Source organism: Podarcis tiliguerta, assembly GCF_965153285.1.
Source record: "Podarcis tiliguerta genome assembly, chromosome: 5".
Classification (NCBI taxonomy): Eukaryota; Metazoa; Chordata; class Lepidosauria; order Squamata; family Lacertidae; genus Podarcis; species Podarcis tiliguerta.
The window spans coordinates 73,653,559-73,725,647 of NC_139538.1; the positions used below are offsets into that span (position 1 = coordinate 73,653,559).

The window sequence follows — 72,089 nt, forward strand, 5'->3', positions numbered from 1 at the left end:
TGCTTTCAGGCCAAGGGACCCAGCATTTGTCCACAGGCAGCTTTCCAGGTCATGTGGCCAACATGACTAAACTGCTTCTGGACACCGTGACGGAAACCAGAGTGCATGGAAACGCCATTTACCTTCCCGCCACCTATTTATCTACTTGCACTGGTGTGCTTTCAAACTGCTAGGTTGGCAGGAGCTGGGACAGAAAAACGGGAGCTCACCCTGTCGCAGGGATTCGAACCGCCAACCTTCTGATCAGCAAGCCCAAGAGGCTCAGTGGTTTCAACCACAGTGCCACCCACGCAATGCTGGTTGGTGCTATGAGAACAGGATGCTGGACTATATGAGCCATTGACTGAATCCTGCAGGGCTTATTATTCTTATTGATTATTGTTCTGTTCTTATGTTTTTCTGCTGTGTGACATAGGCACAAATTCATAAGGAGAAACTTTCCCCATCGCTTTACCTTTATGTTGGGGGGGGGGGAGCCTCCCTGTTGTGGAGTTTCTAATAATAATATAACCCTGCCCAGAATCACCTTGGAAAACCATTTCTCCCCTACTTTATTATGAAATGAAAGTTTTCATTTTAACCTCACTCACATTAGTTATGCATCAGGTGCTCTTTTATAAATAGGTGTCTCTGATCTCAATGAAATTTGTAAGGAAGGGAAGTTGACTTACCAAACATTCTCCCCCCCCCCACCTTCTCACACAAGGGGTGTCATTTCAGATGTCTTTGAGAGGAAGCAAAGAGATTTCAGAGAAGTGGGGGAATTCACTGCAAGGTTCAAAGCCGTCTATTCTTGGATATAATTGAGATTAAATTCCCAGGGGAAGCATAATCTTATGAAAAAGTGCAAGACAAATAAGCAGGTGAGGATATTTAATTTTAATAGCACACATTGGCATTACTATTTATTGTTCTTATTTTAACCTCATCAGACCTATAAATATTTTGCTGGCCTGATTCTATGCTGATTTGGGGCTGATTTCTATGCTGATTTCTGAGTTTTGTATATTGCTTACGGTATATTAGAATTATTTCAATACGATTGCTATGTGTTTCTGTGTTTTTTTGAAGCCACTCAAAGACAATGGTGTGGCTGTGCAACTTTAGGCCAGAACTGGGGGATCTGTGGCCTTCCAGACATTGAACTCCCATCAGCTGGTCAGGGATGATGGGAGTTGTAGTCTAACAACAGCTGTACAGACTGCTTGCTCAGAAATAATAACAAATAAATCTCTAACTTGGTTTACATGAAGCAGCATAACATTTTTATTTAAAATTGCAGATAAAATCAGCAATCTATTTTCACTAGTCAACTTCTGCATAGGTGTAGACTCTACAGCATAAACCAGAGGTTCAAGAGTTCCTTAGGATTACTAAGATACAACCTGAAAGAATTATCTCCACTCAAATGAATCTGCCCCATTGTTCACCAAGTCTCTGCTCTATGTGAAGCATTGTAGAAGGTGTGAGGTGCAGAGTCCCAGGAACAGGATATTTTCAAGAAAGTAGAACTCTTTGCTGAAGCTCCCATCTTTGCTTGGCTTCCTACAGGCAGGGAAGATATTCTTTCATTTCCCCCCCAGGTGTTTTGTTTTTAAAAATCATACAACCCTCACACTTGCTCAGAATCATCTCGACAGAACTGGTAGTTAATAAAGAAATGTGGAAAGTCCTACAATGCACTTTGACAAAAGACTGAAGCAGCCCCCGGCGCCTTAATTGTTGCCTCTGCAAATCAATTCACATTTCTGCTTTGTCTGTTTATATAGATCTGAGAGGAACATCCGGAAAATTAATGAGGTCATTGGTTTCCAGAATCCTAGGTGCCAAACATGCTGAATAAATAGCGCTTAATAGCCGAGCTTACGTCCAACAATCAATACAGCAATTTCACCACATCCACCTAATTTATAGATGCAAGGTGCTACACATTTCAAAATCAAGATGTGAGCCGAGGTTTCAGAGGCTTGCCCTGCCCCAAATAACCCTGGACACACCAAATTATGGACAAGGAACCTTCATTAGGAATGGGTGAGCCTTCCTAGTGCCTGGAGACAGACAGACAGGTAGAGCGTCCATAGGAATGACTTCTGTGAGGAGCACAGAAAGAAGAAACGCCATGGTGCAGCTGCAGCAGCACAACTGGATGCCTTCATCTGCCCCATCTTCAACAAAATACATCTTTCCTGTATCAGTCTCTCCAACCACAGCAGGTGCTGTGACCTTAACTTCACCCCCAAAGGCACACTCCTCCATTGTCTCCTGAGGCGGATGGACATCAACAATGGGTTCAAACACACTGGCAGTTCCCAAAGTTATGCTTCCAAAGCTAGCTGCTGCCTTCTTGAGCAACACTGTCTGTTGTGGGACTTTATTTTCTTGAAAGAAAAGTGGGAGGAGGGTTAGGCTAGTAAGAAGCCATCACAAAACATAGGTTGCTTCTAGCTGGCCTATTTATTGAGCAATCAACCTGATTTGCTTGCGCAAAAATTGCCAGTAGGTTAGATGGCACCAGCTGTTTATGGAGCATTCTGTTTTATTTGTTTCTGGGGGAACTATAACACGTTGCGTCAAGCAAGTATTATTCCACATTTCCCTGTGCAAGTCCATCTTCCCAGGGAGATGGGTTTGTTGTGCAAGAGCTCCAAATCAACTTTAATCGTGCCACCTGAATTTGCTGGTATGTGACTGAATCTCATCTGGAAATAGCAGCGGTCTGGAAGTGCCCTTAATAAAGGCTTGCACTGGGGAGGGAAGGATCGGCAGTAAGGAAGTTAGCAGACTCCCTTAATAAACAACCAAGAGGAAAGGCAGTCTTTGTAGATTCTGGGAAAAATCACAGGGAAATGATATAGATTTAGCTAATCATAAAAGAGGCTGTTAAAACCTCAAAGGTCTCACTAGTGAATTATCTCACAGCCATCAAATATTTAATTGGCATTGCACCCTGCAATCCCGCTGAGCTCTGTACCTCTAGACAGAAATATTCAGGCAGAAATGTTGGGTTTGGCCGACTTTGAGGCTGATACTAAGTTGCTGTCATGCCGGGGGGGGGGGGGTTGCCCTGAAAATTCATGGTTGTGCTTTGCGCATAAATCAGCAGTAACAACCTTGGGCAGTGGTATTGAAGATGCTATATCTTCCGTTTTAAAAAGTCACAGCAGAGAATGCAGGCAAAAGAGAATTGCCAGGAAATCTTTAGACGCCAAGAAAAGAGGAGGTGATGATTCCCAAATTTCATGACAAGCCTGACTCCAGAGTAATAGCTTAAATGATTCGTGGGTTGATCCTTCACCATCTGTACCCCCAAAGACAATGGGGGGTAAAAGAGATGCAGTGCGGAGATGGATGCAGATGGAATTTAGACCAAGACATCTTTCTGCCCTCAGCTGTGCACTAAACACCCCCTTGCTGTGTGGACAACCCACCACAATAATTCAACTGTCATGCTTATGATTGTTTTCTAAGCAGAGCAATAAATTCCCTATAAAACTTGTGAGTTTTGTTCTAACATAAAAATGTTCCAGACAAGACTGAACATTGAACAGAACACTGAAGCAAAGGCAACTTGTATTGCTGGGGGAAGCTGTATAATTCATTCCTTGTTATAATGTACAAGTCATACATACATTTGGCATCCAGCCTTTCTTGTTTTCTTTCCATATTCCTCATGTTGCTATCAATACAGATGGAGATTTTTTATTTTATTTTGGTGGGGTTGCTGCATTTTATGGCAAACCCACCTAATTCACATTTCCTGAAATTGTATGTGAACCGAAATGCCGCTCAAAATTTTTGCTTCTCTGAGTTCTACGATGCATTTCTCCAGTCAAATAATATGTATAAACAGGTTTATATTAGGGAAATGTGCAGAGAAATGTTGTTGTTGTTGCTGCTGCTGCTGTTACTATTTTACTCATCCTTCATTCTAAGGTCCTGGAGCAGGTTACAACATTTAAACACAATATTAAGAACAGTTTTAAACAACTTGCAATCACAGAAATAAGGTGGATCCTAAACTATATGCCTCAAGGGTCAAAAGCCATGCTAAAGAGGTGTGCCTTCAGCAGACTCCTGTGGGAATTCCATAACTTTGGGGATGCCACAGAGAATGTTCTCTCCCAAGCCACACACTGTTGAGCTTCTGAGGGAGGAAGAATCTGCTGATCTGAGCACAGAAGAGCATTTCTAGGAAAGGAGGCAGGTATTTGGGGCCTCAGTCATTTAGGGCTTTAAACACTAATGTGAGCACCTTGAATTGCATACCCTCCAACATTTTCATTCCCCAAATCAGGACATCAGAAGGGGAGAGCCTTCTGGCACAGTGCTACGATGCTCATCAGCAGGGTACACCACAGCTCTGGCACGACCCTGTGCCAAAGTGAGCATGTTTTGGCCTAGCACTCTGGCACAAGGACTCACGCCAGAGTGCCAGACTAAAAAAAGGGGGCATTATGGGACGCAAACAGAAGCCAGGATTGGCTTCTTAGATTCCAGGATCTCTCACTTAAAACGAGACCGTTGTGGGGTATGAAATTGGATATGCAAATGAACTGGCAACCAGTCTGGTTCTTTTGAAGTAGGCATTAAGTGAGATCTAAAAACGGGTGGCGCTGTGGGTTAAACCACAGAGCCTAGGGCTTGCTGATCAGAAGGTCGGCAGTTCGAATCCGCATGACCAGGTGAGCTCCCGTTGCTCAGTCCCTGCTCCTGCCAACCTAGCAGTTCGAAAGCACCTCAAAGTGCAAGTAGATAAATAGGTACCGCTCTGGCGGGAAGGTGAACAGTGTTTCCGTGCACTGCTCTGGTTTGCCAGAAGCGGTTTAGTCATGCTGACCACATGACCTGGAAGCTGTACGCCGGCTCCCTAGGCCAATAAAGCGAGATGAGCACCACAACCCCAGAGTCAGTCATGACTGGACATAATAGTCAGGGGTCCCTTTACCTTTAAATGGAACCCCAGCCAGTATTCTGACTGCTGGATTTTGGGTCAATGAACATTTCCGAGTCATCTTCAAGAGCAGTCCCCCACCCAGCGCATTGCACTCATCCAAACTGGAAGTTACCAGAGCATGGAGTACCGTGGCCAAGACATCACTGTCAAAAGGGGGGTGTACCTTGTGAACTAGCTATAGCTGAAAAAGGCACTCCCAACCACCAAGGCTACTTGAGGCTCCAGGGGCAATATTGAATCCAGGGGCAACCTCTAAGCTGCAAACCTGCTGATGCCAGGGGAGTGCAGTCCTGTCCTCTCAGGCGGCAGAGGAAGCAACTCCCATGGCAGGTTGCCGGGAATGGATAAGACAAGGAAAAGTTCTTACCATCTGCTTTTTATTCAATATTTACAGAGAGAGGCTTGGAACACAGCCTCTTGGAATAATAGTGTTCTCCCGAGTGACTCTCCACTCCCTTTTTCTCCAACTTCCTCACTCGTCATCATCTCCCCTACGGGTGGCGCTGAGGGCCCTTTGATCCTGAGCTCTTTGCTTTACTACTTGGACACAAGGAATGTTATCTTTCTCACTTTTGGATGGGCAATAGCTACTGAAAGGCTCACTGGCCAGTTTCTCTCACCTTTAGCTGGGCTTCATGACCATGAAGTCCACAAAAGTCAGTATGCTTCAGCTGAGCAGCATCAACATGAGTTCACAATGGCCAGTCTTTGTCCTTCAGTCGGGCATCAGCAACATGAGGTCATAATGGAAGTCTCTCCTTCAGTTAGCAGCAACAACTGAGGTCACGATGGCCAGTCTCCCTCCTTTAGGCAGGCAGCATCAACATGAGGTCACAATGGCCTTGCCTATTCTTCAGGTGGACAGCATCAGAATGAGGTCACAACTGACACAACTGTCAGCGGCTCCCAGCTGGTTGACCAGGAAGTATAAAGACAAGGAAAGGTTTCTTGCCATCCTTTTTTTATTTCAATATTTACAAAGACAGGCTATAGAACCCAGCCTTTTGGATAATGGCAAGTGAATCTCCTCTCCCCATCTCTCCCATTTCCTCATTTTTCACTTCTATGGGTGCTGCTATGTGCCCTCTGTCTTTGAGCTCTTTGCTCTCCTATTTTTAAGGCTCACCAGGTTCTGGGAGATGGAAGGTCTGGGATGCTTTCTAATACACTGTGTAAGCCAGCTGCCGCCTCAATTCTGCTTCCTCTTCTCCCACTATTTCCCAACTTCCCCCCTCATCTGCTTTTGAGCTGTGACCTCCCTCAAACCCCTGTTGTAATTCTGAACTGTCTTCTTCTTCTCTGGAAGGGTCAGGCTGGGCAGGCGGTCTCCACCATTCCTCCTCTGCCCAGTCCCTGACACTTACACAGAGATTAGTCCATGCCCTTTATTGAGTATTTGTTCTGATTTGTTTGCCTAATATACACATTTCGGCAAAGCAATTTCCCCATATATAATGAATTTTTGTATGTTATTTCCATTAATATATTCATCACGTATGTGTATTTTTCTGCACATGGCTGGAAAACTGCATTGCAAAATTTGGAAAAGTGTGAAGGATGGCTGAGCTTCAATTCAGACATTTTGTTTCGAAAAGGTGAGTTATGCAAGTTTGTTTTAAGATTAAAAAGATAAAAGAAAAACAAGAGAAACTGAAATGGACAGTTCCAAACACCTCTAAGAGGACTGAAGAATTTCATGAAACTCTTTCAACATAACAAAACGGGTGTGTGGTTATTTGAATGAATCAGTACCAGTGGCTTTTAAAATGGCCTTTGCGGTTTCAGGGTAGACAAACTGGCATAAATAAATACCACAACATCAGCAGTTCACCTCTGAACACATTTTTTCCCTGGTAAAGCCAGTTCACAGTTCACTGAGCAGAACTGATTTAAGACAAGAGCCTTTGTATCCTGTAGTTTTTATCACCTGTATTATTTATAGTAATATGAATGGCTCCCAGCTGTTAATTTGCTCGAGATCTTCTTCTTAAAATAATCAATTGTTGTTCTGGTAAACCTATTCTAAGCTTGTTTGTTTTTTTAATGGAAATTTCTGATAAAGCTCTACTGAAGGATTTAAGCCACGTATTAATGATACTAAGGTTTCCGATTTCTCATGACATTAATTGTTGTTTAAAGATATTAGTATTGTATCTCTTATTTCTAAGCAACAAAACATTTGTATATCAGGCGAGGGGGAACTTTTCTCTGTCAAGGGTCATGTTTCTTCAGAGCAATCTTTCAGAGACCACGTGCAAGGAGAGATTGGGACTGGAGCCAAAACTGGGTAGGGCCAGAGTCAAGAGAGAGGGGTGTAAGAGCATAAGAAGAACCTGCTTGATGAAGCCAATGGCCCATCTAGTCCAGTATCCTGTTCTCACAGGGGCCAACCAGATGTCTATGAGAAGTTCCTAAGCAAGATCTGAGCACAGCAGCACTCTGTCCCTATTTCCATTGGAGAAATGTTGGAGGATAGGTCCTTGCTTTCTGTTTGAAGATTGTTACAGATATTCAGAAGCATGCTGCAGAAAGAAAAGAAAAGTTGGTTGCAGGAGGAATGGAGATGTGGGTCGCACTTGAGATCTGTGATCAGTTTGCAAACAAAAACGTATTTGTCTTGGCTTTTATTTTCCCCAGAGACCACATTTCCTTTTTGATTTTAGGACAACTACCAAGCTCTGAATGCTGCAGCTAGATCAAGTAGTTGTTCAAGATGACTTGAAAAAAGAAAGGCCAACATCTTTAACCCTTTCAGCCTCCATAATCATATGCAAATACACTATTGATGTGTTGGAGGGCCTACACCAGATTACTCCGTTTTGAGATTATCTGTGGTTTGTTGTTTTTTTAAATTTTATTTTTAATTGGGAATGGATCCTGACAAGTCACTCATGCCTTCACTTTGTTATCATGCACGTAACCACATTTGGTGTACAGAATTTAGGAGGGATGGAGTGGTGTCAGAAGCTCATAAGGCATTTGCTCACCCTTCAGCAGAGCAAGTTGCTTGGTAAGAGCTGTCCATGGTCCTGCAATCACCAGTCTGTTCTGCCAACCTTCCTTGCTCCTTTGCCTGCTTATCTCACTGTCTTGCTGCCTGGCAACTAGGTCTCATGAGTACCAACTACAGACAGATTGAAAAGGGAGGAACGGAGACCTGGTGTGGCATAGGTGCAGGGTTAGCCCATGGGGCCCTCCAAACCCCCCACCATGCATTCCTTGCAAGTGTGGGAGAGTCAACTAAGTCCCCATCTAGCACAAAACAACGTCAGTGGCAACATAGCAGGATGCATACCCCCCATAGCCTCCTTTTAGCAGAGGCTTTTAGTCACTGAACAAAATTGCCAGTTTCCCTGAGCTGTTGCATCAGATATTTGCCAGAGCTCCTTCAGGTGTATGAGTCATTCTTCCAAGAAATGATTCTCAGTTGCTTTCTCGAAAATCACCATTTCATAACTAAAACGGACTCTCTGTGTGCGCAGAATGATGCCATTACAACTTTGGGCTTCTGAAAAATGACAAAGGTGCTCGCAAAGCATGCTTTGGTCCATTAGAGAGATATGGGTTTGGCTCCAAAAGCAGCAGGAAACTTATAATTGTTCATGTTTCCAAGAAGCCTATGTGGGACAGAAAAAGATGCTGGTTTAGCCTGCACTCTCCTTGAAGACCTGAATCTGAGCTGCATCTGCACTATGCATTTAAAGCTGTATCAGACCACTTTCAACAGCCATGGCTTCCTGTATCCTGAGAACTGTAGTTGGTTAAGGGTGCTAAGAATCATTAGAAGATCCCAGTTCCCTTCACAAAACTACAATTCCCTGAGTGGTGTAAGTCAATACCTCTTCGTAGGGAACTCTAGATAGAACAGTTGGGGTTTATATATCTCGGTTCACAGAGAAAAGGGGTTTATCAAAACATCATCCCTTGGGATAGTAGCACTTCAATTGCATCTATTTCCAACATTTTGCCTTGACACAAAGGATAAACTGTACTGACACTTACTGTCAAAGAGAAAAGCAGCCATTATACCATTTCCCCAAGAAACCTGGCAATGACTTGTTTGCACAGAGAAAGAAACCGATGATGCGAAGGAGCTGATATATTGTGAAACATCTCCCTTCGATATGAACTTTCTCTCTCTCTCTTGTCTAAACGATTGTCTAAAAACATCATCACCATCACCTACACAAAAGCTTAAAGTCTTGTTATTTTGCTTGGTCCTGCTAAGGTTTCACCATTCTGGGGCTTTTAAATTTTTTTCTGCTGGAACAACATGGCCACCCAAATTTTGGATAAAAATACAAGAAATCTGGACACCAGGGTTGTATCAATGCTACCTTTCCACTTGCCAACTTCTGTGTGCACAATGGAACTTCTACCTTCTGTTCTTTTCCCCTGAGCCCACCCTCCCACCCTCCAAATCTGCTCCAGAGGGTTGAAGGACACTCTGAAGCAGATTTTTTTTTTGGGGGGGGGGGGTGTCAGAGAAAGGAGAAGTCCTGCTGTGTGAGCAGAATACTGCTGACGTCGTATTGGATACAACCCCAGGTTTCTTTTTATAACCTTCGTTTCAAATGATAAATAGACTCCAGGATAGATTTATGTGCTGCTGTTTTTAAAAAGCAAAGGGAGCAGAGGCACTATATCATCAGAAAAGGAAAGGTTTCATCTGTCTTAGATCCCTCACATGTGTCTAGCAGACTTTAAGATATCTTGGGGCCCATAGACCTGGCCAGATAGGAGCTTGATTGCTCATAGTATCCCTCTTCCACTGATAAGAGCCTAGGTTTCAGTGATGAGCTGGTTGAGATCCAATAAACTAAAGTTCAATCCAAACAATCTGGAGGGGCTGTTGGCTAGTGGTTTATCAGGCCATAGAAGAAGGTCTGGCCCAATACATTTTGGTGCCTGAGGCAAAACATCCCGTCACTGCACCCATGATGTGGGGGGCTTGAGGCTCCGCAACAGCTTCCTTTCAAGGACGAACCCTTGAAAAGCTTTGTCACCAGGCTGGGGCAGGGACCAAATTCTGCAAAGGCTTCTGGAATGCCTCACTCTTACCAAGAGTTATTGAGGGGGAGGCATTCAGGAGAGCTTTGCTACTGGCCTCTCTGCACCCCAGAGGTGGAGGAGACCAGCAACAATGCTCAGCAGTGGGACAGTGTTGCTCTGCAACCACTTCCCTTACCTGGGTTGCTTCTCTGGTAGAAGCAGAAGCAGTGGGGGTGAGATGCCTACAGACAATGCTTTTTTTCTGGGGGGGACGCAGGGATATGCATTCCCCTAAACATTTTGTGAATCTAAGTTTGGCCTCATTGAGGGGCAGTATTTCAATATGAATAGGAAAATGAGAGTACCCCTAAACATTTTTTTTTTTAGAAAAAAAGCACTGCCTACAGGGGTGCCATCTCTTGCATTTTTACTACCTGAGGTTGCTGCTCCACCCTGCCTCATAGGTAGTCCAGTTCTCAATGGAAATGGTTTTTGACCCGTTCTAATAAAAAATCCTCCTCAAAGATCAGTTTCATAGACTGCTATTAGGTCCACTGTCGCTGTTGGAAACATATGTAGATCATGGTGCCTACCATCAACTTTAGCTGGTGTGCTGGCTGTGCTCCTTCTGGGAGAAAGATGTTCAGAACTCTGTTATTCATACTTTAGCAACATTCATGCAGAATTACTGGTTTTCTTGTTTTCATGGAACTAACCTAGAAAACAGGTCAGTATTTTGAACAGTGCATGATCATTTATAAATGAATAAAGTCTATCTATATCTATATCTATATCTATATCTATATCTATATCTATATCTAATCTATATCTATATCTATATCTATATCTATATCATCTATATCTATATCTATATAGTTGACTTGTACTCACCATGGCAAAATAGCAAAAGCTTCATCCACTTATTATTTCCTTCATACAATATTATTGTTAAAGGCAGGGGTAAAAGACTAAGAAAGATGTTGGGCTCCCAATAAATAAATATTTTGTTCTGGATTTTACTTGCACATTTTTGTGGAGTGGGGGATGACGTATTTTATGCTTGTTTCATGTTTTAATCAACAAAACAGCAAAGCTATATCATGGATGCTTCTGATGAGCAGTTCAGCTCCTGCAAAGCCCATCTTACTTATGTGATTTGCTAATAATAACCAGCATGTGTTAGAAAGCTTCAGAAATAAACATGCTGAAACCAAGCATTGCCTGAAGTGAAATACTAATGTGAATTTGGAGGTTCCTGACTGGACAAAACATCTACAAAACGTTGAGGGAACTAAAAAGCATTTTGATAAAACTAGTGACATTTCTGCGTTCTGCACCTCCCTAGGTTGTCACCAGATTTTGCCAAAAGCAAAAAACATTAGGTGACTTTGGAGGTTCCTTTTTAACTGAAAGACTGAGAAGAAAGGCAGAGAAGCAAACAGGGATCAATAAATCACCAAGTTTCAATAAGATGATATTCAGGAAGGGCGTGGTTCCTCAAATCCTGATTCAGAACCGGCGTGAGTGATCTACACCCGTGAGGGATTTCTGGGACCTCTTCCATGTCTGGGTGCGATGCTTGTTGATGTCTCTGTTAGCTAATTTGTATTTCATCCTGTATCTCTGCAATCAGGGAATTCCCTCCAGTCAAGAATGGCTTTGTGTCAACAGCATGTCAAATAATAAGCCCTGGCAACCATTTCCCTCTCCAACTGCTGTACTAAACTTGACAGATGGGTGTCTCATCTTGAGGAGAAACAATAAAGAGTGACTTGCTATACAAATATGACTTGTCAAGGTCATGGTTTTTGACAGCCTGAGCAATGCTAAACTGAAGCCCCATTTTCTTTCATACACAGTTCCATTTTCCCCCTTCTGTCCAGCATATTAAAATGCCAATTAAGCATTCTGGACTCCCCTCTGAGCCCCCTCATGGTTGCACATCTATCACACCTTTAATTCTCCTAAGGCTCGTCATTGCACACAGGAATATGTACAGAGCAAAACCATTTGCTACTGGTACCCATTACACTTTTATCAAATCTATGTATACCAACCCCTCATTATTATTTCTTACAAATGAAAAATTGCGCACATACATTACAAAACCAAACCATTCTGATCCCTCTTTTTAGTACCTCTAGCCCGCTTTAATTTATTTGTCAACCTTTCCACCAAAGCTATACTCCAAACCTTTTAATACCAGAATTCTTTTTAGCTCCTTCCAAAAACAGGCAATCATGAGTTTTAATGCTCACTTATCCACACCTCAAATTCTTTATTATTGGTTAATTTTTGAAGCTTAGTGTTTGTTTCTTGCCTGGTTAGTCTCTGGAAGATTGTGAATTAACAGACTCACAAGAAGTAGCTACTAGGGCAAACAGAAAAGGTCACAACTTGGATTTAAAAAGATTTGTTTTTACCCCAGCTTTCCTCTCAGGAGATGAGTGGTGTGCATGGTCCTCTAGTCCCCATTTTATCCCCATAACAACCCTGTGAAGTTGGTTAGGCAGAGAGATCATGGCAGGCCCGAGATCACCCAGTGACCTTCATGGATGGCTAAATGGGGATTTGAACTCTAGCCAACACTCTAACCACAATACCACTCTGACTCTAATTGCTTTTGTGTTGACATTTGAGCTGCAAACCCAACATTCAATTTTCAGAATTTTTTTTATAAAAAATCATATCAACATTTGATTGGATACATGTATAGATAAGTTAACATATTATAAAATTCTGTTCCAAGTCATCTCTTTAATACTATTAAATAGAGAGACTGCTACAATCTATCAGATACCGTCAAATGTTGATTGCTATATGTCAAATACTTACTGCTCCTGACCAGATATTGTCAAATGTTGACTGCGCTGTCAAAATGCTGAAAATGAAAATGAAATACTTTCAATATTCAAACATCCAGAGATTATTTGTCATGGAAATTCATGAAGGATAATCTTTAAAGTATATCATTGCAGCAAATTGGTTCCAACTCTTAACAAGGACAAACTACCATTCACACTATTATTCAAATATTATTGGGTATTATTGCCCTTTTCATATTTTAATTCAAGACTTTTTCATGAAGACGTTTTTGAAAGCTTGATATGATTGACTTGTTTAATAATTTCCTAAGAGTTAGAGTAGCTCTTCATTGACTTCTAGATGACGATACTTAGGCTACAATTCTAAGGTCCCTGGGAGGATGTCTAAGGGTGAAGAGCTAGGTCTTCCTTGTAGAAGGATATCCAACATCAAGAGCTGCTTCCATGAAGTTACAGAAATGTTTGCATCTGGTTTTTCTCTGACACCAGGGATTCAGAGGTAGAGCAAGCAAAGAAGACTCATTCTGAAGCATTCTGAACCATAGGATCAACAGTCCTTATATTGCCTGACATGCCATAGGAACAGAGGACAAACTAGTCCACTCTGGAGGTGGTGCTTCACAAAAACAAACTGGTATTTGTTTTTGTTTTTTAATAAATGAGGGGAAGGGGGAAGGAAAAATACCCACCCACCTTCAGGGGTGGAGGAAGGGGGCGGTGGGGGCGGGTAGCCCCGGGTGTCACCACTGAGAGGGGTGACAAAATGGTGGGCAGCACTCACTGTGGGGCCTGCAGCATGCCCAAGCCATGCATCTCTCCTGGGAGTGACACAGTGGCTTGGGTGCCCACAGGCTCCGTGCTGTCCCAAACGGTCCACCCGCTGCCTCCCCCTCAGCTGTAGGGTGGCTGAGGGGGAGGAGGCAGGCAACTCCTTGGAGGCTCTGCGGAACATCCTGCCCCATCTCACCCTGCCCCCACGGGCGGCTGGCCCTGCCCCTGGGTGCAGGGCATGCGCACTGCTCCAGGCACCTGATTGGCTTGTTCTGCTGCTGCCCACCTTCTACCCTGCTGGTGTGAATCTTGCAGTGCATTAGAAAAGGAGGTTCACCTGTCTTTTGCTCTTCCTCTTTTTCACCATTTGGTTTTCACCATGGCGGAATATTGAAGTCATTCCTAACACACACAAAGACATTTGCTGCTGTAGACTGACTGCATCCCAGCAGGAAAGCCTTTAGCATTGGCAGCTATGGAATACCTCAAAGGCCTGTCTGCTCACATGGTTCCATTCATCATCCTCATCAACGGGAGTCCTGTGCATAACCAACCACTTTCAACCATGATATTCTGCTGTGAAGTAAAGCAATACCTTCCCTGAAATGCAACTACAATTTGAATTTATATATTCCCTGGCGCACACACAAACACACAAAACAAATAAACCCGATTCCCAATTTTAGATATGGTTGAACATTTTTTAGTCTATATGTAAAAGTATTAGACTTTACAAGCTGGCACATAATTATATCCACCAATGCATCGTTTTGGGGTTGTTGTTTTTAAGCTTCCCTGGAAACTAAGTTGTTAAAAGCAAGATTTACAAGTGTCCAAAATGCAGGAGACATTTGGGGGAAATTTCAGATTTCTGCAGTGTTTTCTTCCAGCTCTATTGCTTACTTTAAATATGCTCACATGCTTTCAGGTTCTGCAAACATCTTTGAGACCAAGGAACCAGCTCTTAATTGAAAATAATAATGATTAAAAAAAAAAAAAAAAATCCCAAGAGTTACCAGCATTCTATTCCAGAGGCCACATTTTGTCTTCTGGGACTGGTAGTATTTCACTGCATCCCTACAGACCTTTGTAAGCATATCTCCCTTTTCATGCAAAGCACTGCAGAATGATCTGTGATTTACAACCTGCACAGCCCTAATTAATTTTTTAACGCAGTGCCTTCAATGAACTCAATTCTCATTTCTTCTTGTCCATATTTTATTAGACAGCACAGATATTAATTTATTTACTCATAGAAAGCTGAAGTAGATCAGAGGCAACATCTGGTTATTATTTGCAATAGTGTACAATTATTTTTTCAGCCATCTTCCCCAGCTGTGCCTATTTGTACACAGGCTGAAGAAATAACACATGAATGTCAGGGTGAAGTAATCACTCATCTGCAGTCCACCTGCACAGTCTCTCTTCTAGGTCTTTATTGTGGCTCTAGGATTATGCAATGCCCTCAGATCAAGACTAAGCCTCAGGAGAATTGTTCCCCAGGAGAATAGGGCCAGCCCAAGGCAATTTGCTGCCTGAGGCAAAGGACAAAATGGCACCCCCCACTACTGGCAATTTAAGCCTGCTTCAACAATGGATGCTTTCACTATACCTGAATGCAGCACATTAGCTAATGGGCTGCTGGGTAGGCAGTGTGGCCAGCACAACTCCAATACCTTGCCACCACTCCCTGTCCTCCAGCATCTCTGACATGAGCCCAATGGTATGGCTAGTGCCAGTACTGGTTTGACCTGCTGATGGGAACAGTAGTCATTAACTTTCCACTTCCAGTGATTTGTCAACTGAGTTGCACAGAGAGCTATGAAGAGATAGCCAGGCCACATCCAATGGACCATACAAAGCCCACAATACATTAGTGGAGATACCTTTTGAGACCTAGGTATAGGCAATTAGTGGTCCAGGGGGCCCTTGAATGTGCCTCAACATTTTTGGAAATGAACCAATGGGCAGAGCCACAATGGTTAGCCCTTCAGTCTTTGCTCGGTTTAAAATACAAGGCTTGCAAAATATCATTGATCAGGGCTATAAGCCAACCACCAATGTGTTGGAAGCAAAGTAGAGCTCTAATAATTCCTGCAAAACCATTAGCCCTTGATCTTTTAATCTGATAAGACCCACCAACTTCCAAGGCCACACATCCCTTTCTTCTTATAAAATGCCCTTTAATAATAATAAAATAACAATAATATATCCCCCTCCACACTTACGGTAAGCAATGCAAATGAAAGCAAAGAGGACTACAACATCTTCAAATAATCTCTACCCTCCTGCTGTGACTTTCTATTTTATGCCACTTCTTGCATGTTTAACTGTTATATACCTGCACCTCTCTAAAATGATATTTCACAAAGTTTATGAAAGCACACTGTCCTTCGGAACCGTTGAAATTCACTGCACGCAAACGATACAGAATCCTCAGCACTATACACCCAGCTGCTACAGTCACTATAATAATTGTGACTCAAAGTAGGAACCTGTCTTTCAAGAGTGGTTGAATTCAGGGGAGCAGATCTGGGGAACACCAAGCAACAAAACAGAAACTTAGAGCATTAGTCTTTTGCTAGTCTCAATGTAATACCTATAAGCACTTCAAAAAGAGTCCCTCTGTTGCATACTCTAAAGCAGGGGTTCTCTAAATTTCTAATACCCCGGGTTCATTTGAGATGGCTGAAAATCGCTGAGGTCCACCAGTCACAAAATGTTAGTGCAGCGGCAGAGCCTATCACAAAATGGTGGCAAATGCAGACAAGAGTTTGGCATAATCAGCTTCCCTGGCTGTTTGCTTAGATCAGAGTGAGCCATGGTTAGTGTCCAAGAGTGAGATGAAAATGGATTTAATTAAAGACACATACTGGGCATGTGCGGAATCGTGTTTTGCACTCTGTGCTGTAGTGGAACTTTAAGGCAAATTGCATGAAATTTGTAATGCATTGGAATATCTCATGCTGGGCCAATTCCTATTGTGAACCAAGCCCAGACTACCAGATCTCCTGTTTAAGCACCGGTCAGGGGCATAGGAAGGTGGTGCAGTCTGCCCCGGGTGTCATCCCTGAGGGGGTGAGAAAATGGCACACCGCGGAGGGCGGCACTTGTCAGGAGTTGAGCCTACACTCGAGTAGGACCCTGGCAGAGACATATGCCCGACTGACATGTTCTCTCCCTCCTGGTCAATCGTTCGGGAGCTTCAAAAGCCTTTTTCTGCCCAAACATCACAGCGACCGATGCCAACCGACACCAGCACACTTAGGGATCCACAGAGTTTGCACAGTTGCATAACAGACCTCAGCAACTCAGCATTTTGGCTAATCTACTTTATTTACATATAAACACACACAGAGCACTGCAACATGGCTCCCTCTCTCTCTAGCATCAGACAGCAAAGAGAAAAAGAACAAAGGGCAATAGTCCCACTTCACAGAACACAGTAACACAAACATCCTGTTTCTGTCACATCCCACTCTGTGAAGTCAAAACATATACCGTCATGTGAAAGACAAAAATCCCATGACTGCAATCATGGAGCAGGAATTCTAACAGCACTTACCTCAGGGCCTGACCTGCAGCGCCTGAGCCACGTGTCTCTCCTGGGAGTGACACAGTGGCTCGGGGCCTCGCACTGCCCGAAATGGCAGCGTGGGGCTTGCGTCCACCAGGTGGACTCTGTGGGCAGCTCACCGCGCCAACCTCCTGGCAGGATCACCACAGCGCCCCTGTGTGGCGCCCCCTTGCGCGGATTGTTGCAGCTCACCCCGCTGCTGCCGTTCCGAGCGCTGGAGCAGGTAGCTACGCCCCTAGCACTGGAGCCATTGACACATGCATGCACAAAGCATTACTTGAGGTTCCTGTAACTAACTTAGGAACATGTATGTGTGTCACACCCACACCCTCCTTCATTGCTTTTCACATGCTTCCTAGGGGCGTCCATGTATCTGAGACCAGCCTTAGATACCACCAGCAGCACTTGAATTCTCTGGATGGGTGGACGCCAGAGTTCTCCAAGCTTAAGTGAGCCTGGGCTTTCACGCATGATTCAGTTGTAACTGTGACTGAGAGGCTGTGCTCCACTCTCAGGAGAACGGGGCTAATGGAAATCCAGCTAACCCAGAGAGTAGTCTGATGTAAAACACTTGTACAGCACAAAATGATTTTGCATCACCTGCAAAGAGGGCTGTAGAAGGATATGCTTGACTGGTAAGGAACGACACTTATGAAAAGGAGAGAGAGAGAAAGAGAAGGAGCAAAAGTAAGGACAGACATGCAAAGCGCTGTGAGCCCCTAAGGCACAATGCAAACCAGACTTGTTTGCTTTTGGAAACAAGCAGGGTCCAGCCCCTAGACAACTATGCTGGTGTATTATGAATAAGTGTCTTAAATATAGCTCATTGTGTTTGTGGCAAGTTTGCAGAAAGTAGTAGCTAAGTGGATCATGGGCCTCTGTGAGAAATATGTGAGTCAAAACACTGCTGCTCAGAATATGGTTAAATGGGAGCTTTTAAAAAGATGGATTCATCTCTGTCTGGATTGGAAGATTGGATGTGCACAAGAAGAATCCCTTGAAGATACAGGATGTGGATGCACCTATACTATAGGCTTAATGTGATCCCTGAGCCAAAGAGATAAGTAACTACTATATTGGCCTGAATATAAGCCGCACCTTTAAAATCCAAGGGCAAAAAAGACAATACCTGAATAAAAGCCACTCCCTTAAAATTCCGCAGGCACTCACACCCATTCCGTTTTAACATATGTCTGTTTCAGCAGAGATATCGTAAAAGCCAATTTTTGTAAGGTTGCGAATTTAAGCCGCATTTTAACTTTTCATGGTCAGAATTTTTTTTTTTTGGGGGGGGGGGGAGGTAATTCAGGCCAATACAGTATTCAACATTTAGAATACATATGGAGGCAGCCCTGCATGGGCAAGCTTTTTAATGTTTTATTGTGTTTTTATATATGTTGGAAGCCACCCAGAGTGACTGGTGCAACCCAATCAGATGGGTGGGGTATAAAAAATAAAACTGTTGTTGTTGTTATTGTTGTTGTTGTGGAACAGGACAGCCAGTGTGGTGTAGTGGTTAAGAGCAATAGACTCGTAATTTGGGGAACCGGGTTCGCGTCTCCGCTCCTCCACATGCAGCTGCTGGGTGACCTTGGGCTAGTCACACTTCTTTGAAGTCTCTCAGCCCCAGTCACCTCACAGAGTGTTTGTTGTGGGGGAGGAAGGGAAAGGAGAATGTTAGCCACTTTGGCTAATCCAAATCCAAACTCCTCCTCCTCAACTTCACTGGATAAATGTTAGAGGGGATGCCTTTGGTGAGCAGGATATGGCATAGGAAATTGCATTCCCGGCCCAGCTCTAGCTGAACTCAGCCTTAAAACCTCCCCCTGCTTTTCAATGCTTTTTGCAAGTTAGATGGATTCAGTGAAAGAGAGAATACACACACACACACACACACGACTCACTGCTGCTCTGCATGGCTGGCAATAATGCCTTGTGAAGCACTTTAATTCCTCAGACTTGTGATAACCTTTCCTTAAGAACCTCACACGGAATTTGGGGGAATGACTTGGAAAATGAATCCTTTAGAAGACTCCCTGATGCCAGCTGGCAGACAGCAGCTGGAAAAGCAACAGAAGTGAAGATGACTTTGGAGAACTTAGAGACAAAGCTTCCCCTAATGAATCTCTCTCCTTCAAACTATCCTAGGGCTTTAACACAAGAAAGTCTGACTTTTTTTTGTTCTTTTGAACTGCTTTTCTGTAAGGTTTTAGCAGCCTAGTTTCTAATAACACACATGCCTAGGCAAGGAGACTAATTGAACCCTAAAGATTCCCTATTAGGGATTCTTTGTATATGAGGAAGATACCATATTTATCTGTTCTGCAGCAAGAGGCTTGCTCAAGAAGCATTCCTATTGTGCCTTTGTTTATTTTATGTATTCATCTGGAAAATAAAGTTGTGTCCCCAGTGTTTTATATAAACTCCAGGTGGCTTAGAGTAAACCAACAGAATTCAATTAACTCACATTAAAAATAAAACACCACGATTATAATGCACAATGTTAAATGACAGAGTTAGTGTTAAGTTCATTAGTATGTCACCCTTCCTCCAAGAAATTCAGAGTGATGTAAATAAGACTGTCCTATTTTAACCTTCAACAACCAGCGAGGGAGGTTTCGGTGCAAGATGGCGACAGGTCCTAAGTCACCCAGTGGATGCCATGGTTCAAGTGGGGAGGATTTGAGCCCTGATCAGAAGAAATTTCATTTGCTACATCACAGTGGAATCTCCATCAGCACACTTAGATAAAACTTATGGACATGAAGAGCCAGTGGGGTGAGGTGGCCAGAGTGATAGATTGGGATCAGGGGAACCGGAGTTCACATTTCCACCCAGCCATTGAACCCACTGAGCTTGGGCCAGTCGCTATCTTTCAACTTGGCTTACCTGAGAGGATTGTTGTGAGAATAATCAGGGCATAGCCATGTGTGGCATCCTGAGTTCCTTGGAGGAGCATCAAAGAAACAATTGTAAATAATGAATGATAGCAGTAAATACTAATACAGTGGTGCCCCGCAAGACGAATGCCTCACAAGACAGGAAACCCGCTAGACGAAAGGGTTTTCCGTTTTTCAATGCGCTTCGCAGGACGAATTTCTCTATGGGCTTGCTTCGCAAGACGAAAATGTCTTGCGATTCTTGGGATTTTTTTTCGCTCCCCACCCCCTTTTTCTAAGGCACTAAACTGCTAATAGCCTTTTAGCAGCTAATCCGCTAATCCCTTAAGCCTTTAATAGCCTTTAATAGCTGCTAAACCGCTAATAGCGCTAATCCGCTAGTCCGCTAATAGGGTTGCTTCGCAAGACGAAAAAACCGCTAGACGAAGAGACTCGTGGAACGGATTCTTTTCGTCTTGTGAGGCACCACTGTATAGTCAGCATTGCATCAGCTTGTGTCAATTATTGGCCTAAAGCAGGCATGTCCAATCTCAGGTTGGCTGCGATCTACCAACAAGTATCAAAACTTGGCAGTATCAAAACTCTGAAGGCATTTAAGTTTATGAAATAAATAACTAAATAACTAAATAAATCTTTATTTCACAAATACAGTAGTTGTGTTTGGATATCATTGTGACAAATCCAAATAGTTACTAGATGGACAAGTAACTAAAACAGTGACAAAAGTCAAAGTATATTTCTATATTAGTTTGCACAGATCTGAGGAGCTAGCTTTCTGTGTGGGTGTTAACTCTTTACCTTCCGAGTTGCTTCCTTCCTTGCTCCAGGATTCTCCTTCCCTGCTCCCCCCCCCCACGGCATCCTCACTCTCTCCATCCACCTCAGTGTTTCTGCTTCTGGAGCTTTTTGTTTCAAGTCCAGTCATGTTATCACCCCCACCCCGAAGTTAGTACCCTGCGGGAACACCCCCCCACACATCCCAGCCCTCCTTCAGGGCACTGCGTCCCCCTCACCCCACCACTGGTGCTCTAGCCCCCCCCCCCCCAGTGCAGTGCAGTGCAGTGCAGTGCAGATTGGGCATCAGGGAAGGAAGGCAAGCCAGCTTCCTCAGCTGGAACAGGGGCTCAGTCTTGCATGAGACTGGTGGCAGCAGCAGTTGCTACTGCATCCTAGGCTTCAGAGAAATGCTTTTCCTTCTCTGCCTGCAATCGACAAAAATCAGTGATCATTCCCCAAGTTGATCATGATTGATGTGTTGGACATGCCTGGCCTAAAGGTTTTCCCTAATTATTTTGGAACCCTAGGCAAAAATGTTCAGGAAGGACACACCTTTTTCTTGGATCACATCCACAGGCCCTGCTGGTGAGAGGGCAGGGACAGTACTATCCTGACTTCGAATTTTAGTTCCTTCCCAATCCAGTGTTAGGGATGTGGGTGGCGCTGTGGTCTAAACCACAGAGCCTAGGGCTTGCCGATCAGAAGGTCAGAGGTTCGAATCCCCGCAACGGGGTGAGCTCCCATTGCTCGGTCCCTGCTCCTGCCAACCTAGCAGTTTGAAAGCACGTCAAGTGCAAAGTAGATAAATAGGTATCGCTCCAGCGGGAAGGTTAACGGTGTTTCCATGTGCTGCTCTAGTTCACCAGAAGTGGCTTAGTCATGCTAGCCATATGATGTCAGCCAATAAAGCGAGATGAGCGCCGCAACCCCAGAGTCTTCCGCAACTGGACCTAACAGTTTAATCCAGTGTTGGATTTAACTTTAATCCAGTTAACACAGTGTTAGCTTTAATCCAGTGTTGCCAAGCTCAGGGCATTGTGCTCATCTTGGAAGTTGCCACATTTTGGTCCTATCTAGACGAATCTACTCTTTGAAACACTACCAGAACAACTACATTAGTAGAAACAAATAATTCTGAGAGTCCCCCCCCCCCCCGCTTTTAGAGCATGTTATATCACAGAGACTATAAGTAAAGGCCTGAAAATACTAGTGAAAATATAGAGAAACCAAAGAAACAGCTAGCGTTTTCAGATATTATCATTTCTCTCCATTTATTCTCCCTTCCTGAGGAGTGGCAGAAGTTGGAACATTTAGTCTCCTGGGATACTCCTGGAACCAAGGCCAAAGACCCCAGTTCTTCCTTCTGGAATAACTTGATTTCCAAGAGCACAGTTTGACAGCAACAACTGCTGCTACTACTACATTATTTTTGTTGATGCAACATTAAAATATTTGCAACCAGCTCATATTATAACTTTGCATAAACTGAACTCTAATGCAAGGGAAGAGAGCATGGAAACTTCAAATAGAGGCACAGAGCTTTATAAAGATTAGGTGAGCAATCCTTCTCAATACTGTATCACGAAAGCAGAGAAGAAAGCCCACTGGCAAGCTGCAAGGAAGCATCTATCAGCATGTATCAGGGCTGTAATGATGTTTTCTAAGTGATAGTGTTTGGGAAAGCCGGAGCTTTGATTAGGGATAGATTCATGATGTGGGGGGTGAAGAGGAGATAAGAACCTTGAATTATGAGGAGTCAGATATTCCCAAACTCACAGGGATTGAGTTAATAGACCTATGAATATTTATCAATAGTCAGACAGATAAAACGAAAATTTAGTTGCTTCGCCATGGACAAATTTTGTTAGCAAGATGCTTCTTTTTCTCTCCACAGGCTTCTATTTATCTATAGCTGTAAAACCTGCTAAATAAATAAATAAATAAATAAGGCGCTAGTGGTCTCATCTCTTTATTTAACTGTTTTAAAAGCCAGAAGAAGAAACTGTGTTTAAAGAGTTAGCAGCGGGAGCTTCTTGTATCAGTTTTCTTCTTCCTCCAGGTTTGCTCACACTTGCCAACCAACCACTGGTGTGTCCAGGGTTGTCTTTAAAGCACCATGGAAGCTACATGCTAGCTGATACTGGAAGCGCCTTGTGGGTGAGATAGATGGATGGGCTAAGTTGGAAGTCGGAGCCAAGTCAATGTGAGAGTCTCTTCAACTGTTTATCCCCTATTGTGGTACATTCCTCTCACATGCACATGACACATCAGCTTTCAGAGGGAAGAAATATGATAACATTGATGAACATTTAAATAGAGGAGACACAGAATTTATTTATTTTATTATTATTTATTTATTAAATTTATATACCGCCCTTCAGCGAGAGATCCAAGGACGGTATTAGTAGTAGTAAAGGTAGTACCCTGCCCATCTGACTGGATTGTCCCAGCCACTCTGTGTGGCTTCCAGCATATACACAAACATAAGAAAACATTAAACATTAAAAACTTCCCCATACAGGGCTGCCTTCTTCTAAAGGTTGTATAGTCACTTATCTCCTTGACATGCGATGGGAAGATGTTCCTTCTTCTACCGAGAAGGCCCTCTGCCTGGTTCCCTGTAATCTCAATTTTCACAGTGAGGGAACCACCAGAAGTCCCTCAAAGCTAGTTCTTAGTGTCCAAGGCATTGTGAGTTTAGGGGCACAGAATAACAATTTAGAGAGGCTAAAGAACTTTAGGTTAAAATTTAGGTGCTGAAAAGACTTGAAGAGAGACTGTATGCAAGTGTTTATATGCTAATGCTAGAGACCTGGCCAAGGCGGTCATCCTCTTATATACCTGCTGGGATTGACAAGGCATCTGACCCTCACCTGAATCTCATAGCTCTCCTGACAGGTGCTTTGGTCTGCAGCCACACTGTGTAAATAAAGGATGAGATTGCCCACCAGATAGCAGGCACTCAATTTTAATCTAGAATTCAAATTCTCATAACTTTCTTCTTTGTTCATTTGAGCAAGTAAACTACTGCTCTCACTTCATTACAAACAGTATTTCTACCTGCAACACACTTGAGCAAACCTGCTCCTCTTCCTTTCACAGATATTTTGTTGCCATTTTGCAACTGTAGCTGCCTCTGATTATTTATAATTTAACTCTTGGGGGAAATAATTAGTATCACACATCATGTGCATGGAAGTTGCCGAACCAATTAACCAGCTAGAAGGATTATTGGTAATAGCACCAGTTTTCCTATAACTTGAGATTGTTGGATAGTTTTGATGAACTGCAAAAGCATTTTTAGTTTGCTTTCTGTTGCCACCCTGGAACTTTTCTTTATTAGTGCCTCTTTGTTTTGTACGATTCCTTGCAAATGAAGGAAAACAACTTTTCTGCTTGTATATGTTGATAATATGATTTTGGTCACTGAGAACAAACAAGATTGTACAAAAACAAGATTGGGTGCAGGCCTGGCCAGGACATAGACGTCCTGACTGTGACAAAGGTGACCTGTGTGCTTGCTTGCTTGCTTGATTAACAGCTGTTGGGAACTTCAAGGTCCCTGCTCTCCCTTCTTGTGGTCTTTGTACTGGACATGGAGACTCCAGTAGAGAGCATTAGATGTCAAGAAGGAGGCCAAGTGGGCATCCTATCAAATGGCAGGGCAGGAGCTACACAGAGCAGGGCCTTTTCACTGGTGGTGCCCATTGTATGCCCCGCTCTTCCCAGACCTGTTCTCTTTTGGCCTGTATTTTGCAGCTTTAAAATTTAGGAAGACTTTGGAAGAATTGGTTGACAAGTCTTATCAGTCGCTGACATATGAGTCGATTTTATTTGCTGCTATTCTGGCTTCTGGTGTACCAGGCTTTACACCAGAGCCCTTGTATGAAGTCTTGGGTTTGCAATTTTGGGAGAGGGGAGACTGCAGCACTGGGGAGAAGGCATGCTGGCGAGGCCCCCAAAATTTAGAGACCCAAGTTGTCCTGCCCTCGCATGAAGTCTTGGGTTTGCAATTTGGGGAGAGGGGAGGTTGCCTGCTGGGGAGCAGGCAGGCTGGTGAGGCCCCCTAAATTTAGAGGCCCTAGGCTTCAGCTTACTTAGCCTATACATAAATCCGGCACTGGCAGAGAGCAGAGAACTAGTGCAGGGTTGCTTGTTCCTCTGTTAACCAAGATCATTCATATATTTTCAAATGTTCTTGAGCATTTTAAATCAAATACTAGCTTTCAGGCATTTTTCCAGAGAGTTCTTACTTGCCTATATGGCTGCCTATATAACTATGACAAGTGTATGGTGGTACGAATCCAACTAGTCCAAAAGAAAATTTGCAATTTGCAATTATTATAATAATTATGAAGAGAACGTAACAGTAGATCTTTGTGGATGCAAATCAATCGATATTTCTAAATTACCTAAAATGCACCCTTCCATTCCTGGATTGCATCAGTCATTTTTCCACCCTTTAGGCCTAATTGTTTCTGTATCCGATTAGCTCCCCCGCACTCCACTTCTCCCCAGCTCTCTGTTCAGCCATTTGTCTTCTAATCCTGAGTCCTTGGATGCCAAATGTGATATTTAAGCCAGTAGCTATCAGCTGCACTCTGATACAACTGGCAGCTCTGCCCATGTACCAACTGCTAAATCTGGACTTTTTAAACAATAGGATGTGGGTTTTGCTAGGTCCAAACGAGCTCTTGATTGAAATAAATCGGTGCTCTTTGTGGAACAGCCAAGGACAAAAAGGAGCAATAGGTAGCACTGCTGTCCAGATCATAGCCTCAGTATATTGGTTGGCAGCAGAATGTGAAGAATGTTGGCCTGTCATTCAGGCAGGCTTTACATGTCATGGGCTGAAGCCTGGCCTCATGTTCTATAATCCGTATTGCCTGAGGTTTTACACAATCAGAAGACATTTATTGTCTGTGTGAGAGCGAGGGGTGGGGGAGGGAAATGAGAGAGCCGGGGATATTAACTTTGGACTAGTGCCACCTCTGAAATATTTTACTGCACATAAAGCTGAGGAAAAACTAGTCACAGGGTTTTTTTGCAAACATTTTCAGCTGCGCAAGAAGCCTTGTTCCAGGTGCAACTGAACACAGGGTAACTTCATCCGATAGTATGTTGCCCAGATAGCAGTGAAGGAGACAGAGTTTCTCTTCCTTATTGGGTTCTTGTGAAACCTCATGGGATGGGATCATTCTGTGGGATCTCGCAAGGGGAAGGAGTGGTCAAGGTCTTTAAAAGGCCTCACCCACAAGGTTTGGGGTCCTGTGAGTTTCCCACCCACCTTTGGGTTAGAGCTATTTAGGTCACTGGTTGACAAGGCCAGAAATGAATTTTTCCTTCCAACATTCATTGGCTTCTGGTCATTGCTGCTACAGTTGTTTGCCTTTCACTCAATAAAATATCGCTTACTCATTTACTTTTTGGCAGTATTTTGCCACAACTGTAGGCTGGGCAAGATCAGCATAGTAAAGAAGGGGCCTGCCCAACATTTCTCCAATGAAAAGAGGGATGTCAATAATAGCAACAACAACAACAAAAACATGTACAGGGCTGCCTTCAGATGTCTTATAAAGGTTATATAGTCACTTATCTCTTTGTCTTAGGGATTGCATAACTCCATACCCTCCAACATTTCTCTGATAAAAATAGGGACGTCCTAAGGAAAAGCAGGACATTCCAGGATCAAATTAGAAACTGGGATGGCTTCTGTAAATTCAGGACTGTAAATAGGGACACTTGGAGGGTCTGTGAGGGGAGAATTAGCTTCGACACATTTCTGCTGTTGACACATGAAAAAATGCCACATAGACAAATGGTCAAAGTATGGCCTTTTCACCATTTTGCCTGGTGTGTCATAGTTAGTTACCCCACTAATAGTTTTTTCCCTGTAGGTGGTTTGTTTATATTAAGTGGCCCATAGTTCAACCTACACATGGTGTCCAGCTCTTTCTTTCTGCCTTCAGATTGCAACTGGTATGAAGAGGTAGGTGTGCAGCCTCTGCACATGAAGAATCCCAACCTGTTTTGTGTGCCCTGTCAAGTTCAAGTTATGAGTCAGTGCCAGCCTGTGCAGATTGTAGTATGTAGTACATAGTACAGTGGTTTTACAAACACCTTGGGTTACAAACACTTTGGGTTACAGACTCCACTAACCCGGAAGTAGTACCTCTGGTTAAGAACTTTAACTCAGGGTGAGAACAGAAATCGCACGCCGGTGGCGCAATGGCAGTGGGAGGCCCCATTAGCTAAAGTGGTACCTCAGGTTAAGAACGGTTTCAGGTTAAGAACAGACCTCTGGGATGAATTATGTTCATAACCAGAGGTAGCACTGTACTTTAGTGCGGTTTTGCCTCTTTCAAGCAATGGACAGCAATAAAACAAGGTAGAGGCCAGGCAGAACCAGACCGAGTTTATATCCTTGCGCCCGTCTGGGCATCTCAGAGCTCCTGCTCATCTCTGTGCCACCGATGTCACAGGCTGCTCATCCCTGCTGCAACAGATTCTGACCCTTTTGCGTGCCAATGAAATGATTTTCAGGAGAGCTCTTGAGAAAAGTTGTGATTACTGGATTGGGCACATTATTTCCACCTTGTCCTCTCTTTTACACCTTAGTACAAATGCTATATGCAAGCCAGTATGCTTCAATAGCTGGATCCATTTCTCATTGGCTCTCCTGTCTCATATGACAGCATCATTTTTTTAGTCTACATGATACTGACAGCTGAATTGACCCAGTAGGGTGCTCCATGAGAGCAGCCGTCTCAAATATTCATTACACTACTAATGTATTCCTGCCATCTTTCTCAAGGCAAATGTCCTCTTGGAAGAGGTATGTGCAGATTTAAAGGTACTTCCATACCACTTCTGCAATGCAGGGCACAGTTGCAGGGATTTCATGAAATGTTATTTTAGAGTGGGGAGTGAAATGAGACTTTTCTGTACCTGTTGCATGTAAAACACTTGTCTCTCTCCACTATCCAATTAATTACTAAGTGAATGAGTGATGAGTTGCTGCCGATTTCTTACTCTGTAATGACTTGTAAATTTTTAAAACAAATTTCACTTTTGCAAAATTAATTACACTCATTAAAAGTATTTACTAAGTGAAGTTCTTTATGAGGCATTTGTTAAATGTCATGTTTATTTTTTCTGCTATTAATCAATGAGGTAGCTGAATCACTTTTAATAAATATATCACTCTTGTTACTGTGTTTAAAATCTAAAAAGGAAAAAGAAAGCTTCATGTTCTCACTTTTTTAAGTTTAACCTTTTCAATTATTTTATTTGTTTGTTTAGATATATTTATTTTTAAAAATGGGTGGAATTCAATGCCACCCTATTACAAATGTCTGTGCAAGCATATTGACTTGTCAGAGTGATCCCCCTCCCCTCCTGTGCTGTTCTGGGGGTACCTCTGACCCCCCAAAACATCCAATTTCAGGGGGCACAGAAGGTGCACAGGGAAAGGAAGGGGGAGAGTACAGAGTGCAAAATGAAGCCCTTGCACGGGGTGTCCACTGACGGAGTTGTTAGGTGAACCCTACCCATTTTTTTATCATTATATATGTCTTTATCATGTCTCCCTCAGTGTTTTCCTTTCTAGGTGATGGATCGAGTCTATACCTATTTTGCTTTAGCAAAGCTGAGGCTATAGCTGCTCCTGGATCATAACCTGGGCCTCAGGCATCTTCCATTTTTTACTATTCCTATAGGAAAACATTTTGTATCTAATGGTGTCCCTCCAATGATGAAAGGAATTTTGATCCAGCTGAGGCTTCTATTAGTGTAATCGGGAGGGAACTAATTTTTGGCCAGTTCCTCCTATCCATACCCTACAAAGTGCTCCAGAGACTTGTGGGACCCTTTGGAAGGTAGTGGTGTGGCTGCAGGAGGAACTGGTCAAAAGCCCCGCCCTCCCATTCCACTGACAGAAACCTTCAATGGATGAAAGGTCCTTCCATCAGCAAAGGGATGCTGTTAGATATAACCCAAAGTATTCACCAGCCCAAGAAAGCTAAATGGGGTAGGAACTTTCAACAGAGAAAAGCAAGTAGTTGATTCTTGAAAAAAAATTCCCAGATGCGTGAAGACAACCCCAGATAAAATTATGACCTCACATACACAGGTCATGGTGAAACTCAGGAAACTGCTTCTCTGTGTACCTTGGGGCAGGTAATTATTAGCATGTTGTTCCACATCAAGATTCTCATTCCAGTAGGCCCATAACATGCCCTTCTGCTAGATGAGGGTATAATAATAAATGTTGACCGCTCATTGGGGCATCTGGCTCTTGTTATGGGAGAATCATAGAATCATAGAGTTGGAAGAGACCACAAGGGCCATCCAGTCCAACCCCCTGCCAAGCAGGAAACACCATCAGAGCACTCCATCTGCTTATATCATGCTTGCTCCACTGTAAAATAACATATACATATTTACGACAACACGTAAGTGCATCTTGTAGTGCTAGGAGGAAAAAAGGGTGGATATAGATATATAGACACATATGTGCCAATAGAGATCTTCTTGCATTAATAGCACATTAATGGTAGCATCAGTGCATTGTTAAATTTGTATACCACCCTATACCCACAGGTCTCAGGGTGGTTCACAACATAAAGCCACAAAGTAATAAAAACAAAAACAAGAACAACTCAGTAATCTGCCACATTTTAAAAGGGCATTGGATATCATTAGTAAGATTTAGTGCTGTCAATGCACAATTTGTCAACAAGAACAAATAGATTATGGTACATTTTATTCAGCAAATACAGTGGTTCCCAAACTGTGACCCGGGAAGAATCGGTGGTCCCTGATACACTTTCAGTAGGTCATCAAGAACACATCAGTTTTGCAAAAAACAAAACAAACAAGAGAAAAATAAATAAAAACAAAAACTTCAACTTGAGAGCTGAAGGATAATATTCAGGAAGAATAAACTCTTTCACAATAGACTGATTATTACTTGTGAATATTTTCCAATGCATGTGATCTGTAGCTAACCACCTACTGTATGTGTGGAGGGGGTGGGGAATCCATCACAATAAGCAAGAAGACTAATTTCTTTCATTCTTTTTAGATTTTAGCTGAAAGGCAGCACCACACAGAGGCGCAGCTGCGGAGCTCAAACTTCTGCCTCTTCCTGTTGGGATCCCGATGAGGCAGAACATTAATCTGTATAGCAAACGAATGACTACCATTTACATAATTACATTTAGCCCCAACTTATAACATATTCATAAGCACAAGAGAGAAAGAGAGAAGAATGATGCTTTTGTATAGATCAAAATAACAGATCAGCTTGAGTATGGGGGAGGCAGATCGCCGGAATTCAGAGTTCTTACATTAATCTAAGGCTGAGCTGAATTTTTGTGTGTTTCCACACACACGAAAACCACCAGGTAATCAATATGGGGAAATCATTTTGGGGTAGGGTAAGTTTTTTGCCTTAAAAAAAACCCCTTGCCTCGGGAACCAATTTAAGAGGATGGAAAGATGCAACCCTGGAGTGAGCCAGATCAAACTTTGATTGCTTAGGGCCAAAGACACTCAAATCTATGCAACAAATAATATTTGCAAATGCAAATGCAATCATACCTCGGAAGTTGAATGCCTTGTGAGTTGAACGTTTTGGCTCCAGAACGACGCAAACCCGGAAGTGAGTGTTCCGGTTTGCGAATATTTTTAGGAACCTGAACATCTAACGCAGCTTCCTGCAGCCAATCGGAAGCCACGCCTTGGTTTCTGAACATTTTGGAAGTCGAACGGACTTCTGGAACAGATTTCGTTCGACTTCCGAGGAACAACTGTACTGAAAATGCTATGACAGAAAACACTGTAAATAATGACCGCTCCCTGCATAAAACGGGGGGTGCCCTTTGCGTGGACGCGCGCAGCCCCTGGATCTGGAGCGGCTCCATCAGCATAGGCTTGGCTTTGCCTTCCCTCAGGTGGGATACCTGGAGGTCTCCGCTTACCTCAGTCAGTTGTCCAATCCCGCCTGGGGGAAGCGTTGCCAAGGAGACCAGGCCAGGTAGGGGAGGGACTACCTGCCCACACAATAGAGGGAGGATCTTAGGCCAGAACCAAGGATTTTTTGTTGTTGTTTAGCCATTTAGTCATGTCTGATTCTTCGAGACCCCATGGACTAGAGCACGCCAGGCACTCCTGTCTCCTACTCCTGTCTTCCCACCATAAGGGAAGGATGTACACCAAGTTTCATCAAAATCTGAGATGGTTGGTGGTAAAACTCGTTTTTTTGCGTTGATTTAATGTGGAATGACCCCTAAACCATCCAGGGGTCCTTTACCTTTACCATATGCAAACAATTTCCCCCTAGTATAATGCATGTTTGTATCCTATTTCCACACACACATGTATGTTTTTTGGGTTGGAGAACCTCATAGCAATATTTGGAGACAATTGAATTCTGAAGTATATTGGCTTGGGAAGGGGAGATTAGGTAGGTTTGCATCACAATACAAAGTAACTGAATTGATTTCCCCATTTTCTAGTATGTGACATGCTGCAGCAGTCCACTTACTGCTTTTGGGGATAATAACAAAATAACAACTGTAGTGATTGAGTTTTAATCAGAGGCTCTTCACATATTCTCCTAAGTGGTTGACTGTATGTAAAATAAGAAAATGTGGTGGTTTGCAAAAGAACAAGACATCCAACCTAGTGTTTCTCAGTCCAACACACTTTGAGAACCTCTAAAAATACTGTATAAGAAGTTCTTATACTGTTTTCTGGTCGTTGCATTGTCACTGGAAAATAGATTTCATCCATAGGAGCTATTACTTACCAAATTCCAACCTATTCAGTCAGGTCCTATTATAACAAGAGCCACCCCCTGTTCTGCTTGATCTGACACATGTTATTTTTATCATTTATATTATATTGTTTAAACTGGAATATGACACGAGCTTCTGAAGTGAAATGATTATTGCTTGGAAATCGCTGAAGTAAACAGGGCAGCGTTTAGCCACCAGAAAATATGAGAAACTATCTGGATTGTAAAACTGTTAATTTTTGACAAGGGGTGGATCCACACAGGGGGGGGGGGGGAATGCTATGAATATGTCAGAAATAAAATTGTTATAACGGAAAAAAAACTCTATGTAAAAATCACATAGAAATTAATTTTGCTCTTTGGTGCCATCTGGTGTTGCTTGTTTATAATGCATTCAAAGCGTTATCTTTTGACTAATGTAGCTGAGTCCAATGTTCCCCCAGATCTTGAAATACACGACATAATTGGGGGGGGGGGAGGTCAAATTTTCTAATGCAGTATGAATAGAAGTTTGCTATCGACTATGATCTTCCTACCCCCACTCAAAAAAATGATGTAGGATAACTGATGTTATCCTGAATCAATGATGTCTGAATTAGTTAAAGACAAATTAACCCTTGGGATGACCTGGAACCTTCAATGCTACAAGCATGCTCTGTTATCTAGTAAGTAATTTGTATGTTGTTCAGAGTTGATTTGAACTTTGCAAAGTTCTAAGCTACTTCCAAACAACTTTGAGGTTGATTTGACCAATTTTCTGCCAGCGTTGGGGAAATAGGGACTATTTTGTAAAGTTTATAGACTCAGTATGGCAAGCGGTACACACCTCCTTGCATTCGCTTTGCTAATGAATGGCCAATGCTGATCGATGACCTCCCTCCCTTGCTTAAACTCAGCAAACAAAATACGAACTTGGTACTGTCAAAGATGTTTACTTCTCACTGTTTCTAATCTTACCTTACAATATACACACACATTTGCATGATTCTAGTGTGTTCCCAGAAAGCTTGTTTTCTATGTGGGCTCAATATATCTAAAAAATACAATTGAGAGGGGTTTCTTTCATGTTGGGAATTATTCGGCTAATTTTTGCTTGACTGACAGATCTCATTCATTATGGATCCAACTGGTGGGATATCTAGAGATTTCCAATTCTTTGCTGCGTATAATTTAGCTGCTGCTACAGACAAGCTTTTGATAGTTTCTAGTGGCACAAGAAAGGAAATATTTTCCAGCTTTGATTTTGCATTTGAGGATCCTTGCATAAAACAACAGCATGGTGGATTCTGTTATCCCAGTGTTTTGATTGTGATGCGTGTCTTTGTTTATTTGTTTATTTGTTACCATTCATGTCATCTGTCATGAAAAATCCCAAGGTGCTTTACATGCGAAAAGCATCATCCTAGAAAGAATTCAGGCTGATTTATGATTCCAACATGAACATTCGGCTGTCATCTTCTAGGATAGCTATTAACTAATTGGTTTTTCAAAATGGTAAACAAAACTGGGAAGCTGGACGTGATCCAGCAAGAACAACTCTGATTCTTTTTCATTCCTACACTTCAACATCCTCTTAGGTCAGAGACTGGGACCATGAAATCCTCTGGATTTTGTATGACTACAATTCCCACCATCCCTGAGCACTAGGAGAGCCAGCGTGGTATAGTGGTTAAGAGTGGTGCACTCATAATCTGGTGAACCGGGTTCACTTCCCCGCTTCTCCACATGCAGCTGCTGGGTGACATTGGGCTAATCACAACTCTCTGAAGTCTCTCAGCCTTATTCACCTCACAGAGTGTTTGTTGTGGGGGAGGAAGGGAAAAGAGAATGTTAGCCGCTTTGAGACTCCTTAGGGTAGTGATAAAGCGGGATATCAAATCCAAAACTCCTCCTTTCCTCCTCCACTAGCCGTGCCAGATGGGAGTGTGAGAGCTGGAATCTCAAAGCATATGCAGTCCACAACTTCACCATCCCTACTATAGATGATGCCCAACCTATGTATTCTTAGTTTTGTTCACCACAGTCTTTTGCTCAGGTGAGAGATTTGCAGAATCGAAATCCATGTGTCACATTTTTTTTTGCTAAGAACTCTTCGTTTCCACCTGTATTAGTAAAGTATTATTTACTAATACTTAACAGCAACTCTGCAATTTTAGGCCAGATGGAGTGGGGGGAAAGGGAGTGGGGGGAAGATAGTGGTATATCTAGGGCAAGAATTCAGGACTGAAATCAAAGGCTGGGAAGTGAACTCACCAGAGGTGAACCCGCTGACAAAAGCCCACCATCCTGCTCCTCCAGCATTGCATTACCTTTTTAAGATTTGGGGTAAGGAGTTGAAATCTAAAGAATTGCAAGTCTGGTCCATATATAATGTCTAAAAAGCCTTCCCAAAGCCTGTCCAGGAAGGCAATGATTTAGTGATGGGGATAGTGATTTAGCAAGGCCAAGAGACCTTTGGTCTGAAAAAGGCCCCCAAGCCCTGACCTAGACGTTGCTGAGCCAGACCTACAGCTTCTGTTTTGTAGGGGTCAGCTTTGCACTGAGCATAACAACTAGTTTAGTCTTGTCTGATTTGCAATGGCAAACATAAAGAGAGAGGAAATGTAGGCTTTCATTGCGGATTATAGTTATTTAACAAATTATGCGCACACAGAAGATAACAATCTAAAAGGAGGAACAGGAGAAGCAGCACATTGCAAAAACTAGAAGACAAGAAAGCAAGAGGAGGGATTTCATTTCCGACCTAAAGTCACGATTTGCAAATCTGCATACGTGGGAGATAGGCAGAACATTAATATTATCAGTACAACCCCAACGAGAACTTTCATGCAAAAATAATTGTTTCCGCTCCACTCTCACCTATCCAGTTTGCCCTGTTTGGTTTATAATCATAGTGCAGTTGTTCATGAGGTCAATAAGGAGTAATTTATATAACAGAAAAAAAATGGATAGAATTCCTCTTCCTTCCCTCCCTGCACTGAGCTGAACACAGACTATGAGAGAACTGACAAAGTCCACCGGGAAATATTTTCCCTTATACAAGATTCAGCAACAACCCATAACATCTGGAAGCTTAAAGACATCAAACAAGACATTAAAATCAAAGTGACACACCATGTTTGAACTCTCTCTGCTTCTGAAATTCTATATGCTCAGGAAACCCATCAAAAGAAGAGACAGAAGCCTCATTCCCAGCAAGGCTGTAAACATGTGCCTGGGCTGTATTACCTTAGACTGCATGCATGAGGTCCTGTGACTGAGGTCCACACTGAAAACAAAAAAAATTCCTACACATAGAAGCAGAGCAGGGAGCAAGGTGGCTACAACTCCACAAGATCTACACCTCTCTTCCTCATACTGGTGCCCTCCAGATGCCCTGTGCTGCAGCTCCCATAATCTCTGACTGTGCTAGCTGGGGCTGATGGACATTGCAGTCAAAAACATTTGAAGGTCACTGTTGTGGTTCTAGGGATTGCTTGTGCGTAAATTGCCTTTACTCGTGGCTGTCTTGCATGGTTGAACCCTTTCTGACAGAGCAGCCTCTATCTCGTGGCTGCCTCAGTCGCTGGCAGAATCCGTCAATGGGCGTTTCTTAAACCGCTTCCAACATAAAAGCTGCTTCACGCCCAGTCTCCTCCCCCGTTGCCTGCGCAAAAGCTTTTTGCACGCTGTGGGTGGGAGCAACAGAGCACTTGTCCCCTCTCCGCTTGTCTCCTGCGAAGAGTCTTGGAGCCAGCTCTCCGCTTCCTCTATTTCCTCCCCTTCTCCACTGGTGTTACGCTGATTTCCTTCCCCAGCGTATGGGGCTATCCCTCCTCCTACTGGGACCCTCTCCACCATCGTCCAAGAGCCCTCTCACCTCCTCCTGCTCCGATGGCAGTTCCCTGACAGTCACCAAGCTAGGGAAGAGTTGTCCGGCGAGTGTTCCTTTAGCAGTGGTCACCTAAATATGTCCTTCAAAGAGGCCAGGATAGCTCAATCTCTCAATGACGCAGTAATCTTGTCTGTCACACCCAACTGATCAGCCCCTCACAACTCAATGTTAGAAGCAGGGCTTGAATAAATAAGTAGTAGGCTGAATATCTACATCCAGGTGGTTTGGGATCTACTGAGGGATCTCTGGATGATTAGCAGTAGATCAGTTCCTGATGCTGATCTTTCTTTTCCCCCTTGTTCCTGAGGTAGGTCTTCCCTCACCCCTCCTTTGCTGGGAGAGAGGGCACCATTTTGTGGTCCACCACAGGTGTCAAAATGCCTTTAGCTGGCCCTGCAACCATACATAGGATCGCGCTTCATGTCTCCAAAAAGTCAGGTATGCTGCAGCACCATGCTAATTACATCCCAATATGGAATGTGTCAAATCTCCCAAATGGTGCTAGGCTTACTCTTATGACCAAACTTTTGCTTCTACCCAAATGCCTTGAATGTCCTCTATTCTTCTCCTACCCTACCTTTCCTTAACCTTTGGGAGGAAACAGTGCCATCATTACTGCTCTTCACTCTCCCTCCCTCTGTGGCTGGCTATCCTGGTGAGTGGCAAACAACCGAGGACAAGGCTTCTTGGCAGTGCACACCAGATCCTCCATAGCCTCAGCTACCCATTATTTCAACTTTTACCAGTTCTGGCCCCAAGGAAAGAGTGACAGCGAGCTTAGCCAATTAAGACACCAGCTTTGGGGTTGCAGAACTAACGAGAGCACAAGTAACATAGAGGAGAATCATGCTCCCACATCCCACCCCCTCACTGCTCTCATTTACCTGCAAGCCCAAAGATAGCATCTCATTGGCTGTCTTCACTGCAACTCTCACCATAGGGTCTCACCACTGGGGCTGCACAGGGCCTACAGGGTTGCATGGGGTCCTGACATTGCACCTGACCCCAGTTCACTCCTAGCAGCATTTCCAAGCCCCTCACACCTTTCCCCACAATGCATGTCCATGTCCCCTTGTCCAGCCATAGAGGTAAGAATACACTTGAGTCTCTAATGGCTCAGCAAAACCACTAGAGAGAGAGGAATCACCCAGAGAAATTTCACCAGCCTTATTGAAACACTACTGATAATGGAAATGGTTTACTGAATATTTACAAACAAATTGTAAACAGATAAGGACATTGGCAGGATTATTGCAATAACCCGCAGTTTTATAAGAGAATATATTTAAAGTAGATGAATAAAAGAATAAGTTAAGTTAATTTAGAATATGCAGGAAATGTAAAAAATAAATTGAAGGAACCACAGAAAGGAAGGAAGTCGAGTTTTGAAATGTTAGAATGATTGTAAAACTATTGAAATGTATGCAACTGAAAATCATAAACAAAATAATAATAATAATAATAATAATAATAATAATAATAATAATGATGATGATGAAATGCTACTGATAATTCCTCAGATCTTATACCTCGGAAAGAACCTTCCCGTTCACCGGCATTGTCCCTTGATATGAATTGTGTGACAACTCAGTTACAGGCAGCCCATTTTCAGAGAAGGGGACTGTGGCGTTTGTATGGAGCCCCTGATCGTCTCACGGACTATTGACCCATACACCACTAATCCGCTGCCACCAACCAGTTCTTCCCTGGTAAATCACTTAGTCTCAGTCAGGTTCTTAAGTTAACAAAGAAAAGTGTAGTTTATTGCAAATACAAATAAACTTTAACTGCATTCAAAACATTGTTACTCTTTACCTTCTTAGTCTTAATTTACCCTGTCTCTAACTCTTCTACCTCCCCTCACACAAGAACCCACTGCACTGTCTATTTCCAACTGTCTGCCAACTGCCTTTCCCAACCAACCAACCAACCAACCAACCAACCAACCAACTAAAACAAACAAACTACCCACTAACTAGCTAACTCAAACCTCAGGCTAAGCCCTTTTATAAACAGGTAGGCTCCACCTCTGGCTTTTCTATTGGTCTACCTATTAACCCTTTCTCTCCCCCTGTATAGGCATTTTCAAAAGAACTGGAAAACGCCACAGGGACAAAGAACTTGCCTGCAACACAATGGTATTCCAAAATCCTGTCCTTTACTGTATCCTAAGGGAGTAAATGGCTGTCATGCATTAATATAGACAAAAGTTATGGGGTGCACAAGATCAGAGAGAGAGAAGCAGCTCTAGAGGGATTTTATTTTATTTGTTTAGAGCTTGCTGGCAAAAGCTAGAGGGCTTCCACAGCTAATGTTGCTTTGAAAGTGACATTACTTTGCATCCCGGGCACAAGACGTGTGCTTCTTTGCATATTGCCTTCTCTCCATCTGCAAGCATAATATTACAGAACACCCACAAGTCCTTGGTAGAAAGGAAGCTGGCTATTTAAAGCTGCCCAAGGACTTCCCACTGCTCAAGGGAGTGTGAAACAGTACATTTCACTCCCCGACCACAGTACCCTTTGGCAAACAATGCAAACGGTTTCTAGGGCTTGATGAGAAATGCCCAACATCTAGATGCATTGCAATCCGAACAGCACAGTGTCATTTTCACAGGGACTGTATAAAGGCTAAGTACAAACATGCCTAACATTTTTCACATGGCCAACAGGCCACAGAAAAGGAAGCTTGGAATACCCAGTATTTTTCTGCATGCTGTCCTGTGTGGTGGATATAAATGCTGACATATGTATTTTGACTCCTTCAAAAATATGTAGCATAATTCCAAGCACATATAATCATAGAATTGTTGAGTTGCGAGGGACCCTGAGGATCATCTTGCCCAACCCCCTGCAATTCAGGGTCTGCACCTGTCCTATACGGGGATCAAACCTGCCACCTTGGTGTTATCAGCACCACACTCTAAGTGAAGGCCTCATAACTCCTGACCCCATGCTCTCCACAATCACATTGCCCAACCCCACTCTTTTGTCCCTGTCTGCCATAGGTCTCATATACCTCTCTCACCACACAGTTGTCCTAATTCTCAATTGCACTCTAATGGCAAGTCCTACAATGACCCCTCAGGTTGCTTTCATCTGCCTGCTCTTTGTCTTCTCTCTCGCATGCCTCTAGGGGAAGACTTTGGTCTTTCAAATCTCAGTGGCACCCTGTGCAAGGCCAAAATTTGGTGCCCCCAACTTGTCATCTTCTGTTCTGCTCAAGTCACTATATCCTTGCTGTGATGAAGCCCTGTGACACTCCCTAGGCTTGTCACCCAGTGCAGTGGAACTTGCATGATGAAGCCTGGGCCCCGCAGTTGCCTTAGATAATAAACACATGGACCCGAATATATTAGGTCAATGGGATAAAATAGGCCACAACTTTATTGGTTACAGATGTGAGCAGTTTGGCTTAGGCTTTGGGTGAAACCAGACTATATCCTGACTCCTGCAGGGAGTCTCACTAAGGGTAGGGGGAGCCCTATGAAATAAGTCAAATCGGGGCACCCCCAGGGTCCCTGATGAGGTCATGGCATGGCCCAGCCCATGCCCAGGCTTCAGACAGGATCCACACCCCCAGATCCCATTAACAGGATACCCTTATTGAGGAGGGGCAGGCGGAGGCTACAACCTTCCCTCCCATAAACAAAGGCTTACCCAATGCCTAACCTTACAAAGTTGTGACAATTGCTACAAGGTTGGCGAAAACCAAATGGCTGGTACCTATTGCCAAGTGGTAAAATTCCTGCCTGTCCCCAACAATATGGCAGCTGACCCAAATCATAGCAATGCATAAAAAGAGGGTGGGTGGGCTGGGAGATCTGGTGAGGAGGCGAAAGGAGGGTGCCCCCCCCAGCCATGCTGCAGTTTAAATGACAAGTGGCCACACCCCCAGCTGCACCGATTAGTCAGCCAGGGGCGTGACGCAGCCAGGAATTCCTATGACGTGGCTGGCAGACCTCTGCCCTCTATCCGAGTCACTGGGAAGTCCCAGATGCCCCACCGCAACACCGCCCACTGGGGAAGGTGAGCGGACCTGTCACAATGCCCTGAATCTGTCTCTGATGCCTTCATAGTCTTTGTTTACATGTGCTGGAAATGGAGTGAAACAACACGTGTATGGTGGGGATGGATTGAATTGAGTGTGCTACCTCTGCCCACTATTCTCCTTACCCTGGGTGGTTATCTGCAGCAGGGAGCCTGCTTCTTCTCATGGAGGCTCCCTTCTCAGTTTAGAACCCTAGACATGTGGTTGCCAGAACAGTCAAGAGAAGAGTGATATTTATGAAAATCTGCCCGGTTACAGACCTCCTCAGAGTTGCGCAGTACAGTTTGGGTTTCTTGTCTCTTTGGATGATGAAATTGTATTAGGGGAAGCAAGAGTTGTGTTGTCTTTCCCCAGCTTTCAAGTGCCAAGCTCACTATGAATACTTAATAAGTAATCAGTGCAAGTAAAGTGAGCAAGCTGGAGATCCGGGGATAACTTGCTTTTTACTTATTGCATGTGGCTTTGGCAGGCTTAGAGGTTATATTAAACTGCCCCAGTTTTTGCTGGAGAGGATTTCTAATAATAAAAAAAGTCAACGCTTTTTAATAAGTTATAAACGCAAGAAGCAATGTTCCAGGAGAGGGGTGTAAGGAGCTTATCCATCTCTCTCCTTTGGCTTGCACAGTTTGCTGAGATGATGCCTCCGCTGGGGAAATGGAAGTTGGCAAGTGGACAGCATCCCACCTGATGATTGGTGGAGGACTAGAGTCATATACAAAGGCAAGAGATGGGTGACTTGCTGGCTTAGAGAAATTGTGAGGGCATGAGAGGAAGGCCCCTTTCACTCGGATCAATCTTCCACCTATAGGGGTAAAGAAATCAAGAAGTTCTGGTTTTTCATTTTTGCAACCTTAAATTGGGTTCTCCACATTTCCACATCAGTTTGGGGAGGAGGGGGGAATTACATCTGCATGAAAATTCATCATCCTCATATTCATGTTTGTATGTGATTTTGCCTAATATGCACATCTTGCAAAGGACTTTCCCTAATATAATGCATGTCAATGTTTGTTTGTTTTAACCAATATATACATTTTTATGCACCTTAAGCCTAGAATGTGCCTTTTTTCTTTTACATATTGCTTGGCTGGAGAATTGTATTGCGAAATTTGAAGAAATGTGCATTTTGATGGATAGCTGTCCTTTGTGTACGTATTGTTTCAGAAAGTGCTATTTAGGTATATTTGACTTTAAATGTGACTGATCCTAACTCTTCCATATCTACCCGGAGGTCCTCCAGTGGATTTTGTTAAGGATGAATTTAATTCAGTGCCTGCCCTTTCCATCCTTCCATGAAGAAACCACCCAAGCAAATTATGTTTGCCAATTCATACCTTCTGCCAAAAAGCACTTCAGCAGTCATTCAGGGATCTATGCCAGGTGCTTTTCTTAGCTTTGCTTGTCCACCTTAGTGAATTCATCCATAGCAAATGAACAGCAATTGATGGAAAGATCAATTGGAGTAGGAGGGATACTCTTGTTAGAGTAATTCTCTAATGTCACATTGTGCAGTCCTTCAGAATATTGCCTCCATTGTAGAAATGATTCATTTGCATTCAGTACTGGGCCAGCATCTCTTCCACTCACCTTTGCTTCTTCCTGTTTGTTTGTTTTTTAATGCTTGATTCCTTTTATCTTTCACTTTATTTAGCCAATTTCTTTAAATCACTTTTATAACAGCATACAAGCGTGTAAAAAGGAAACGGCAACATAAAATGAATTAAAACATAAACATGAAAACTCACTGACTCAGAAATTCCCACAAAATTATACGGAAGGTGTGAGGGATTTATGCCATTTGGTTATACAATGACCCCAGCAAGGGGAGAATTTATGGCACTACGGATCTTGTAAAAGTTCTGGACTCAAATTTCCTCTCTGGGAGAAATGAATTCAAGAGGACCTTGGAAGAGGCAGGGGGTGGATGGAATAGTGTGAGGGCAAACTGCTTCAACAATACCTTTTCCTCATCCCATGTTTCATCACCCAAAATGCTTCCTCAGCCGTTCTGTAATGGAGCACAGTAACTACATCAGCTTTGCCCTTCACACTGTTGTTCCTGCTGCTCTGTACAAGTTGGAAAATGATGGTGTGATGTGGGGAGTCTTTCAGGGTTCTGAAATGTGAGGGAGGTCTCCTCGAGTATAGAAGACTCCCCACTTTACACAAGTCCACTCACCCTCTCTGGTGCGTGCGATTGCGGGCTGGCATTACTCCATGCACTGTGATCTGACATGGGAAGTCCCAGGGACTGTTTCCCAAGCAGCAAAGGAAGCCTTTGGGCTGAGCTTGCTTTCTGGATAATCAGCTAATCAGCAAATTGTGAACAAGCATGGGCCACCAGGTGTGTGTGTGCTTAACCTGCTCCTCCAGTATATTACATATACTGTATATATTGTTGCGGAGGGGAGTGACTAAAAATCAATCCTCCTGTCAGGGAACTATCTCCTCACTCACCCAGCATAAGATATTCCACCTTCTCCTTCTTTAGCAGAGTTTGCCTTCTCATCCAGTGAAGTAAGCAGCTCACGAATGTCTTTGAAACAAAGCTTTAACAGTACAAAAATGTAACATGGTTACATACTGACAGAGAGAAACGAAACATCTCGAGGCAAGTGACAGCTAGCCTCTTAACTGACAAGCTGAAGGGAGGGGCCAATTATAGAGTACAGCATAAAAGCCCCGCCCACTAAAGGCCAGGTATTCTATCCATCAAATTAGGCATCAATGCTTTGCCTACACATATTAAATATGCATAGGCATGTGACTTGCTCTGCAGCCAATTTTTTTGTTGGACCTCCCACACTCCTACCCTTTATATATTGCATTTGTTGTCAATAAAGTTGTGGCTTGATTTCACCCAAATATTGGTTGTCAAGTCTCTTTGTCTTGGTATTGGGATGGATTGAAGAGTAGGGAGGGATGCCTGGCCATGCAATTGCCCTCCAACTGTGGAAGGTGAACTGGGGCAGGGGCAGTGCTAGCACTGGTCACTGCTGTCCCAAATCTGTCCATTTTACCTTCTCATTTTTTCCTGTCATCTTGTTCTCCACCTCAGTTTGAAAATGAAAATGATGAAATTGCAGCTCAAAGTTCTCCTATTGTACACGTTTTTGTATGCTATTTCCCCTAGTATGCATGTTTTGCAAATTAATGTTTGTTAACAGAATGCATTTTTGCATGTTATTTTCACTAAGATGTGCATTTCAATGCACTCTTTCCCCTAATATTAGCATTTCTGAACACAGGATGTGGCTGGAGAACTGCGGTGCAAATTTGGAGATGTGCGAATTGTGCGTTTCAGTTTGTGTATTGTCTTGTAAAGTTTGAATTAAACAAAGTCACCTTTAAATGAGAACTGAACTGAATTTCTCCACCTATCCCTACTGCTGCTCTCCCTTGAATGTTAATGTACACAGAAAAACCAGGAGAAAGTTCATGTTCCCAGGATTCTGTCAGCTCTTCTGGACCTCTTCCCAAGTTCCTTTTGACCCTGAGACATGTTCACCATCATCTCATTTTCATACGTAGTAGGGGCATTCACACATTAAATTCAATGAGAGCAAAATCTGTAAACTATCCAGCAGAGCTGTGCACTCCCAGAGTTATTCAAATGTAACTTTCAGTGAGTAAAAACTCTGTGGATGAATCTTCCAGGCTGAACGGGGGGGGGGGGGGGGGCTTGTGTTCATTGTTCATCCCATGGACTGCAAGAAGATAAAACCTATCCATTCTGAAGGAAATCAGCCCTGAGTGCTCACTGGAAGATCAGATCCTGAAGCTGAGGCTCCAATACTTCCAATACTTTCATGAGAAGAGAAGACTCCCTGGAAAAGTCCCTGGTGTTAGGAAAGATTGAGGGCACTAGGAGAAGGGGACAACAGAGGACGAGATAGTTGAACAGTGTTCTTAAAGCTACCAACATGAGTTTGAACAAACTGCAGGAGGCAGTGGAAGACAGGAGTGCCTGGTGTGCTCTGGTCCATGGGGTCATGAAGAGTTGGACACGACTAAACGACTAAACAACAACAATATTCATTTGAATTGGGTTTTATTTTACATTTAAAATCCCTATCTTCTGAGCCATTCCTCACACACCCTTGATCATTAGCACTTCTTTTTCTTCCCTTGGCTTCTTGCTCTATCATTTACCCACCTGAAAACAACCTACCTGCCAAATAACAGTGTGTTTTTAAAAAAGAAGACACCTTAGCATGTGTTGGTTGGCTTGTATTATTAAATTTTGCATCTGGCAAACAGATGTGAAATCTACCCAGGAAGGCTATTTTTTCCCTTGCAATTAACATTCAACGACTATTTAGCACAAAATATATGTTTGAATATCACAGAATCTCATTCAGGTAAACGTTTTATCTGTCAGACAGAGGGAAAGAGAGAGAAACCACTCAGGGCTGACTGTTGCAAGACGTGAAATGTGGGGGGATCGATTTTGCTCAATAGGAAATACAGAAACTGTACCACATATTTCAGAAATGTAACCAGGGAGCAGTGGCTCCAAGCCTCCAAATGACGGTAGTTTTTGCAAAGATTTTGAGCTTTGTTAGTGATGAATAAGTCAAAGAACAGCTCTTTGAACTTCGCTGTGAAACTTCCTCCATGAAGTTCACTCAAATAAAGGCATAGATGGCTTAAGAAAGGAGGCAAATCTACAGCACCCTCAACTGATACCCACAGGTGTCCTACAAAGGCAGCAGCAGCAGCAGTGGCAAGAGCAAGAGGAAAGATTAACATAAGGTTACCAGACGTCCCCGTTTCCCAGGGACAGTCCCCGGATTTACAAATCAGCCCCCATACAAAATCCATTGAAGTTGAAAAGTGTCCCTAGATTCATTGAAAAACATCTGGTAACCTCAGATTAACACCTCTCTCTCTCTCCCTGCCCCCACACCACAGTATCTCTTAGCTTAGAGAGCCAGTGTGGTGTAGTGGTTAAGAGCGGTGGACTCGTAATCTGGGGAACCGGGTTCGCGTCTCCGCTCCTCCACATGCAGCTGCTGGGTGACCTTGGGCTAGTCACACTTCTCTGAAGTCTCTCAGCCCCACTCACCTCACAGAGTGTTTGTTGTGGGGGAGGAAGGGAAAGGGGGTTGTTAGCAGCTTTGAGACTCCTGAAGGGGAGTGAAAGGCGGGATCTCAAATCCAAACTCTTCTTCTTCTTCTTCTTAGCTGCCCAACTACTGTGTTTAACTGCATTTTATTCTTGTATTTTTACAATAAGTTGCAAGCTACCTTAGGGATCATTTGATTGGGAGATGTAATCATTTAAAATAAATAAGCATCCCCGCCCATAGGGTTGCCACCTTTCACTTGGCTGATTATTGGCAATTCAGAAACTTTTTGCATCAATAAGAAAAAAGGAGTAGCCCAATGAAAACTTTTGGCAGCCATGTATCAATATAATCTTGTAACTTAAAAAAAACACAAAAAAAACACACAACCATTTACGGTAAATATACAGTTGGAAAACAAGTCTCTGGGGCCAACACAGCAATTTCTGAGTAAGCAGGCAAAATAATGTCACACATTATATTTCTTCAGTCCGCTGTTTTAATACTGTACTAGCTATTCTTTGCTGCTGCCCAATCCTTAAGAGGATCAATAAAAATGCCAAGTCAGGGGTCCAGAGGAGCTGGAGCATAGATTCAGAAAGAGGAATACAAGATGAATAAACAAGCCAACACTCTTTGAGTGTAACTGGGCAGCCCCCTCAAAATCAGAATCTGGTTGCAGCCTGCCCGCCAGGTCAGGAGGAAACCAATGAACTGACTCAGTAGAAAGTGCTCTCTCTCTCTCTCTCTCTCTCTCTCTCTCTCTCTCTGTGTGTGTGTGTGTGTGTGGAGAGAGAGAGAGAGAGAAAGAGAGTTATGTTGTGAGTGTGGAGAATGCCACAACTTTGCAATTGGAACTACTCCAGATTTCCTCACAGCCTCTGTCCACACACACACACACACACAAATGTGTTGTAGTAATGCCTTTACTTACATCACATCCATTGTCATTTAAATAGTTTTCTCATATCCTCCTTTAGTGAGGCTGCACACTGATAACACTGCTTCCTGATATTGTGTTGGTCTATTGCAGCAAACATCAAAAAAACCATTAAATGTGATTAAATGCAAAGGTGTGTGTTAAGAGTATAAGATTTTTTGTGTGTGTTTTTAAGGAACAGGTTTCCTCGCCAACTCCCTCCCCACAATGTTTTAAGGAGAGCACACACATTAGTTGCTTTTAGCAGTAGTAATGACCTGCAATTCATGTTAAAATAACAAAGGTTTTCATCATAAATAACCCATCAATCCCTTGGCAACCGCCCCATGAATTTTTCATGAGCTTGTCCCTTCCATTTTCACTGTTGACTCTAATCTATTTATTCTACAATATCGTTAGCATTTTCTGCCTTTGTTTCTCCCCACCCTCCACTGCATCAATGAACATTTTTATGTTCCCAGGTGACACTTAAGTTTCTTTGCCCCACTCCCTCAGCACTGCCACAGCGGCACACTTTTTACCTAGTTAACAAGCACAGCACTCTAAAAATTAAACTTGGCAACACTTCTTGGGGTCCAACAGCTTTTTAAATCACTGCAGACACCTGCCGCAGGGAAAATATTAGAGACTGTTCTCCCTATAATAAAACAGCTTCACAGTGCCATATCATTTAAGGGAACTACTCACCCATTTTCACCCCTTGTACAATTGTGCCAAGAAAGCACAGCTTCCTCTGCTAATGGTTCAATAGTGATGCCACATTCGTTTGCTTGATTCCAGCCTGTTGGACCAGCTGTGGGGAAATATTGCTGCAGCAAGGAGGCGGCGACACCTTGGGCAATGGCTGTACTTCAGAAAAGTCAAATCGAATGCCAGAGATAAGAGCTAGAAGGCGAACATCAACCTTGCTAGTTTCTATGTACATGCTTTAAAGCATAAAGTAAAATTGATATGCAACAAAACCTCCAATGAAAAACATTCCCATTAACTCTAAATCATGTGTGTGTGTGTATGAACTCCAGAGGCCCAATATTTCCACCCTAATGGATGACTGTACACAGCTAAAGGGCTCGATTTGAATCAGGGCTCAGAAATGTATTACTCAGAGAGGTTCATTTGAACCACACTGTTCTTCTTGACAGATGTTACTAAAGTGAGTGGCATGGGATTCAGATATGCAAATGTAGCCCCCATATCGTTTCAGTAATATATGAATCACCCCATAGCCTCCTTGTGGACTGCCCTCTGTGGAGTGGGTGGTCCATGCAATAAGCCATTTGATATATCCCATCTTGCCATGATGACCACATTTTCTGCAGCTACAGCAGTGATGCTCTAAATGTTCCCATGTCAAACATATAAAGTCTGAGGGGTGTGAGTACTTTTCTCAAAATATGGGGCCACCATATGGGTTGGCTGCAGCTCTGGCCGATATCCAATCCAGCATATGTTTTGACACAACCATCTACCCTTTGCAACATGTGCTTTTGTAGTGGGGCATTGTGGTGAATTGCAGCAGCATAGACCTCATAGCTGCTAGCCCTAATGGTTATATAATACCTCTTATACTGGATGGGGAACATAGGCATCATGGCCAGGAGGCGTTGATGGCCTTGCCCTCCATGATTTTATCTAATCCTCTTTTAAGGACGTCTAAGTTGGTGGACTGTATAGTAAAAAGGTCCGTATAGTAAAAGCTATGGTTTTCCCAGTAGTGATGTATGGAAGTGAAAGCTGGACCATAAAGAAGGCTGATCGCCGAAGAATTGATGCTTTTGAATTATGGTGCTGGAGGAGACTCTTGAGAGTCCCATGGACTGCAAGAAGATCAAACCTATCCATTCTGAAGGAAATCAGCCCTGAGTGCTCACTGGAAGGACAGATTGTGAAGCTGAGGCTCCAATACTTTGGCCACCTCATGAGAAGAGAAGACTCCCTGGAAAAGACCCTGATGTTGGGAAAGATGGAGGGCACAAGGAGAAGGGGACAACAGAGGACCAGATGTTTGGATAGTGTTCTCGAAGCTACCAGCATGAGTTTGACCAAACTGCGGAAGGCAGTGGAAGACAGAAGTGCCTGGCGTGCTCTGGTCCATGGGGTCACAAAGAGTCGGACACGACTAAATGACTAAACAACAACAACAACAACAACAACAACAAAAGTTGGTGGACATCACTACTTCTTGAGGGAGTGGATTTCATCATTTCAGGGCCAAATGAGAGCTACCACCGACAGAAACATCACCATCACTATTGGTGGAGTTTTCTGTAAGCATTGTGGGACCTTCTGTGGTGGACAGGGCCTCCCCACCACCAGGGCACTTCTTGGTAGGTGGAGAGGCAACCTATTCAATCCTAGCTCCCTCCAGCTAGCAGTTCTGAAGGCTTGGGATTGCTCCATATATACTGTATCCAGAATCTGAAAGTTGCAACAAATTGTGACTTTATAAATATGCAAGTTTTTAACATGTGAGTTTAATTGATTAATTAATAAATTACTGAGTTAGAGTCAGGTGATTGATCAACCAACATGATTTAATTATTTGACAACCCCCCAAATTAAATACACTAATTAAACAAAAGAAAAACACAGAGTCAATCCAGCCTGCATGCCTCTCCTGAATAGCAGATGGGCACAATTATTGCTTCTTTGAAGAGGGCTACATCATGAACCATAGCTCTGACAGCTGGACCAGAAAGGTGAGCCATGGACATGGCAGTAGGGATGCTTGTGGAATTTTAAGCTTGGTGAATTCCAATACAAACTGACCTGATCCACACTGTCCCTGGCTTTCGCACTTCCAGTTTTCAGATCAAATATGTATCAGAATGTAAGTCACAAGTATATATTTTCACAGAGTTCTGTTTAGAAATGCAATTTTGAGAGAAACCACAAATAGACATTTGAGTGCAAATCTTCATGCAGATCTCTCTCTCTCTTTTTAAAAAAGCATATTATTGTGGAAACTGAATTATAAGTGAATGCATACAAAAGTGATATGGAATGGAAAGAAGACTGATTTGTGCTTTGCTACGTAACATTCAATTTCCATACATGGTTTAATATCCAGCTAAGGTTACATAATCTGAACTCATAGTAGTGCTGGCCCAGAGCATTCACCCCACTATTTTTCATACAACAAATATTGGATTAATCATCAGGAGTCATCAAATTTGAAGATTTTCTGCTTTACTTTAAATGCAAGATGGCACGAGTCCTCACCCTTTCTTTTAAGAACAAAAATACAAGAATATAGGAAGCTGCCTTATACTGAATTAAGCCATTGGTCTATCTAGGTCAGTATAGTCTACACTACAGGATGAGGCTCTCTGGTCCATGGGCCCATCTTATCCTGCCAGGCCATTTTCCCCAAACTATGCCCACCCTCACTGAGTTTATTTATCAAAGCCATGCATGTAAAGACAACAATAGCCCAAAGTACTTGGGAATGGACCAATGATCACCTTGCTTCTCAACTATGCTATGCACAGTTAAAGTCTATTGTGGCAATGTCAGTAATTGACTGACACCGTCCTCTTCCCTTACAACTCTTTTAAATTACCTTGAAGCTTATTTCCGCCTAGCCCTGTGGAATATTAATCACCACTTCATTAGATTCACTGAAAGGGGAAGTTGGGAATTTACAAAAGCAATTTCTAATTGCACTTTTGAGTCATAGTGAGATTGAAATGGGGGAGGGGGTTGCTCATGAACAAACTCCACTATTAATTAGCATCAATGGTAACTTAGAAGAGGGGGAAAACATGTTAGCAATCACTTTTCCTATGAGGATCTCAAGCAAAGTACCATAGAAGCAACTATCTGAACTTGCTTTAATTGCAAAACAAACATAGAATGGAATTAAGTGAAATGTGGCTCTACATAGTCTCCTTCTGTCCTGGCCCATCCCAGTTAAGGAGGCCATGTGTCTGTATGCAACTACAGCTACAAGAACCTATTTACCCAAAAATGGAAAGAAGAAGATGTCCCGACAAAAGAAGAAGGGATGCTGAAACTAATGGACTATGCAGAAATGGTGAAGCTTAGCAGAAGAATAAGAAATCAAGACACAACTTTTTTTATATAAAGGAATGGAAATGGTTTATTAACGGGGGCCACCAGGGGGTGCATTGGAAGATGGCCGACAATAACATCTCTCTGACCCACATGAGGTAATTAAGAGGCTGTGATGGGAGTATGCAGCCTCCCTTGCCCCCCCAAGGGAATGGGGGGGACTGCCTTGCCTGCTGTGCCCATAATTCGCCCCCAGATTGGAAAGAAGGGGGTGAGGGCACTAGGCATAAAGCCCTCGGGTGGAGTCCGGCTCTCCCGGACGCTGTCTCTGATCGCTCACTGGTTTGCATAAGCTCGAGATATTTAATTGGAAATGAAGCAAATGCACATATTTCAAGTGAAGAACGGGAGTGAAAACTGCTAACTGAAGTGACCTCTGTGAAACGAAAGCAACGGGTTTGGATTTAACGGAATACAACATGAAGAAATTACATCAGGTTCAGTATGCCGGAGAGGGACTGGATGGGGGGGGGGACTTTTTTTCTTTTCTTCTATGTGATTAATTAATAACCCCTTCTCAAAAAGAACCGCTGCATAACCGACCTAAGCAGGATGATTAAAAACTGTGTGGAAATAATTTACTACCAAAAGCTTGACATGTGAGATCGAGAAAAAGAACAAGGGCTTTTGATGGCGCAGCAACAAAAAGGGAGTCGCCATTTTGACGGGTCTTGTCGAAAGATTTATCGGGAGGAGGAAGCTTTGTTTTCATACTGGATTCCTGGTAGAACCTCCTCGAGGACTGAGAAAGAGGGACAGACCTGCGAAAAGTGAATAAGTAGACAGCAAGAATGTTTTTCTTTATGGAAGCGATGAAATACGGCGGCTGTCTGAAATACGACTCTTGGATGAACGGAAAAACCCACACAGGAATACAAATTTGTTTGAACCTGTTTATGGAGACAATCAGAGGCCACAAAGACAAAGAGAGAGGAAAAATATATGAAAACATCTAAGAGATGTGGAAAACAGCAAGAAAGGATTGGACAGAATTTTGAACATTATTTGGACAGATTTGTGGACTTTTAAAGCAGTAGCAATAAGAGGATTGGACCCCCTTCGGAACTTGAAATATGGGTACCCCCAACAAAATTTAAAATTAGGCTCTGTAATTCGGAATTTCTGTGATTTGATTTGATATGATTGGTCTGTTAATAAAAATTGTTTAAAAAATAAAGGTATTGAATATTTACAAATAAGCTGTAAGCAGATCAAGACATTGGCAGGATTATTGTTAAAACCTGCCGTTTCAAAATAAATATGAGAACAGATGATTAAAAGAATAAGTTAAGATAATTTGGAGTATGCAGAGAATGTGAAAATAAATGTAAGGAAGCAGAGAAAGAGGGGGAAAGAAGTCAAGGTTCAAAACATTAGCATTATTGTTGAACTATTGTTGTAATGTATATAAATGAAAATTTTACATACACATACACGAAGGCATGTGTCTGATACTTAAGTATTTATTGACAAAACAAGCACTTACAGCAACTCCTATGATACTCTGGATGCAGAAGCACCCACACACCTCTAGCCACTAAGCAACTGCCCCCCAATGTCTTTGGAGCACAGCCCTCTGCTGTTTTACATGTCCTCCCCTGACAAGTTGCACACCTGCAACCTGAGACTTCTCCTGCATGGATGTTGTCACTGGTCTTCCTGGTTTCTGGTTCTAGGAGATAGAGGGGCAGAGAAAGATGGTAAGTCTACTGTCCTGTTTGCTGCCTGAACTCCCTTTTCTTCTGCCACATCCTGTGTGCTTTCCACCATTTTGGACTGCCCTAACTCTCCCTCCTCTCCTTGCCCTGGCTCCTGCCTTGTGGGCAGCGTCAAACCCCATAAATTGTAGGTTCCCTTTCCTGGGTCACTCCCTTGGCCTCCTGCACCTTCTATCCTTTGCATCTTCCCCTAACCCTTTCCCCTCTTACCCTCCTTCTCTCCCTGTGAGATCTCCCTACCAATATGTTTGAACAAGCTCTCAATGGCTTGTCTCCACTGAGCAGTATTGATTATGAGTTATTACAGTAAGACCTTTTCCTTGTGATACTCATATATTGAAAATGAAAGCTCCTTCTCTATACCCAACCCATTCAAATTAGCAACATGCAACAGTCTTTGTGGTGAAAATTCTATTCTATTCTCCTTTTTCAGTAAATAGGTATCCTCCTACCATTTTGTAGTGTTTGATTCAGTCATTTTAAAAAGCTAGAGCACCCTAACCTTCTGCCTTTAAATTCACTAGTAAAAGTCACATTGGTTTCATTTTTCATCTGACAGACAGCACCTCGGACACTGGATTTCAAATTAGTCTATTTTGTTCTTATGTGAAGAAACCTAGAATAATTCAGTTTCACTTGTTGAAAATAGCTGGCAGGGAAAGTACATTTCATTTACCTCTCACATGATTATTACCACCATGGGGAGAATAGGAAACCAACACTGTTGTTGTCAACAGTATTTAGAGATGGGGAAGGGCCATAGCTCAGTGGCAGAACAGCTGCTTTGCATGCAGAAGGTCTTGGGATCAATCCCTGGCACCTCCAGGTAAGGCTTGGAAAGATCCTCTCTCTGAAAGTCTGAAGAGTCAGTGCTGACAATCCTGACTTAAAGTAGATGGACTAATGACTCACCATAAGGCCGCTTCCTATGTTTCTTTGTAAGGAACATATGATAGTGAGTCAATACTATTGGCACATCTTCCAAATAACATCTCATCTGACTGGTACAGCATAATTTGTAAAAGGAGAGGTGCCATTTCTCAGACACGATCAGCTCATACCATTTGGAAGACTTTCCTTTCCCATAACCCCAACTTCACTCATGCATCTGATTCCATGAGAAGTTAGCTTTGGGAATCCTGCAAATATTAACAATGAGTCACCAAAACATACAATCAGTGACCCTTGGCTGACACAATGTGGACACAAGGAATGTTATCTTTCTCGCTTTTGGATGGGTGGTAGCTACTGAAAGGCTCACTGGCCAGTTTCTCTCACCTTTAGCTGGGCTTCATGACCACGAAGTCCACAAAAGTCAGTATGCTTCAGCTGAGCAGCATCAGCATGAGTTCACAATGGCCAGTCTTTGTCCTTCATTCGGGCATCAGCAACATGAGGTCATAATGGAAGTCTCTCCTTCAGTGAGCAGCAACAACTGAGGTCACAATGGGCAGTCTCCCTCCTTTAGGCAGGCAGCATCAACATGAGGTCACAATGGCTTTGCCTATTCTTCAAGTGGACAGCATCAGAATGAGGTCACAACTGACACAACTGTCAGCGGCTCCCAGCTGGTTGCCCAGGAAGTATAAAGACAAGGAAAGGTTTCTTGCCATCCTTTTTTTATTTCAATTGTCTTTGAGCTCTTTGCTCTCCTATTTTTAAGGCTCACCAGGTTCTGGGAGATGGAAGGTCTGGGATGCTTTCTAATACACTGTGTAAGCCAGCTGCCGCTCCAGTTCTGCTTCCTCTTCTCCCACTATTTCCCAACTTCCCCCCTCATCTGCCTTTGAGCTGTGACCTCCCTCAAACCCCTGTTGTAATTCTGAACTGTTTTCTTCTTCTCTGGAAGTGTCAAGCTGGGGAGGCGGTCTCCAACATTCCTCCTCTGCCCAGTACCTGACACACACTCCCTCTCCTTCCAGCAGGCTGATCATCATCACCAGTTGGCACTGGGGCACAACCCTGTTTCTCTCTCTCTCACACACACACATATATGCTGGAGCAGGAACATGTGGTCACAACCTCTCATTGAGGAGGAAAAAGAGTGGGATAATCGGTTGGTTGGGGCGGCAATCCCTTTCCCAAACTCGAATGCATCTTCTGACTGAAGCCGTGGCTCTGGGTTCCGCCACCGCTGCCTCAGTGTCTGTGGTTTCCCACGTCTTCGTGACCTGCGAGGGCTGCTTCTGCTTCGCCGCTGAGTACCAGAGGCAGCAGCTGCCCTTGCCTTATAAGCAGCTCACATGCTTCTCCAGGAGTCAGTATCTGAAACCACCAGTCCTAAGACAGGCAGGGCATAGAGGCTGCTGTGGTGCCATGAAGAAGGCCATAAGTGTGCAGTGGACAGTGGGAGGGGGTATATTTCTCAAGAAACAGCTTAGCTATATCCCTTAGTGCATGCTCCATTTGTCACTATCCGTCCTTACGGACAGACAGATTAACTATTTCACACAGCGCCCCTAAATGCAGTTGTCCAGATTAATTTTTAATCATATCTGGGTATTCAGAAACTGTTTCTACCCTAACAACAGCTTTTGTGTGATGAGCTTTCTGTAGCTATCCGTTGATCTGCAGGCTGACTCCACACCCTATTATAGTCTGCCAAGAAGAGATGGATAAATCTATTAAGCCCAGCTCTGCTTGACAACCTCACATGAACTTGCATTCATCAGACCCTTTCCAAAAGAGAGACAGTTCTTATTTCATCTGCCAACTTAAAAAAAATATATATCAAAAAAATCTCCGTAACCAAACTGTGGGTTAATAGATCTTTAATCTGTCTTTAATTACTCATTAATAATGCAGTTCCTAATTCCCCTCTTTTTTCATTAAAAAAGGAAAAGAACAGATAGATAAATGTGTGTGTTTACCAGAAGAGCAGACTGATAGGGAAAATACGGCTGCTATAACAGCTTTGGCAATCACTTTCTTGTAATTTTGACAGACAAAATAGAATAAAAATGAGGGATGTATAAAATACTGCTGAGAAATCATGATAGCGGTATCAAAACTCCCCCCCCCCTTCTCTTGGTATTCTTCAGATGTTTTACCCAAGACAAAACCGCCAAATTCATCTCAGAACTGCACTTTAGGCAAAATTCAGCAATAACATTTGTGGGTTGACCAGATCCCCATGGAAATTTCAAAGGTTTTTATCAAAATCCCTGTAAAATTCCTCGGGCATTCTGGCCCAAGAAGCAACATCTAAGTCTTCCCTGCAATTGATGGCAACCGAAAAAATTATTCTTCAAAAATATCGGTGACTTCCCTGGCTCTCCTATATAGTTCTGGTGGTAGCCAACCCTTTGGTGGGGTGGAGCCATTGAACCATTCTCCTGGCACCAACAAAACTGTAGTTTATCTGAGCACGGCAAGGCAGCAGTGAGATCAGGGCTGTATAGATGCATTAGTGGAGCCCATCCAGTGTTTATGCTGTGTCCCTGTGCTGTCGCTGTCACCTCACTGTCACCCTGACCTACTGACTACCTGAAGTGCACTTTCACAAAGGCTGCATCCACACCATACATTTAAAGCACAATTATACCACTTTAACAGTCATAATTTCCCCCCAAATAATCCTGGGAACAGTAGTTTGTTATGAGCGCCAAGAGTTGTTAGGAGTCCCCTACACAGAACGGCAATTCCCAGAGTCCCCTGTGAAAAGGGATTGGTTGTTAAACCACCCTGGGCACCGTAGCTCTGTGAGGAGAACTCTCCCTGGAAAACAGGGAGACTTGGAGGGTCTGCAGTCTCAACCTAATCTCCTCCCTTCAATCCCCTGTGATTGGCAGCAGATCTGTCAGGTGGTTGGGACTACAACTCCCATCAACCCCATCAAGGTTGATGAAGGCTGTCTTAGAATCTGATAATAGGAAGGGATATATGCTAGCACAAAGGCTGTTGCAAGGCTTTTTCATGTCTTGGTAAATATATAAATCAAATCAAACACAGAGATCAATGTCTTTCTTTTTCCTACCCCCACTCTATGCAATGCCTCACAGCTATTTTTTAAAAATTGTATGCGGCTAAAGAATGGTTGTTTTCCTGTGTGATTCCAAGTGACATCCCCCCCCCCCTTTCACAAGGGTCAGTTGCATTGAAGGAGGATATTCCTTTGGTAATAGCTGATTTGACTGGCCTTGCTTCTTCACATGGGGGGGATAGCATTGGGTCAACATATGCATGAAAGGGACTGAGCCAGAAGTATCAGAAAGCTGCCAAGTTGAGGGCAAGGGGAGATGGGGGAAGTAAATGGCATTTCTGACATGAGCCTAACCTATTAAGCAATCAAATCCCACCCCAAATGAAAATTGCTTCTCCAAATATTGCCTTTTGTCAAATTGGAAGCACATGGTAATGAAGAAATTGGTGGGGATTACAGCTCCTCATTGGTAAGACACAATCAAAGACAAACTTAAAATATAAGCCTAGATCAGGTGGAGGGTCAGTGTTATTGACAACATGAGCTTTCCAGTGAATGTCCATGACAGACCAGAGCTTAGAAACTTCATTTGAAAAAGGAACCAGTTCAAGTTCAACACATCCAAAAAGGATGTGGTTTGAGATCTCTCCACATATGCTAACATAAGCAGAATATCAAAGGACTCCCAACATTTTTTAAAGCATTGGCGCATCCCCATGATTTGTGTACCTTTGAGAAACTGGCAAGGACATTAATGCACTTTATGTGCCTGGCATCTAATGTATCAGAAAGCACCGGGAAGAGTTTATGAGGAATGAGGTAGGAAAAGGGCATTCGTAGTAAGTTATTTCGAAAAGCTGCAATGCATGACAGGTCCTGGCTAATAAATAAAACGTGGTACCCTCACTCATCTCCCAAAAGTTAAGCTTTATTACTGACAACACAATGGATGGCTCTGATATATTTGGAGAAGTCTGTTTTCTTTTGTTTGAAAGGGTTGGATTATTTGACTCTTGTACATAAGTGAATTTTGTCCCAGCGACTTCTTGGGACCACACAACCAACAAGGTTTGAAGGGAAGGTGGCTTGAAGGACTGAGGTTTGAATGAAATTCTTCTCTGGAGCACCCATTGTCCCCTTTTGCCCCCTGATCCTTCCTGAATGCTTATTTGCAACACCACCTTCTAGCAAATAGAGGAGATAATACATATCACAACCCACAGCAGGCCAGTGAGCCCCAGCCCCGGTTCCCAGTTAGCTATTGTGGTGAAAAGCCATCCTGGGGAACTGTTCCCAGTTAGCTATTGTGGTGAAAAGCCATCCTGAAATATATCCCTAAATATATATAAATCATAAAACAACAACACTTGGATGTGTGTGGGGTTAAACTAGGCTACCTAGATAACACCCCTAGTGCTTCAGAAAGCCCTCTGTGAATGTTACCTTTGAGTCTCTCATGTACTCAGTCTGATACTTTACTTCGTATTTTTACCCAAAAGAGAAAAGGAATGACAGTTGAAGCACCAAAATGAAATGGGGAATGAAAAAAAAACATTCACCCAAAAGAGCTAGGCCATCTATATGGGCATATTGGTGACTTTGGAGTTATATTCATTCTGCTTTCACAAATTCAAGGACTCACCGTGAGCTTAATATTAAAAAAGGGTCATTCAGCATCCAGAAATGGGTAGCTGGAAACAGTTGCTGATTTTCTATTTTTATTTTTAATGACCAATATTTTCCTTAAAAGGTGAAATCAGGCTAAATGGTGTTTGAGAAAACAGTTTGGCATTTTTATGTGAACTATGTGTATGTGGGTGTAGGGAAGAAAAATGTTACATACATGAGGAGCACCATATACAATCATACAATGATGTAAGCTACACCAGCCATTTGGGGCTCTGGCTACACATGGGGGGAGGGGAGGTGACCTCCCCAGGCAACAGGATCCACAGGGACAGCAGATCCAGCCTCCAAGGAATGCATTGCCTGCTGCTACTGCCATGGTGACACACCCCTGTGGCATGCTCCTTGGAGACTAGATCTGTCATTTCCTCATCATCAGCACTCCCCATGCCACTTATACAGTAGCCTCTTTGGAAATAGGTGCTGGTGGTGGTCTCCCAACCTTATCCCTGGTAGGGTTGGAAGTACCATTCTGTGGTTCACCTCACAGGCCAAAATGCCTTGGGTTGGTCCTGGCTCAGGCTTTGCCCAATGGACATTTCTCTTCAGAAGGAAGACCCCTTTAGAGGACAAAAGATTCCCCACCCAGTCCCTACACTAAGGGGTCTGTTCCAGTTATAGTTGGAAACAACTAACCAGACACAACTTTATTAATAACAATAATAATACAACCACAATGGCATCGGTCGCCAATATGGCAGGCTGATTCCATATGCACCTTTCTGTTGCTGAATTGGTGCAATTGTTTTCAGACTCGAAAGGTATGGGAATGTTTTTTTAAAAGCAATGGAATTTCCTCAAGGCTTTGTTGTTAACATTTTCCCTTTTTATTTTTTGCTTTGCTGCTAAGAGAAATGTGCCCTTCCTTCGCTGACAGAGCCCGCCTCCATACAGCTTGCCCTTCCTCAACACACTGATCACACAACACTGCATACGTAAATGATCTGTTTTATATTCCCTCCTATGCTGTCTAGTTAAATCTCTCATTTTTAAATCTATGACTTCTCTATCAAGAAACAGGAGAAATTGCTGACTGCACTGTAAAACTCCCTGAGCTGTGAGGCCCATAGATCAGCTTTATTTGAGTTGGAGCATTTTCACGAAGAGGGGGAGGCTAACAGCAATCTGTCTCAGGTTTGGATGCTTGCTGGGTTCATAATTTCTACTAGGGCTGTTTGGGAAGGCCTCTGGTAAGATGAGATCCACCCGAAAATAATAACCGCCTGCTACCACAAATAATAAAGCAGTAATATATTATTTCATGTGCCTTGCTGAACTGGTAGGCACACTGGTTTCAGAGCATCGCTGTGGGAATTATGCTCTGAAATCACAATGTTGTTTATTGAAATTTGGATACCTATTTTTGCACAAGGCTCATTTTTGAAAGGGTCCCTTAGGAATGAGTTCTCTTTGGGAAGATGCATTAGCCCTAGCGAGCCTGATTGGTACCAACCACAGCCAAGCTGCTACTCAAAAGCGTCGTTAGGAACTCAGCTGGGAACAGCAGCAATTGCTTGTGTTAGGGGAAAGTCCAGGGTTCTGATAATGCAGGCGAGAGACCAACACAGCTATCCACACATTGCATCCTCATATGGTCTTTCTTTCTGCAGTGTGTACCAGTATCAGATGTGAGGGGCAGGTTTGTCCCTTCCCTCTCCATCACAATGTCCCGTACATATTTACTGTTGGACTGGGAGCCAAACTGATTATATGCTTAGACCTCATCTATACTATATATTTAAAGCAGTATCATACCACTGTAAACAGTCATGACTTCTCCCCCAAAACCTGGGAACGGTAGTTTGCTAAGGGTGCTGGGAATTGTTAGGAGACCCCTATTCCTATCAGAGAGTTATAATTCCTGGAGTGGTTTAACAATCAGTCCCTCTTCCCAGGGAATTCTGGGAACTGCAGTACCAATTGGTGGATCTCAGAGTTCTAGCAAAGAAACAAAGCAACATTTCCACACCAGTCTCCTGAAAATTCATCAGCATCTCTGCTAATATACAACTTTGTATGTATTTTTCCACAATACACACATTTTGGCAAAACAATTTTCCCTAATACATATATTTATTTATAATGCACGTGCACATTTTCACCATTGTATGCATTCATATGCATGCTTAACCTTAGTATATGCAATTTTGTATACATTACGGGACGCATTGCAAAATTCAAAGAGTTGTGAATTTGGAAGGTTGGCTGTTCCACTTCCCATATTATCTCAGAAACTGCAGATTGGGTAAGTTAGCCTTTAAATGCAAACTGAATCAAATGTCTCCCTGTTCCCTATCCCAGAGCCAATCCCCTCAATTCATAGCACTTTTTAATGGACGGAAATACAGCAGCTGGCATGCAGAAGCTGCATCAAGCCAGGCTATGAGCTCAGCTCAGCTTTTGGAGGAAAGATTGCTTTCAACACGAACCATCAATCAAAAGAACAGCACTTCTAAATAAAATGGCTCTGGGGAAGCAGGAGTGGTTTTCAGACAATGGCAGCGCTAGGCCACAGAGATAGGTCTATAATTTGAGGGATTCCTGCTATATTGAAAGAAAAGAAGAAACCAGGGAAAATGAAACACATACGTACCACATTGAGGTAACGGTGACTGAAAGGTCTCTTCCTTTTCTTCAATCAGCTGTTACCATAATTTAATGTCATTTCATAAAAGCACCCTTAAAGAAGTTCCATTAGCATGACAATAAGCCATTCTTTGTCTCCTAATTTTTATTTTGCCTCTGCCAGTGGACTAGGAAAAAGCTTATAGGATGAAACACCAACATTTGGTTTCATCCATTTAACACACGCAGATCTAATTTCTGTCACTGTGTCTATTAACTGAAAAGCCATAGGGGTTGGGAGTATTGGGTTGCTACAGAATTTCACAGAAATTGGAAATTCTAAAACAAATCTGGAAGTTCTTACTTTTGGAAGGAATTGAGGGAATTGAGCAAAAAATAAATCCAATCAAGCTGATTTTTCTGGTGATGCCCTCATGGTCAGGACTTCAGAAAGCAGAGCTGGGCTGTTTGAAGGGCCTTTTGCAAACAGCCCCATGCTACTCTTTGAACCTCTGAAAACCAGAGATTTAAAGAGCACTGCAGAGCTGCTTGAATATGGGTTTTCAAATGGCCCTGTGCTGTGCTGTTCAGCGGCCTCTTCCCAATAGGAAACTGAAGAGCAGGGGTTAAATCCTGCTGCTGTGACTGCATGTGCCAGTTCCTAAACTGTCATGCAGCCAATGCATAATCAGTAGTTCTAGGTAGGAAGAAGAAGAAGAAGAAGAAGAAGAAGAAGAAGAAGAAGAGCAGCCCAGGATGCTTATTGAACACATAATGTCAATCCATGTGTGGTTGGTAGACCATATAGTTGGTCAAGTCAACTCAAAATGTATTTAGGTCTGCGTTGATTCATCTTCGGTTAAAAACGATAGGCTTTAGCATTTCAGATTCAGTTCCTTCCTCCATCTAACAAACTAATGGTGAGCCCAGGGTGCAGGAAAGCAATCTGGCATGTGATCAAGTGGCAGAGTCCAATTGCATCCACTTACTTAACATGTCTTCTGGTCCAAAGATCCTGACACATAGCAGTGGGATATATTACTCCGTGCATTACTGCTGAATGGACTGGGATCAAATATCAGTTTTCTATCTAGGAGGAGAGGGAGGGGGGGCTGATTCTATTTTCAGCTCCTCCCCAGGTTGTCAGGGCTGAGAAAGCTTACTGTGATAACCATCTTAGAGGATAGCTACACCTATGCAAGCCAAATCCAGCAGCAGGGCATGTGCAACCCTCGGTTCTGAATATGGGGTCTTTGAAATTTTGTGAGCATCAAACCTCTCCCAGTAGAGATATACAAGCAGACGATTCTCCATCAGCCTTGTTGAGATTAATGGGGGTTTGCATATCACCATGTGTTCAGTATCTTTCTCTCCTTCTCCCTTCCGTGCCAGATATCCCCCTCCCCTTAGAAAACACCCTCATTGGGGGTCCTCATTTCCCCCCAAATGTATATTTAACTGCCCCACTGGCTACATTCTTTATCATAACTGTGATCAAAGCTTCATAATGTGTAAACTGATTCTGTATGGCAATGTATTAGGACTTGATATCTGGTAATTTTGAAGAGTTTAGTTTTTGCAGCCTAAAGTGGTTTATTACATTGTTACTTATGTTTTATTTGGCAGTGCATTTAATGTATATGTTGCAGCTCATATTGCTTTGAGAACTGATAGGCTTTGATTTAGCTGTTTTCTTGTGTGAAATTGAATTTGTTCCTAATTTTAAAGCTTATAAGTCAGCTGGGCCTATTTGTCTGACTAGCAGCTGTTGTGTTTTGGGACTGGCTCTCAGCAACTTGCTGGCATGTGATTAATTTTAAAATTATCTGAAAACATTCACAGTTTTGAACATAACATATTGCATGTCTATAAAACATGTGCAAATCAATTCTTATTGCATTTTCCACGTGGAAATTAATATATTGCATAGAAATGTGAATATTCATTTCTCTAGTTTTACCTGCAAAGTAATTAAAGTCTAGTCATGAGTTTCAGGAAGGAAAACAGATTCTTGCACGTAGCTCCCCATATTGTAATTTAGACACTTTATCCAACACAGTTATTCAATTCCATGTTGAATAATGCCAGGTCTGGCACTTAGTCAAGATATACACAGGGAGAAAAAACTTGAGAAAGGTCAAGCTGTAATAATTACTCTTGGTAAGAAGGAGTGGAAGATATGGAAGTTTTGTGTTGTTTCCTTCTCATTTTTACAGCAAGTGACAAGATGGACATGAAAGGGTGTCAGGCAGCTGTTTGTAGGTCCTATTTATAGGGGACTGGGAATCACTTTGATACCCATGGAAGTAGCAATTGCTGACATTGCAAAGTAGCTTCCAAGAGGTAGCAAAACATTTGCTGGAAACAGCTGAGTGGGAAACACTCAGAATATGGGCATAAAAATTATGTTGAAAACATCTGGGTTAGGATAGAAGGAGAGAGAAAAGAAATGTGACAATGTTATGGCAGTATATCACAGGGCACTCAGCCAAGTTGAAGACATGGGTCATGGGCTATGTTTTCCCTAAATCTATGATTCTATGAAATACATCCCAAAACTTTCATAGATGTGAGCTGACCAGAGTGGCTGGGGCAATGCAGACAAAGAAGCAGGGTATTATTATTATTATTATTATTATTATTATTATTATTATTATTTATTGTAGTTGTGGTAGTAGTAGTAATAGTAGTAATAGTAGAATTAGGGATGCGGGAGGTGCTGTGGTCTAAACCACTGAGCCTCTTGGGCTTGCCAATCAGAAGGTTGGTGGTTCAAATCCTCACAATGGGGTGAGCTCCCATTGCTCTGTCCTATCAGTTCAAAAGCATGCCAGTGCTAGTAAATAGGTACTGCCGAGGCAGGAAGGTAAATAGCGTTCCCATGTGCTCTGGTTTCCATCATGGTGTTCCATTGCGCCAGAAGCAGTTTAGTCATGCTGGCCACATGACCCAGAAAGCTGTCTGTGGACAGCTCGGCCTGAAAGCGAGATCAGCACCCCAACCCCTTTACCTTTACCTTTTTACCCAGAAGTAGTAGTAGTAATGGGGGGTTTCCACTATTCTGGCATCTCCTGAAAGTTGAACTCTACTAAATATGGAAGGAGCAACACATTATTTGTCTTGGCTTGCTGACAACTTCATATTTCAGAAGAACAAAGGGATCTCCTAACCTGAACCTAATCCTGACCAACAGGGGAGAAGGGACTGATGAAATGAAAGTGGCAGGAACCTTGAGGGAAAGACCATGTCATCTTCAGAGTTGTGGTAGCAAGAGATATGAAAGCTAAGCAGAGCCAGACATGTACCCTGGACTTTAGGAAAGCTAATTTCAAGGAACTCAAAGAAAAGTTGAGAGGGATTCCCAAAAGAATAGCTGTCGACAACACCAGATCTTAACATCATGAGGCAACTAAACTACTGTAAAGCAACATTATGCCTCAAACCAAGATTTGCAGAAACATTGCTGACCCTGCATTGATTCCTGGAAGGTTCAGTACATGATTGATATTAACCTCTTTTCTGTCATGTGATGCTTGGTTGAATGGAATTTTCAGTGGTCTAGAAAAATATTATAAAGGTTTACTTGTTACTTGTATTCAAAGTAGTTCTAAGTCACTCATTCCATTAAAGCAAGGATTTCTGCCTGCACAGGGTAACTTCCTTCCTATCTGCTCCTACCGTACAGCCCCAAATCTGTTCTGGGATGGGTTTCTCCAATCTTCTGGAGCAGATTTGGGGAGGGAGCAAGGCATGTACATCTCTCTCTACTGTATATATTAATGTATTTTGGTCGACATAGTCAATTTGTTCTCTTTATTGATTATATGTATTGATTATTGAATAAGTTTTTATTTTATGTAAAAAGCAGAATTATCTTTGCCATCCAAACAGTACAGACTACAGTATTAGTTAGATGTCAGTAAATCTCTCTCTCTCTGTGGGTGTGTTTCTCCCCTCAACATATCTGAAGATACAATTTGCACAGCTGAATTTGCTAAATGGGAGCTTGATGCTGCCTCTTCATATATATCATTTTAATTTTTTTTAAATTTTTAAATATTAAAATACTGGTACTTTTACCAAGAAGAGTTACTGCTGAAGCAAGCAAACTGCAGGCTCAGATCCACAGAAACTGAAACTAAATTGATAAAAGCTACTCAGGACAATATGAAATACTACACTACTTTGTAGTGCCTTCTGCTGGTAACAGTTCTTATATGGCCCCCCCCTCTAAAAAAATATTGCAAATATAACAGAAAGAGTGGGGAAAATATAATTTGTTGTCATGGCTAAGAGCCAAATAATACACTCAAACCTCAGTGCCCGAATGCCTCCATTTTGGAACGTTCTCGCTCCTGAACGCTGAAAACCCGGAAGTATCTGCTCTGGTTTTCGAACAATTTTTGGAAGCCAAATGGCTTCCGAGCCACATTTTTTATTCCCCCCCCCCCCACTGACTTTGCAGCCAGCCCATTGATCCTCGGTTTTTTAACTATTCAGAAGCTGAACAGACTTCCAGAACAGATCACATTCGAAAACCGAGGTCCCACTGTAGTCTTGTCTGCCAACAATAGAATCTTCACTTAGTCATGAAGCTCACTGATTGAATCCCTTGCTTGTCCCTTGCTTGGGACAACCAATCGCATCTTGTGACAAAGAATTCTATTGGTTGATCATGCACTGAAGGAATTTATTTAATGATGTTGGTTCCTAACCAGCTGAAGTTGGGGTACATTATTTACTACTGTGTAGATGGACTACATTATAGGTCTTCTTCTGTGTAAACTCTGCAATGAAAAGTTCAACTGAGTGTGATTTTAGCTCAGAAGATGCAGGTTGAAGAAAAAACTTAAGAACAGTGGAGAAATTTATTCTGTTTGCATTTTAATGCAAGGCTACCCATTTGCACTTCCTAAAGAAATATGCAAAATATAGCTTTCTTTTAACATTTAACATTTGCCCTTGCAAATCAATTTTGCGACCAAAAAATGTATACATAAACCACAAATATTAGTGAAAATAACATACACAAATGCATTTTATTAGTGAGTTGCTCAAAAAAATGCATACACTAGGCAAAACTGCACACAGCAATGTGTGAATTAGGATAAATGTACACTGATTTTCATGTGAACTTATGTGCAAACTTATGTGAAAATAGGGCAAACCAAACTTGAGAATGGAAGAATGAGGGATCTGAATCTGACAGATTTGCCAGCCTGTAGTTAAAATACAGCAATGTTTCTTTGTCCATGAAGTTTTCTTGGCAGGGATACTGGAGTGGCCTGCCGGTTCCTACTCTAGGTGGTCATGTTTGGACAAAACTCTCCACTATGACCTATCCATCTTGGGTGGCCCTGTGCAGCATAGCTCATAGCTTCTCTGAGTTATGCAAGCCCTAGGAGGAGTCTCTTGAGAGTCCCATGGACTACAAGAAGATCCAACCTATCCATTCTTAAGGAAATCAGCCCTGAGTGCTCACTGGAAGGACAGATCCTGAAGCTTTGGCCACCTCATGAGAAGAGAAGACTCCCTGGAAAAGACCCTGATGTTGGGAAAGACTAAGGGCACAAGGAGAAGGGGATGGCAGAGGACGAGATGGTTGGACAGTGTTCTTGAAGCTACTAGCATGAGTTTGACCAAACTGCGGGAGGCAGTGGAAGACAGGAGTGCCTGGCATGCTCTGTCCATGGGGTCACAAAGAGTCGGACACGACTAAACGACTAAACAACAATGTTTCTTTAGCCATAGACCCACCAATCATTCTGATGCTACATTTGCAAGAGATCCTCAAAATCAGAATGCAAATAAGAGAAAAATACTAAAAGCCTTAGGTGCCTCTGAAATCTTCTCTGAACTCCTGGAGAGGCAATCCTCATTTCTGTTTAAATATGAGAACCTAGGTTAGAAAACAGCATGTGTGCCTCTTCAGGAGAAACTTTATGGAAACATATGCTCTTGAACACAATATAGCCTTGTTTGTTCATGGTAATAAAAATCTCTAATAATTCAACCAATTTAGCAAATTTTACCAAAAGACAGCTGGGTTTATATTTAAGTGAGAGGTGTCTATAAATGTCTATAAAATATGTCTGTGAAACTAGGACATATCTCTGTAGAAACATTAATCTGCTTTGATGCAAAATACCTGACTCTCAAGACCCAAGAAAGCTTTAGAACATGGGTAGGCAAACTAAGGCCCAGGGGCTGGATCCAACCCGATCACCTTCTAAATCCAGCCCACGGACAGTCCAGGAATCAGTGTGTTTTTACATGAGTAGAATGTGTCCTTTTATTTAAAGTGCATCTCCGGGTTATTTGTGGGGCATAGGAATTTGTTCTTTCCCCCCTCCCAAAAAATATAGTCTAGCCCCCCACACGGTCTGAGGGACAGTGGACCAGCCCCCTGCTGAAAAGTTTGCTGACCCCTGCCTTAGAGGCTAACTGAGGGTACAGTATACTACCAGGGAATAGTGTTTAGACCTGAGGCTAATTGGATGTCCTACACACACACACCATGTCAGTTTGGAATTGACAGGCTCAAAATGTTAATAACCCCCCACTCGAATGCATCATAAACTTTTAGAACTTTCTTGTTGTTAGGAGAGAAGAATCTGAAGGACTTTTAAAAGACAGGTTGCTCACAGAGAAGGGCACGGAGGCCAGGCAGCCTAATCATGATTTACTGTCGGATCTGTTTCACATCGTTTGATCATAAAATTCTTACAGGGTCGATGTCTTTACAGTCCATGTAAAAGTGCCCATGGGCTAAGGCAGGGCTGTCAAAATCAAATGAGCTGGAGGAGAAATTCTCCACCCAGTAGATGCCAAAGGATCACACCTGTAGCTTATTTCTGAAAGATTTCTTGGATTCATGGGTGGGGGAGTCAGTGGAAGACCCAGTTGTTAACTTCTAAAAATACTTACTACCATTCTCTACCAATATCCAGATCTTGCCTGCCAAAATCCCTTTGCTGGGCCACTGCTGTTGTCAATTGTTACCTTGTGCACTAGCGATGTGCCAATATCTTCAACCAGGTGTTTGAACTGTTTGTATGAAGGATGGGCAAAAAGAAACTGGCTGCAAGGAGAGAGAGAGATTAAGGCAATAACTTCAAAGAATTTTTGAGCAAGGGGAGGAAGGGTTTGCCTACTGTGTTTTCTTACTTCAAAGTGATTAAGAGGTAGCAGAGTGGTGGGTGTCCTTTCTTGTACATTATTTTAACACAGCAGTTTCTCACAAGCTGACTTCTTAGCTTACCAGTGCTTGTCTGTGTATAGAAGGAAGATGAATCAAAACATTATGCTATATGCATCAAAAATGAGGCTGCCCAAGGAGTGGAGGAGGGATGTGGGTGGCGCTGTGGGTAAAACCTCAGTGCCTAGGACTTGCTGATCGTAAGGTCGGTGGTTCGAATCCCTGCGGTAGGGTGAGCTCCCGTCGTTCAGTCTCAGCTCCTGCCCACCTAGCAGTTCGAAAGCACTCTTAAGTGGGCCAAAATATTGGGAGATACTAGAACAAGATGGAGATAAATTGAAATTGCAGAGTTTTGACAAATTAAAAAGTAAAGTTCGTGATTGGCTTCATTATCATCAGATAATGGAGGCATATAAATTGGATAGAAAAATTGGCTTCCAGGTGGAAAAATCAAAATTGGAAACAGAATTGCTAAGAACCCAAAACTAAGATATTGTCAAGAATGTATAATTTGCTGCTGAAATGGAATACACAGGATGAGGAAGTGAAATCAGTAATGATTAAATGGGCACAAGATGTGGGTCATAACATAATGCTAGCTGACTGGGAAAGGTTATGGACCACTGGGTTAAAGTTTACGGCATGTAATGCCTTAAGAGAAAATATTATGAAAATGATATACAGATGGTACATAACACCAGTCAAACTAGCAAAAATTTATCATATGCCCGATAACAAATGTTGGAAATGTAAAGAAACTGAAGGTACCTTTTTTCACCTTTGGTGGACATGCCCAAGGATTAAGACCTTTTGGGAGATGATCTATAATGAACTGAAGAAAGTGTTTAAATACACATTCCCGAAGAAACCGGAGGCCTTTCTCCTGGGCATGGTCAACCAAGAGGTTCGCACGAAAGACAGGATATTTTTTATGTATGCCACAACAGCAGCAAGAATACTTATTGCAAAGTATTGGAAGACACAGGAATTACCCACGCTGGAGGAATGGCAGATGAAAGTCATGGACTATATGGAATCCGCAGAAATGACTGGCAGAATCAGAGACCAAGGAGAAGAGACGGTGAAGGAAGATTGGAAGAAATTTAAAGACTATTTACAGAAACACTACAAGATTAATGAATGTTAAAATAACATCAGATTGAACGTATAAAGTTATTGGAGTAAAACTTTAAAGATTAGAAGACCCAACACCTTAAGCTTTAAGCATTGAATAAGCTACATTAAGACATTCAAATCAAGAAAGGAGGTTAATTATGACAGAGGGAAGGGATTTGTTGTTTAATTGTATGAATTGGAATACAGGGAAGGGAGACTCGGGGAAGTCAGAGAAACAAGTTAATGCAAGATCAATATGAAGATAAGATTGTTTTTATTTCTGTTGTCTGTAGTATGTTATGTCTGTGTAATTCTGTATGCTTTTGGTGTATTGTTTGTTGTCTTTGTTTTGCTTTGTTGTTTTTTATGTAAAACCGAATAAAATATTTACAAAAAAAGAAGAAAAAGAAAGCACTCTTAAGTGCAAGTAGATAAATAGGTACCACTTTATAGTGGGAAGGTAAACGGCGTTTCCGTGTACGGCACTGGTGCTGGCTCGCCAGCTGCAGCTTCGTCATGCTGGCCACGTGACCCGGAAGTGTCTTCGGATGGTGCCGGCTCCCGGCCTCTTGAGCAAGATGAGCGCGCAACCCTAAAGTTGGTCACGACTGGCACGTATGGGCAGGGGTACCTTTAAGGAGTGGAGGAGAGCTCTGGAGACGCACACACACATACACACATACTAAGGAACATAGGATTTGTTTTTGGTTTTTTTAAAAAAGTTAAATTGATATTTTAACTTAAAAAAAACACCACACCTTAGTTTCCGTTGATCTGGTGGTGGTTGTTCTGGAGTTCTTCAGCACTCTGCAAGTAGCCTCCTAGGCCATCTCACTTATTGTGAAGCTCACAGACTTAGAGAAACATAGAGACATAGAAACTCTCTATGTTTCTGTACTGACTTTTTCTGTATGTTTCTCTGAGTCTATGGGCTTCACAGGAAGTAATGCTCTCCAGGATGCTGCTTACAGAATGCTGAAGAACTCCGGGAGAGAGAGAGACAGCAAAACAGATTTTTTTAAAAAAGTTAGAAGTTTCCTTTAACTGTTTTGTTTGTTTGTTTTTAATTCAACGTTGCTCTGCTTTTTTCATTTTCTTGTTAAATAATCTTACAGAGTTCCTTAGTGTGCCACAGGCAGCATTCTGGAAACCCCCACTTTGTGATGACTTCTTGAGGACCATCATCTTCAGCCAAAAACTAAATTATTCATCTTGCTGTCCACTGTAGCAATATTATGTAAATTAAATATGCTAGGTATCAAATTACATAAATTGCACCCTGTTTATTTTAATGCAAAAGAAATATCATGCAATTGGGCTGAAAACGACAACAACAACAATGGATACCAATCATATTTGCTAGATTGATTTCTGTTCCAGGCACAGGACAGATAAGTGAACATCGCCAATTTTTGCTCCGCTTTCCACATCCCTAATTAACAGGCAAGTGCTAGTATTCAGTGATTCTGCAGCTGTCAGCAAAGAGCAAAGGAGATATGTGAAGAAGAAATGAGACCTACTTCTATATCTTTAGATAAGTTGCATGCTGGTAGCCGAAGCCCTCCTTTGTCCTCCTTTTAGAGACGAGTGTCCAAAAACTCTAATTTTGTGTGCATACCCTGGACTGATTTTATCCCTCAGCAAGAAGCTGACATATAGCTGTGTGTGTTGCTTATGAAATCTGACATGATATCAGCACTCTCAGCATGAATGTGCAGACAGTTCATTCCCCCTCCTCAGTTATGGCAAGTTGCAGGTTATGGCTGCATTAGGAGCTATCTAGCCCCAAATCCCATTCATTAGAAGACTCTGTCTGAAGCTGAATTTTTTTTTTTTTTTAAATGTTCTTGGTACAGGTTGCCCAACTTTCTTAGCATTCCTTGTAGATAGATGCTAGCCTTCTTTAGATGTTACCTTTAAGCAAAGATAAAACACATGTTTGGACTAGCTTCACCTCTTGTGGTTGTTCCCATCACTCTCCAATTCACGTGTGAATCAGGGAGCTTCCTATATGCAGACATGGCTGGCAGAGCGGTGGGGTGGCATAGTCACTGGAAGGGAGAGGAATGAGGTGGCAGAGTGGTTGGCATAGTTTGGGTTCAGCAGCAGAGCCAATAAAGGCTGCCAGGTGTAGATTTCTGCTTTTGCAAGGTGAGCAGTGAAAGACTGCAGGTTTATACCCACAGAGCAGCCACTGCCTCCTTTTGCTTGATCACTTTGTCTGGGTGTCCATGCTCGGCCAAAACCTTCCTCGTACACAACCCAAAGAGCAAAGGGCCAAGAGCAGGTACAGCCTTCCAGAAGGAGAAGGAAGGAAAGTGGCCAGTTCCCTTTCACTTGTATTGGTACAGACTGTCCCCCCTTTCTTTCCTGACCATTTCAAATCAATATATAAGACTCACCTTCTTGCCTTCACAAGGCTTTTTCTGACACCCTCCACTGTTCCCACTGCTGAATACTAGGCAAGGGGGAGAGCTTTGATTCAGCTTGCATTTGAAGGCATTTTCCATAATGAGAGGCAAGACAAAACACAGCCACCCTAAATTCACACCTCTCTGAATTTAGCAGCCACATAAAGTGTACAGAATTGCATATAGTAGTGTACAATTTTGCGTTAAAACATATATTTTTATGAATAGGCATTTCTGTTTTCTAATAAAACAAGATACAAAATAATTAAACCCAGATAAATTGCTTTGCAGAATTGTGTATGATGGGCAAAATTACATGCAAATATGCATTGTAACATGTTGCAAAGAAAAACACAAACTTTCTACATGCAAACACGAAACAGAAACAGCACTAAATGCCTGTGAATTTTCATGAGGTGTTTTTTTTAACACACCAACAGATTCGGGAATGTGAAGGACTCAACTTAAGCCTAGGAAAATGAGAAACCAAAGTTGACAGATCCGCCCATCGCTACTGAACACACAAAGAAGAGGAAGTGTTTGGGATTCTTACTTGCAGGGCATAGGCGCTGCTGTGACCATTATGTTTTCACATCTGTTTGGTGAGAAGATAATGCCTCCGAAATGTATACATCGGCATTTCTAAAACCTGCAGTCAATTTTCTGCTCAGACTGCTCACTTAATGATGTACTTATTCTGTATCAGAGGGCAATTGTATCAGTCAGAAAATATATCCTGGAAATTCACAAGCAGGGAGGCTTGGTAAACAAACACACCATTTTTCCAGGAAGCTATTTATGTGGGTGCCTTAAAGTCCCACACTTGACAAAAGAAGCCCTAGACAGAGCTTCCTGCAATATTGTTCTAAATTCTGAGGATGGTCAGAGGGACATATGGACAGTTTTACTATTGGCCAAATTGGAAACAGTTAGAAAGCAATTGCGGGTATGAGGCAGCATTATTCTTTTGATACTCTAATGCCCTGCTGAGTAAGCCTTGTAATGTAACAAGGAAAGACAAAAGGTCAGAAGAGCCATCCCTGCAGCTGGCCAAGAAAATCCAAAGCTGTTGCCTGTGGAGAGTTGTTCATTAACAGAGGCTGTTAAGTACCATATGCAGTAAAATGCTCTTGATGAACATTTGCTCTTTCTTGTAATTCTGATGCAAGACCTACACACAGGCCAGGAGCTTAGAGAGGGTGTGTGTGTGTGTGTGTGTGTGTGTGTGTGTGTAATAGCCACACTCAGTATGGTCTTCTTAACCCAATGGCCTGAGGGATGCATGAAACATTTGGATAGAGAAAGTTGTGATCAACAGCAGAGTGCTGAGAAAAAACACAGAGGGCATATTGAGAAAATGTGGGGTATGTAATACTTGGATATTAGAGCCAGCATTTTGAAGTAAGGGATTTGCAGCAACATCTGCCACTGCTAAAAGAGGTGGACTTTTTGTGTCTTCATCTTATTAACAAATTCCTAATTCCGCAGCACCACTATAAAGTTTACTGAGCCACTCAAATATTCATCCGCAGAGAAGTGAATCCATCGTTCACACTGGTTCATGTCAGTCAGTCAAACCAAGAAGTGGCCACCACCTTCTCCACCACCAGGGCAAGGGCTTTTGCTCTCTCACAGGAATGATAAACCTGTGTCCGGTCTGTACCACTTCAGACCCATATACCTGAATGCTCCTGCAAAATCTTTTCCCCTTAAGGTCCAGTTCTTTTCCTATGGTGAGGGGATGTTTTGTATGGAGGAGCAATCAAATCAAATGAGAGCCTCCCTCTGCAATCTCAGATGGTATAGTCCTGACATAGTTAACCACTTCAGCGATTGGTTAGATCCAGGCAGGACACTGAATGGAACTTA

At 42.7% G+C, this 72,089-nt stretch overlaps 2 long non-coding RNA genes across 2 annotated transcripts; one reads left to right on the forward strand and one right to left on the reverse strand.

The window, feature by feature from the left end:
- Positions 1–2,001: 2,001 nt before the first annotated feature.
- On the reverse strand, positions 2,002–40,149 carry LOC310677343. The gene is made up of 5 exons (XR_014511099.1): positions 39,647–40,149; positions 12,782–12,827; positions 10,540–10,662; positions 5,575–8,078; positions 2,002–2,378 (listed from the first exon to the last, which is right to left on the reverse strand). It is a non-coding gene; the product is annotated as an uncharacterized lncRNA (long non-coding RNA).
- LOC310677338 lies at positions 37,381–46,525 on the forward strand. Its single transcript, XR_014511093.1, has 3 exons — positions 37,381–37,487; positions 40,147–40,331; positions 46,311–46,525. It is a non-coding gene; the product is annotated as an uncharacterized lncRNA (long non-coding RNA).
- Positions 46,526–72,089: the final 25,564 nt, after the last annotated feature.